The sequence below is a fragment of the Impatiens glandulifera genome, unplaced genomic scaffold, assembly GCF_907164915.1.
Source record: "Impatiens glandulifera unplaced genomic scaffold, dImpGla2.1, whole genome shotgun sequence".
Lineage (NCBI taxonomy): Eukaryota > Viridiplantae > Streptophyta > Magnoliopsida > Ericales > Balsaminaceae > Impatiens > Impatiens glandulifera.
In genome coordinates this window covers 1-64,935 of record NW_025919160.1, presented here as the reverse complement: position 1 = coordinate 64,935, position 64,935 = coordinate 1, and the positions used below count along the sequence as shown (strand labels likewise).

At 29.9% G+C, this 64,935-nt stretch overlaps 1 long non-coding RNA gene and 1 pseudogene across 1 annotated transcript; one reads left to right on the top strand and one right to left on the bottom strand.

Moving 5' to 3' along the window:
* Positions 1–28,457: 28,457 nt before the first annotated feature.
* On the bottom strand, positions 28,458–30,789 carry LOC124917618 (annotated as a pseudogene).
* Positions 30,790–50,723: 19,934 nt separating this feature from the next.
* Positions 50,724–52,812, top strand: LOC124917619. The gene is made up of 6 exons (XR_007097170.1): positions 50,724–50,787; positions 50,870–50,973; positions 51,067–51,148; positions 51,223–51,282; positions 51,382–51,439; positions 52,661–52,812. It is a non-coding gene; the product is annotated as an uncharacterized LOC124917619 (long non-coding RNA).
* The last annotated feature ends 12,123 nt before the right edge of the window (positions 52,813–64,935 follow it).

Here is a 64,935-nt window from a genome sequence, read left to right as displayed (position 1 = left end):
CGCTTTTATTTTGTGATTTTTCGTAAAAACATCAAAAAATCATCTAAAAATGTTTGAAATTAACGTGATTTTTGTTTAAATTGTACGTATATAAGCTTTTGTTCTGTGTTCTTTCGTAAAAACATAAAAAATGAATTAAAAATATTCAAAATTAACGTGTTTTGTTTTAAATTGTATATTTTCACGTTTTTATTTCGTGTTTTATTCGTAAAAACATCAAAAATCAATTAAAAATGTTCGAAATTAACGTGTTTGATAGGATCGACTTTATCGATAGAGACGGGGGTCTGGCCAAGGATGAAGGCTTATGAAAAACGGTTTGAAAGAAATCATGTTAGGGATTTAATTCGCTTTCTATTATACGCAAACACTTGTAAACACTTGAAACAGATTCAAGGCGGAATTGTTTACTTCGGTTTGAAGCACAAGATAAAATATGAAAAGATGACAGAAGTAAAAGAACACAGCAGTTTGTTTATGGATGTTCGGAGAAACTCTCCTACATCACCCCTTCTTCCAACCACCAGAAGGATTCACTATAATATGATTCGAATCAAATACAGTTTACACACACTTAGCTCATTATTTAATAGAACACTTTCTGTTCAATTACAAGATGAAGAATACCACTCAGCTAAAGGTGTTTTTATTCTAGATCTCTCTTGTTTCACACAGTACAATCAGAAAGCAGCTTCACAGTATGAATATTCAAAGGCTTGAACACTCTCAAGATTTGCAAGTTTGTAAGGTTAACAGTTCTTTTCGTTAAGGTAGATTGTCCGTTGTCCTTTAGATTTGTTAAATACTGAGCAGGAGCTAACGGTCGAATCTTTTCGAATGATACGTGGCACTCTTCCATTGGAAAACCTCCATTGTACACAGCAGGTTCTGAGCACAAGAATCGTGGCCGTACATCACTGGTAGTGCGCCGAATATTCCATCAGGGATGTACCTGCAAAACAAGTAATGTGAGGAAAATTCTCTTACGTGGCATTCCTTGGTTGGTTGCATATAGCTGTTGTACTAATCTTCACTAGAAAGTGGAGCAGGAGTAGGGTACAGCTATAGCACGTGGTAAGGTGAAATGCTAGCTTCAAACAAACTACTTAAGCTGAGCATTAGACGCATTTCAGTTAGACGGATTGTAAAATCAGTCTAATGAAATCACACATCTCCTTTTAATAAAAACGTCTATTAGACCGCCTGGCCTAATAGAATTAGACTTACGTCTAATTGCAATAACCATTAGACGGTACGTCTAACTCCACTAAGTTAGACTACACATCTAATTCCGGTTCTACCTCAGACTTGTCTGAAGGAGTTAGACGCACGTCTAACTTTCACTAATTAGACCACATGTCTAATTATCCAATAACTATTAGACGGTACGTTTAACTCCACTGACTTAGACTACACGTCTAATTCTGGTTCTACCTCAGACTTGTCTGAAGGAGTTTGACGCATGTCTAACTTTCACTAATTAGACCACACGTCTAATTATCCAATAACCATTAGACTGTACGTCTAACTCCACTGAGTTAGACTACACGTCTAATTCCGGTTCTACCTCAGACTTGTCTAAAGGAGTTAGACGCACGTCTAACTTTCACTAATTAGACCACACGTCTAATTATCCAATAACCATTAGACTGTACGTCTAACTCCACTAAGTTAGACTACACGTCTAATTCCGGTTCTACCTCAGACTTGTTTGAAGGAGTTAGACGCACGTCTAACTTTCACTAATTAGACCACGCGTTTAATTATCCAATAATCATTAGACGGTACGTCTAACTCCACTGAGTTAGACTACACGTCTAATTCCGGTTCTACCTCAGACTTGTTTGAAGGAGTTAGACGCACGTCTAACTTTCACTAATTAGACCACACGTCTAATTATCCAATAACCATTAGACGGTACATCTAACTCCACTTAGTTAGACTACACGTCTAATTCCGGTTCTACCTCAAATTTGTCTGAAGGAGTTAGACGCACGTCTAACTTTCACTAATTAGACCACACCTCTAATTATCCAATAACCATTAGATGGTACGTCTAACTCCACTGAGTTAGACTACACGTCTAATTCCGGTTCTACCTTAGACTTGTCTGAAGGAGTTAGAAGCACGTCTAACTTTTACTAATTAGACTACACGTCTAATTCCGAACAAATTAGACTATCCGTCTAATTATAAATATATTAGTCTACACGTCTAACTCTGGACAAATTAGACTATCCGTCTAATTTCACGCCTATTAGACTACACGTCTATCTTCGGTGAGTTAGACTGTACGTCTAATTCCCAATACATTAGACTTACGTCTAATTCCGTGTATTCATTAGACTTATGTCGAATTCTTTACATTCATTAGACTACATGTCTAACTCTAGTGAGTTAGACTGTACGTCTAATTCTATGCATTCATTAGACTACACGTCTAACTCCGATGAGTTAGACTATACTTCTAATTCTATGCATTAGACTTGCGTCTAATTCCGTGTATTTATTAGACCATCCGTCTAATTACACGTCTATTAGACTACATGTCTAACTCCGGTGAGTTAGACTGTACGTCTAATTCTATGCATTGAATGCCAAAATCGGTCTAATGACCCTCATTAGAGCTAAGTCTTATGAAATATTGTTTCAATACACCTGCATCAAAACTCATAAGTCATTTCATCATAAAAATCTCAGTGGTTAAATTATTTCAACACTTAGCCAAAATAATTTGACCCAACAATTTCCCCTTTTTTGATGAAGAAATTGGAAACATGCATACATATATCATAATATGCATTCATCATATAAATAAACAAAATCGTTTGCATGCAAGTAAAACATTCAAAAATATCCAAGCCAATCACATATGAGTGTTTTCAGAAGAAACACACAAAACATTGTTCAATGTACTCAAAATAAGTTTACCCAATAAAAATATCATAAAAATATTCAAAAGAACTTTCAAAAAGACATTTAAATTCTATTCTTCTTCTTCTTCCTAGACTTTACTTTCGAAAGGATTGACTTCAACCTAGGAGATCTCTAAGACTGCGGTTAGAGGGGAGTTGGAGTCTTCTCTTTTCCTTTTCTTGGACTTGAGCGTCTCCACCCTTTGAACATAATAGACAACCTTCTGGAAATTCAAAGTTTTAGAAGGAAGTGGAAAACTCTTACCGGGTTCATTCAGAAGGAAACAAAGAAGAGAGCTAAGGGGACCATCAAAGCCAAAAATCTTCTTCCGAGCAACAACCATTCTGACAAGATTTCCGAAGAGGAAGCTTGTCTAGTTTACATGAACACCTCTGGTGATGGCCACCATTATCTGAAAAACCTTCGTACAGTACTTGTAGGAAGACTCCTTAGAAAGAAGGGATTTCGATACGATGTCGCTTAAAAGAGCATATTCAACCTTCAAAAGGTTTTTCTTTCCATGAATGTCTACTTGAGGGGAATCGGAAAAGACTTTCATCATCGTATACATTATATCAGGAGGAGTGGTTGAGAACTCATCGATTCCTACTTTTGGAAGTTGGAAAAACGTACCGAAGGACTCTTCGGTGATGTAGATCATCTGGCCCATCACGGCCCCAGCAATAACTTTATCCTGATAGAAGTCGGCGGTTTCGAAAAATTCGTTGACTAGCTGTTCGTGATAGAGTTCATGAGGAGAAAGAAACTTCCTAAGCCCGGAGGCTTTAAGAGACTCAAACATTCTATACATTCCAGAAGATTGGAAAGTATATACGGATTGAAAATCCACTTGAATCGACTTTGGACGGAAAGACGACATTACGATTTAATGAACAAGGGTTAGAACGATTCGAATTCTAAAGAGAGAGAGATTGATTTCAAAGATCTTCTATCTTTTAGAGTGAATAACCCTATAAATATCAGGGTTTAATCATATAGAAGAAAACTAATGATTATTCCTACCGTCAAGAACTTCAAAAGTCAGTTCCCAATAAACACAGCATTTAATGTTAGCATGAAACCGAACGTTTAATATTAAGTGTACAAGAAAAAGTGGTCAGAAATATTAGTCATTCCTTGCATATTGAGAGACACGTGTCTTCAATTCTTTTGAGGAATGACTGATTTAGTTTTCGGCGGAAAAATGAACTTGAGCAGAAATAATTAAAGGACAACTGTCCAAATAGCCAGAAGATGAAGAGTCTAATTATACCAATAGTTAGACGTTTATTCTTCTTTTCACATTTTCACCTCCTTTTTGAAAATCAGTCTATTAGACGTATCCGTCTAATTATGCAATAACATCACGTGAGACACGCGTGCCTGGTTAGACGAGAGCATCCTCTTGCTCATGACGTAAAAACGTCTAACGTCTATTACAAGTATCCGTCTATTAGACGTATCCGTCTATTAGACGTATCCGTCTAACCATGCAGGTTAGAATAACCAAGACGATAATTTCAGATGAAGATGAAACTGTTAAAGTAGACGAGTGTCTAAGTAGTTGTGTTTCTCAAACTATAAATCCTTAGGACAAATTAAGACCTCCGACTTTCATATCTGTTCAGTTGCATTTTGAACAATATGTTCTCCCTTAATTTATGCACATAATCACATCAATCAAGATCAACAAGACCTAACATGTTTCTAAAGTGAGAAAACTTAGCTTCCGGTAGGGGTTTCGTGAAGATGTCTGCATTTTGTTGATCTGTAGGAACATGTTCAAGACGAATCTGCTTCTAATTGACATGTTCTCGGATGAAGTGATGCCTGATTTCAATATACTTTGTCCGAGAATGCAGAATTGGATTGTAGGTGATTGCGATAGCACTTGTGTTGTCGCAAAAAATTGGAGATTCATCAGCCTCAATCCCATAGTCTCTGAGCTGTTGTTGAATCCACAGAACTTGAGAACAACAACTTCCAGCTGCAAGATACTCTACTTCAGTTGTAGACGTGGCAACCGATGTCTGCTTCTTGCTGAACCATGTGATTAGACGATCTCCAAGGAACTGGCAAGTTCCACTTGTACTTTTTCTATCAATTTTGCATCTTGCATAATCTGCATCTGAGAAACTAATTAAATTGAAACTGGAATCCTTCGGATACCACAGTCCCACATTTTGAGTTCCCTTTAAGTATTTAAGAATACGTTTAGCAGCAGTAAAGTGAGAAAGTTTAGGGTCAGCCTGAAATCTGCCACAAACACTAACATCAAATTGAATGTCTGGCCTGCTAGCAATTACATACAGCAAAGAACCGATGGGTCCTCTATATGTTGTTACATCGACACTTTGGCCACCTTCATCTTTATCCAATTTAATCGAAGAGCTCATTGGAGTAGCTGATGCAGAACAATTCTCCAAACCAAACTTCTTTAGCAGTTATTTGGTGTATTTGGCCTGGTTGATAAGAATTCCGTTTTCTAGCTGACGGACTTGAAGCCCAAGGAAGAATGTAAGTTCTCCCATCATGCTCATTTCAAATCTGTCCTGCATCAGCTTGACAAATTTCTCACATAATTTGGGGTTAGTTGAGCCAAAGATAATGTCATCAACATATATCTTAACAAGTAGAATGTGAGAATCTTCAGTAAATCTAAATAGGGTTTTATCCACTGTTCCAACAACAAAGTCATGATCAAACAAGAAGTTGGTTAAAGTGTCATACCAAGCTCTAGGAGCTTGTTTCAGACCATACAATGCTTTGTCAAGTCTATAAACATGATTTGGCAAAACATGATCTACAAAACCAGGGGGTTGCTCAACATATACTTCTTTACTTAATTTTCCATTTAAGAATGCACTTTTCACATCCATTTGAAAGACTTTAAAATTCTTAAATGATGCATATGCTAGTCTCTAGTCTTGCAACCGGTGCAAAAGACTCATCAAAATCAATACCTTCCTCTTGTCTGTATCCTTGAGCAACTAAACGAGCTTTGTTTCTAATGACTAAGTCATCTTCACTAAGCTTGTTTCTAAAGACCCATCTTGTTCCTATGACTGACTTGTCAGTTGGTCTAGGAGTAAGATACCACACTTTATTTCTAGCAAATTGGTTTAACTCCTCCTGCATAGCATTGATCCAGTCTGGATCAACTATAGCTTCACCAATTTTCTTAGGTTCAATTTGAGAAATAAATGCAGAATTGGTCATTTCATCCATCAATTGACGTCTAGTCCTTCGAGGAGAAAAAAGATTTCCGATTATCAGTTCTGGTGGATGATTTATGTTCCATCTGAAGTTGGATCCAAGGGGATTGGACATCTGAACTAGTGACACCGCGACATTCAAACTCTCAACTTCTTGTTGAATAGGAGTTTGTACGTCTGGTTGAATTTCAACCGGATCAGCCACTGGATCAGATAGAGTCATCCGCTTGTTCAAAGTTTCTTCTTCTTCACTTACAGACTCAAGACTAGTCGCTTTTAGACTGTCAGCAAGATCAATGGGTTCATTAGATTTGCTCTCAACAAGCTCATCAAAAACTACATGGAGGGATTCTTCAACAGTATGTGTTCTTTTGTTGTAAACTCTGTAAAATTTGCTTACTGATGAGTATCCCAACATGAATCCCTCATCTACTTTAACATCAAAAGCGGTCAAATAAACCTTTCCATTGTTATGGATAAAACATTTACACCCAAATATCTTAAAATAAGACACTGTAGGAATTCTCCCATAATACAATTCATAGGGAGTTTTATCAAAACGTTTGTTGATTATTGACCGGTTTTGTGTATAAAAAGCAGTACTAATGGCTTCCGCCCAGAATCTCTAAGGTACATCTGATTCAGCAAGCATAGATCTCGCTGCTTCCTTCAGAGTTCTCACTCTTCTCACAGCAATGCCCGTTTTGCTGTGGAGTTCTAGCATTAGACAACTCATGCCTAATTCCAGTCTCCTCGAGATAGGATGATAGGTATCTGTTAGTGAACTCAGTTCCCTGATCACTTCTAATGCATGTAATATTTAAAGATTTCTGATTCTGAATCCCTTTAAATATCCTAATCAAGTTTTCAGCAGTTTTATCTTTTAATGGTAAAAATGCAACCCATGTAAAACGAGAGAAATCATCAATAACGATCAAGGCAAATCTCATTCCTCCTATAATCTTTACAGAAATTGGACCAAAAAGATCCATATGTAAAAGTTCTAGGATACGGTTGGATTGTGATTTTCCTTTGCTTTTGAACGATGATCTGTCCTGTTTGCCTAACTGGCAAGCAGTGCATATCTTGTCCTTTGAAAACTGAAGTTTGGTCAAACCAATAACTAAATTGTTTGAACAAATGTTGTTGATGGTTTTAAAATTCAAATGGTTCAAACGTTTATGCCATAACCATTTCTGGTCATTCTTGGCAATCATACACATAGGATCAGAAGACTCTTTTTGCCAACTCATTTTTGTATGAGTTTCCTACTTTACTTCTAGTCAATAAAATATTTCCATCTTGGTCTTTAGCTAAACATGCATGGGTTTGAAAGTCTATTGACAAACCGTTATCACATAATTGACTAATGCTAATCAAATTATAGCACATATTGTCAACAAGCAGCACGTCATTAATAGTTAGGTTACCATGGATAATCTTACCCTTACCCATGGTCTTACCCTTCTTGTTGTCACCAAATGTGATCTTAGGTCCAGAGCAATCTGATATATCAGAGAGAAGCCGTCTGTTTCCTATCATATGCCTGGAACATCCGCTATCAAGATACCATACAGATTCCTCCAGTCCTTCGTTTATTTGTACATACATAAATAAATATTTACAATATTTTGGTACCCACTTTCAATTGGGTCCTCGGTCAATCAGTCCCTTAGGAATCCATATTTGAGTTATTCTAATGGATTTCCCATTTTGAGTTGTGATTAATGAGTATGTTTTTGACTTAGCAGACGACTTTCTGCCAGCCACTGATCCTTTAGCTTTTGAAGAAGACTTTCTTTTAAAACTCCTTGACTTAGAGTCAGGTTTTAGATTGCCAAACTTATTAGCCTTTTCTAGCTTATTCTTAAGCCAGTTAACAGTCGACGGGATATAAACTATTTCATTTTTGAAACCAACTTCTTCATGAATAGGATCAGATTCAATGTCAGTCATACTTCCTTTGACAAAGTTTATAGGCTTAAACTTGTTAGTTGGAGGATTTGACTTTTTGCAGGAATGATTAGGATCATTGCTGTCATATCCCAATCCGGATCTAGATCCAGCATGTTTTAACATACTAATCTAATATTTGACAGCATCTCCGGATCTTGTCCATACACTGACTACATAGTTTAGCCTCTTGTTTTCAGATAAAAGAGTTTGAATCTGTTCTTTGAGCATCTCATTCTCAGACGAGATCTCTGTTAAGTTTTCATCAAAAACGTTTGGTTCAGATTCTTGGTTTGAGGAAAGAACAGTTGATTCATATTTAACTTTCATTTCATAAAAAAAGTCAGTTAACTTCTTGTACTCAATAGCCATTTCATTGAGTTCATTAGTTAACTCCTCGTTTGTGAATTCTGGTGCGGAGACATTATTTACCTTGGATTGATCATCTGTCATCAGACATGTGACAGCTTCATTCTCTTTTTTAGCAGGAGGCTCCTCTCGTCAATATGCTTAGTTCGTTCATGATGAACTTGATCTTTGGCTAAGCATATAACACTCAGACTGTCACAGAAGACAGTTGCTTAATCCTGATGTAAGCCTATATCACTAATTAGTCATTTCAGCCATATTGCCTCTTTAACAACTTCTATTAATACCATGTACTCTGCTTCTGTTGTAGACAGAGTCACAGTATGTTGTAGAGTCGCTTTCCAACTAACAATTGAGCCCCCAAGATTAAATACATAACCAGTCATAGATCTCCTACTATCGTCTCCAGCATAATCAGAATCTGAATACCCAGTAATCAGACATTATGTATCACCTCCATATATGAGACCAACATCAAAAGTTTCCCGTAGATACCTGAATATCCTCTTCACAGCTTGCCAAAGCTCCTTCCCTGGTTGTACTATAAATCTTCTCACAACACTCACTGTCTGTGTCAGATCTGTTCTTGTACAAACCATAACATATATCAAACTCTATACTGCACTAGAATAAGGAACTCGAGTCATATACTTTTTCTCTTCATCTGTCTGAGGAGAAAACAATGTAGTAAGATGAATATTAGCAGCACAAGGTGTATCTATAGGTTTAGTTGATGACATCCCAAATCTTGACAACACCTTCTCAATATAACCTTTTTGTGATAAGAAAAGTTTCTTCTGACCTCTATCTCTATGAATCTTCATTCCTAGAATTTTTCGAGTTACTCCTAGATCTTTAATCTCAAACTCAGTATTTAGAAGATCTTTTAGCTTCTGAACATCTGTTTTTCTCTTTGCTGCTACCAATATGTCATCTACATACAGGACTAAGTAGATGAATGAGTCATCCTTCAACTTGTTGTAGTACACAAAACAGTCATATGAACTCCTCTTGTAGTTAAGAGACATCATAAAGTTGTCAAACCTCTTATACCACTGCATTAGAGACTGTTTAAGTTCGTATAAAGACTTCTTCAACTTGCAAACATATTTTTCCTTTCGTGGAACTTGGAAACCTTCTAGTTGGGTCATGTATATTTCTTCCTCTAACTCTCCATGTAGAAAGACTGTTTTCACATCAAGTTGTTCGAACTCCAAATCCTAATGTGTCACTATTGCTAGTAACACCCTAATATAAGTATGTTTGACTACTAGTGAGAAAATTTCGTTATAGTCTACTCCCCCCTTCTGATTGAACCCCCTTGCAATAACTCGAGACTTAAACTTGACTCCTTCAACAGTTGTTATACCTTCCTTTTTCTTGAAAACTCATTTGTAGGTAATAACCTTTCTCCCTATAGGCAAAGAGACTAACTCCCAAATATGATTTTTGTGAAATGATTCCATCTCATCTCCCATTGTTGTGAACCACTGCGCATCTTCAAACCCGGATACAACTTCTTTGTAAGTGGATGGTACAGACGTATTCACTTCCTCCTCAGCAACCTGTAGTGCATAACCAACCATATCTTCATAACCGTATCTCTGAGTTGGTCTAACTCCAATCCTCCTTAACCGACCTTCAGCTACACTCTCATGAATAACTTCAGATGGTTGAGAATCTAATTGTTCAGACTCTGGCAGTTGACCCTCAACGTGGGCTCTTTTTCCTTTTGTAAAGTTGTTTCTAATTCCACCTGTTTTTTAGCACTACTACTTTCTGCTACATATTTATCAATAGATTTAAGTATAGAGTTCTCATCAAAGATGACGTTTCTAGTTAGAATAACTCTTTTTTTCAAATGGAGACCATATTTTGTATCCTTTTACACCATCTCCATTGCCCACAAATACTCCTTTCTTCGCTCTTGGCTCTAGTTTACCATCACTGATATGATAATAAACTATACAACCAAAGACTTTTAGACCCGAGTAATCAGCAGATTTTCCAGACCATACCTCGTAAGGTGTTTTGTAGTTAATCCCGGTGTGAGGCCCACGATTTTTCAAATAACATGATGTAGTCACCACCGCTGCCCAAAAACTTTTATCAAGCTTTGCATTAGAGAGCATGCACCTTGCTCTTTCCAGTAATGTCTGATTCATTCTTTCAGCTATAGCGTTCTGTTGTGGCGTATGCCTTACCGTGTGATGTCGAGCAATCCATACATCCTTGCAGAACTTATTGAAATCAAATGAACAAAACTCCAAACCATTGTCAGTTCACAACCTTTTAATTTTCTTTCTAGTTTGATTTTCCACCAACGTTTTCCATTCTTTGAAGTATCTAAAGGTTTCTCCTTTATTTCTCATGACAAACAACCAAGTCATCCTTGAGAAATTATCAATAATTGTCAAGAAGTATCTCTGACCTCCAATAGATTCAACGCTAGTTGGACCCCAACAATCTGAATGGATATAATCAAGTGTGTCTTTTGTCGTGTGAATAGCCTTTGGAAACTTGTTGCGATGTAGTTTCCCAAAAACACAATGCTCACAGAAGTCAAGACTCGTGATCTTGTGTCCTCCAAGAAGATCCTCCTTTGCTAGAATCTGAATCCCCCTTTCACTCATATGACCAAGCCTCATATGCCAAAGTTTAGTCATATCATCCCTTTGAATCTCTAAGGATGCAACAGAAACAGAATCTGAGACAGTAGAACCTTGCAAAAAATATAAAGTGTCATTCTTGACACCTTTCAGAATAACAGAACCCTTGCAAACATTCAGAACTCCACTTTCACAGTTGAACCAAAATCCTTTACTATCTAACATACTTAGAGATATCAAGTTCTTAGTGATAAGTGGAACATGTCTAACCTCATTTAGTGTACAGAATCTACCATCGTGTGTCCTGATCTTGATTGAGTCAATCCCAATTGTCTTACAAATAGAATTATTAGCCATAGAAATACTGCCACCATCTACCTATTTGTATGATTCAAATCACTCTCTTCGAGGACATATATGATACAAGGCTCCAGAATCAAGAACTCATGCATCAGTTTGATGGGTATGACCATCTACCACTAGAGCAATGTCATCGTCAGATAATATAATATCTTCTGCAACAACTGCAGAACTAGAATCAAATTTCTGTGGATTTTTCTTCAAAGGGAATTCATTCTTCCAATGTCCTTTCTCTTTGCAGTAATTGCAGATATTAGTCGGTTTAGAACCCTTTGAAGTAAATGACTTGTCGCGTTTCTTCTCTTTCCCTCGCCCATTACTTCCGCTGGTAAACAACTCTAAAGCTTGACTATCTATAATTGTACCAAACGCCATATGACGTAGATCCCTTGAATGAAGGGCAGACCTGACATCTACCAGACTTACTGTATATTTCCCAACAATGAAAGACTGGACAAAATTTTCATATGATGTAGGCAAAGATACTAACAAGATTAATGCAGCATCTTCATCATCAACCTTAACATCAATATTTCTTAATTCTAACATAATATAATTTAATTGATCTAGGCGTTTTATGATTTGCATACCTTCTTGCATTCGTAGAGTGAACAAACGTTGCTTCAGAAGTAACTTGTTGGTGAGTGACTTCGTCATATAGAGACTCTCCAACTTTAACCATAACCTAGTGGTCTTCTCCTCCTCTGAGACCTCAATGATAACATCGTCTGCAAGCACAACAGTATTGTTGAATGACCATCTCAACAGTTATATCTACTCCTGATGACACTTTCAGTGCCCCCCATAGGCCCTGTTGTGTCAGCAAAGCCCGTATCTTGATCTGCCATATGCTAAAACTTATTCTCCCCGTGAACTTGTCGATTTTAATGTTCACTGCTGCCATCTCAGTTGAAGAACAGACAATCGAATAATCTGAAGCTCTGATACTAGTTTGTTAAAACAGAACGCGTGAGAATGACGTAAACAATAAAAAGGACAGAGATTTAACGTGGTTCACCAAGATAGAACTTGACTACGTCCACCCAGAAGAGAGAGATTATTATTGAGAAAATTGTTTATAAAGATGATATAACAAACTAGGGTTATAACACGAGTTATATAACACTCGGTCCCCTGAAACCCTAATACAGTAACTCTAGCAAATAGAGAATTTGGGTCGGCCCATTATTAAGGCCCAACTATTCAAGTCTATTCAACAATACCAATGAAGTGAAGAATTGGTTGAGAAAAAATATTGAACTGAAAATCCCCAAAAAGGTGAAAGAATTTATTCTGCCTCCTCTTAAAGAAGAGTCCCGGATGAGTCATTTCGGTTTAGAAAGTTTATGCTCGTAAATGAATTAGAGATGAAGTAAACATACTCAAGGGGATTTGATGAAATTTTACCCAAGTTTCATGTCAAGAACCTAAATTGTCTCCGAATCTGTTGTTATGTATTAAGGGGAAATAAGAATTCAAATATCCTCCATTCAAATGTTTAGAGATTCAGAAAGTAACTCTTTTTTATAATCAAGGATTTCAAATGTAAGGAGAAAGAATTTAGAATGCATTATATATAATTTATGCTATCAATTATTTGTTATTTATTTAAAAAACCTAGTAATTAAATTTTCAATCAATATAATTGTTATAACACATCATATACAAATAAATTAAAAGCTTCATAAGTTTTAGTTAAAAAAGTCTTAGTTGTTAACCGCTTTAAAGATTCTTGGCTCCTTCTTTATATATATTTTATTATATCATAATTATATAATACCTATATATATATATATATATATATATATATTTCTTTTTTATATTTTAATAGATCATTTGTCCCAAATTAACATAAGTCAAAAGAATAAACTTCATCTTCTTCGTTCTAGTGTCGCTGCCTCCACGACGACTTTTTATCACTTGCACCTATTGGCGCATTCGAGAAGAACAAAAGACCCATTGTCTTCTTCTATTTTTTTCTCAAGACATCGTCACCCAAAACTAAGAAATATTTTAACGACTATTGACATCTCCTTAGCAATTGAATATTTCGACTCAAATCTTCACAGCGACTAATTCTTCTTCAATCAATATCGTTTTCTCAAATAGTCAACAATCTTCAACAAAAGCACAAATTTGCAACAACTTCTTCAATGGTGGTTAGGATTTCCTTCATATCTTCACAAATGGATTATATTAAATATTATCAAAAATATGTTCGGATATCACTTGTTAAGAAAAGATCTAATCTAAACACACGATAAAAGAAGATATAAAGATAAAATGGTAAAAAATAATAAAGAACATAAAATATAACGAGGTTCGGCCAACAATGTTTACATCCTCGAGGAGTCGTCCACTCTATTGATTTTTCATGGAATAATGGTCCAAGTAACCCTATGTTACAATGTCTCTATTTGTAGAGTATATCAAAAATTAAAAAAAAAACTAAATTACTACTCTTAAGTCCAATAAATACTTAAAATCCATTACAATATATAAACTCTAATAAAATATGAGCTCAAAATCGAACAGTAGTGCCTAATTTTATTTAGTAATTTTTTTTATTGTGGTGTATGAGTAATGATATATACAACACCCTTATACAGCACTTCCATACAGCACCTACCTCATTTGGCAAGAAAGAGAAAATATTTTTCTCTCTCTTGTATTTTTTTTAAATTATATTTTCTCTTTCTTTCTAAATGAAGTAGGTGATGTATGAAAGTGCTGTGTAAGGGTGATGTATATATCATTACTCGTAATGTATGGACGAGTACGCAACAAGACTATTGTTAAGAACCACTCACTTCTTATGCGACCTAATGCACAATGAGCCCTTATTAACAGAATTATTATTTTTTTTTTCATCATAATTTTTTTAAATGAGGGACAAAAAATGTTTGGTCCTATGTGTAGTAGGTAAAATTATTGTTGTCAAGATAATAAATTGTAATGCTAAAATAAGTCGTCCACTTTAAGATTTTAAAAATGTAATAAATTAGCTGTCAAAATACAATTTAATTTTAGAATAATTAACTGTTAATATAAGGTTTTCTAAAATACAAATATTAAAATTAGCAAATATCATTACAAAATTATTTGGTTAAAAATAAAAACATTTATATATAAAGAAAGAACTTTAAATATTTTTTAACATTTATTGATAGTTTTAGTTCTCTTTCTTTTTCTTTTAGTAAGTTTATGTCACCTTTGTTTCAATAAGAAAATAATAATAAGGTGAGAACAATTTAAAATAATAAATTAAAGGGTATATAATTAGATGTGGATAACTTAAATTAGATTTTTACATAAATTGGGTTTTATTGTTATTCATGAACACTTTATGTGACTATGGATTAGTTGAATAGATTGATATTATTAATTATTATTAATTATTATTCTATTTTGAGTAGTATTGTTTTAGGTGATTTTATATTTAAGTGTCTTTTTATTATATTTAGATAAATTGTGATACAATATGTTATAACTTGAATAAATATTTTTTTATGAATTTATATATTAATCTGATTATTTGTGATTAAAAATAATTTAATAAGTTTTGTCCTTTACAAAATTAATATTATTTTAAAGGAAGATTATGATTTTTACATAAAATATTAATTTTTGAAGTGATATTAGAATTATTAATATATTTATAAGGTTTATCTATCTAAGTGGTATAGATTTTATTTTATTTTAAAATAAGATGTTCTTTTATTAAGTTTCAAAAAATGCACAAAAATTGAACTCACTTTTGTGAAAGAATAACAACTAAAAAATGTTACATTCTCTATTTTGAAGGAGAAACATTAATAAAAAAAAATACAAGAAGAGTAGCCACATTTTCTAACATTTTATTTAATTTGGATTATAGGATATATATTTGATAACTTATTTATTAATCAAAATCCCTATAACTTTCAAATTATAGAAATAGTTATCTGAGATTTCCAAAATCTGAAAATAATTGAAAAAATAGACTGTATTTGATAACTCTATTTGCTTATATATATAATCCTTAATTACTTTATTAGTTAATATTTGAATAATTTTTATTATTATTAAGAAAATCTCTCAACAATTATTATTGTTAAAATCTTCTAACAATTCGTCAGACCTAATGTATTTGATAACTTTATTTTCTTTTATATATCTTTATAACTTTTTTTTAGTTGATATTTGAATATTTTATTTATTATTGTCAAAATCTTAATACAATTATTTTTACCTTAAAAAATGTCAGAATTTGAAAATTAAAAAATAAAATCTATAATTTGAATAAATTCATAAGAATTTGGATTAACAAATAAGTTATCAAATTTATTGGGTCTATTAAAATTATCTTTTGTTATTTTTATAAATTTGAATAAAAAGTTAAAAGCTAAAAAATATATAAATTTAAAATTAGTTAAATATATATATTTTTTATATTAACCAACTAAAAATACAAAATTTTAAAAATTAACACTTTTAAAATTTGGGATAACTAAAAAATGAAAATGTATTTAAATAGAATAATTGTTTGAATATTATTTTTGTATTGACATGTAGGACTTGTTTGATATTTTGGTTATTTGGAAGTTTAAAAAAATATTGAATGAAAAAGTATATATATTTTTTTATTAATTTATTATATGTATTAATTTATTTAAAAAATATTAATATTTTGATTGATTAATTTAATAATAAATGGTTGAAAAAAATATATAAAATACATTTATAATTTGGGATAATTAAAAAATGAAAATGTATTTAAATAGAATAATTGTTTGAATCTTATTTTTGTATTGACATGTAGGACTTGTTTTATATTGGTTATTTGGAAATTTTAAAAAATAAATTGAATAAAAAATTATTTTATTGTTTTTTTAATTTATTTAAAATTTAAATTTAAATTTATAAAATAAAATAATAAAATTTTAATATTTTGATTGATTAATTAATTTAATAATAAATGATTACAACAATATAATATATATATATATATATTATTTTATATAAAAATTTCAAACAAAATCTAAAATCAAACTAACCTCCCAACTCACTTCATTTATCTAATTTGTATCTCAAGTTTGTTTATTACAACATATAAATAATGTAATTCAAAATCTATAAAAAAGAACAAAGATTATGAGATTGGGATGGTTAGAAAAATTACTCGTTACTATTATGTTTTATTACAAGTTTGAAGTCGACACAGTAACTTCTTATTGGCAAGTGTTTGATATATTTTATATAATTTAAAGTTATTTAGGTACTGAAATAAAATTTATAAATGGAGTACAACTTAAAAAAAAGGTTAAGAAACCCTTCAAATATATCTCTGCGGGAGCCGCCTGAAACCCTAACTTTGTACATAAGTTCTCTCTTGCCCACATCTCTATTAAAACCCTCATTTGTACTTAGGTTTTCTCTCCCTTATCAAGTTCCTTTATCATTCATTCTTTCTCTTTATTTTTTTTGTTTTTATATTTCAAATTTTACCAAGTACTAGTTACAACAAGTGAATATTAAACTTTTGTGACAGTTCTAATCTAGAGATGAAAGTTAAGAAAATTGATATCATTGGAAGATTCATATGTAATGTAAATATAAGTGCTACAATTTATGTATATGATGTTTTATATAGAATGATAGAAAATGATTTTGAGATTGGATTTAGCCATTTAGATGTTAAAGATGTTGCAACATCTGGATCAATCATACCTGAAACATATCTCAACAAATATTCAGGTATATTATCTATCATTGTTTTTTTAAGATAACCTCTATAGAATCAACTTCTAATAATGAGTTTGGTTGTAGATTTCCTCAAAATGTTACATGTTCATCTTTAACTTTTTTTTTATTTAGCCTCTTGTTATTACAACTATAGTGAATTTAACCCAAATCTATTTTTTTGTCTAGGTTCTACCCAAGAAACAATTTGTATTACCTAACTTGGAGATCTTACTATGAACTGGATTTATCAATATAAACTGATAAAATAATGTCAATGAATGGAGAAGCAAAAGAGAAGAAGATAGCTAAATATTAGAAGTTTTTAAACTATTTTTGTAAATTCTTTTTTGTAATTTGTTATTTTTGAAAATGATTGAGAATATGTAAACTTTAAAATATTGATGGAATGAATTGATGTCAAGTTAAAATGTGTTCTTATATGTATGTAATGTTTGGGCTTATTTTGAATGAATTTTGATTAGTGAATTAAGTTTAGTTGAGTTTTAAAACAAGTTTATCAATGACTCTTAATACTTGAAACAATAGATATTTGTAACACAGTGATGTCATTTGATAAATTAGTTGTTAATTCAAACTAAAATGTCAAACTGGTGGAAATATATATATATTATATATTTGGGATTAAAGTTACTGTAAATTGAAAGGTGGAGACAAATAACTGATCAACTAATAATAGTGTCATTGAGTCATTAATAATAACATATTGCAATTTGTTAATTAGTTTGTTCTGAACAGTTTTATTATGTTTTACATTATGGCAGACTCTAAAATGAAATACTAATAACAATGTTTGATGTGTTTTCTTTTGGGTTTGATAATGTCTTATTCATTTATTAAAGAGCTCTTATTCACTTATTGTTATTTGAGTTTTGGAATGGATTGAGAGACAGTTAATCCAAATGTTTTATAACATATTATATTTTCTACGTAGGTTCAATGATTCTGACCCTGACTAGGCCATTTTGTGTCATTTGGTTAATGTTTTCGTTCTATTAATAAATGGATTAAATGTACCTCGTTATTTTTGGTTAAGAAAAAGTTTCATTTGTCGGTCATTATTTGATGAATTTTTTGGAATTATATATAAAATCATCACATCCATTAAATTGGATTGATTAATAGGAGTTGATTTTTTTTTACGATAAATTGATGAAAAAATAGCAATCGATAATTTATTTTCTCCGGTATGACAATATGATGTGGCAACTTTAAGTCAACCGTCATTTAAAAAACAATAAAAGAACTTAAGAAGAAGATAATAAAATAAGTTTAACAATAATGGCGAAAGAAGAAGAGAAAGAAATTTATAGAGATTCATTGTTTGTTGCATCTGAAATTGAAGATGAAACACGTGAATCAGTGTCCATACTTTAAGATTCAGAAAGTGACGAAGATTTAGAAAAGAGTCAACGAGAGAGACAAACGGTAAGAGTGTGTTTGGTAACCTTGAAATTGGTATTATAATTGAAATTGAAGGGTTCAATTTTAATTTTTATGTTATTAAGAATTGGAATTGGAATTAGAATTTCAATTAAATTCAAATATATTGTAATTTGATAGTTCTCACTTCCAATCTTTTTAGATCGGAATTGTAATTATAAATTAACACGTTTTTGACATGTTTAACACGTTTTTCACACATTAAACACGTTTAACACGTTTTTCACACATTAAACACGTTTAACACGTTTTTCACACGTTTAACATGTATTCATATTTTTGGCACGTTTAACACGTTTTTGGCACATTTAATGTGTTTTGGGCACGTTTAACACGTTTTGATATATCTAACACATTTATCACGTTTTAACACGTTTTTGACACGTTTAACATGTTTTTGACACGTTTAACACGTTTTTGACACGTTTTGGCATATTTTGCACATTTTGGCACGTTTAACAAGTTTTTCACATATTTGGCATGTTAAACACGTTTTTGACATGTTTAACACGTTTTCACATTTTTGACACGTTGAACACATTTTTTTTCACGTTTTGGCATATTTTGCACATTTGACACGTTTAACAAGTTTTTCACATATTTAGCATGTTAAACACGTTTTTGACACGTTTAATACGTTTTCACATTTTTGACACATTTAACACGTTTTTAACACATTAAACACATTTATCATGTTTTTGACACGTTTAACATGTTTTTAACACATTTAACATGTTTTTTTTACGTTTTGACACATTTATAATATTTTTGACATGTTTAACAATTTTTACATTTTGGCACGTTTAACAAGTTTTTCACATATTTGACATGTTTAACACGTTTTTGTCACGTTTATATATTTTAAACACGTTTAAAACGTTTTTAACACATAAAACACGTTTAACACGTTGTTGACACATTTCACATGTTTTTTTTTACGTTTTTTTACACGTTTGATACATTTTTAACACATTCAATACGTTTTGACACGTTTAACACGTTTTGACACGTTTAACACGTTTTTAACACGTTTGACACATTTTGGCACGTTTAACAAGTTTTTCACTTATTTGGCACGTTTAACACATTTTTGATATATTTAACATGTTTTTACATTTTTGACATATTTAACACGTTTTTAACACATTAAACATGATTATTATGTTTTGGCACATTAAACACCACTAGTGAAAAAGGGGTCAAAACCGAGAGTAAAAACTCTCGGTTTTGACCCTATAACTTTCGGTATAGACACATTACCGAAGGTTTTGGTAACTCTCGCCATCCCTCGGTATTGACTCTTTCGTTAAAAACAATGGGGCATTTACCGAGAGATATCGTAGAGTTTTCGGTTTAGATACCCTAGAGTAAAACTGAGAGTTATATGAAAACTTTCGGTTTTCCTCTTCGTGGAAAAACCGAGAGTTTTCATTTAACTCTCGGTTATCTTCAAATGGAGAAAACCGAGAGTTATATGAAAACTTTCGGTTTTCTTCAAAGGTAAAAAACCGAGAGTTATATGAAAACTTTCGGTTTTCCTCTTCGTGGAAAAACCGAAAGTTTTCATATAACTCTCGGTTTTCTCCATTTGAAGAAAACCGAGAGTTAAATGAAAACTCTCGGAAGAAGAATCGGGGAGAGAGAAATAAAACGGGGAAAGAATAAAGAAAAAAAAGCAGGTTTTGTTTTTTTTTAAAGGTCATTTCCGAGAGTTAATCATATAACTCGCGGTTTTGATCATTTGATTAATTTCCGAGAGTTATATGATTACCTCTCGGTTATGATCATTTAATTAATTTTCGAGAGTTAATCATATAACTCTCGGTTTTGATCATTTAATTAATTTCCGAGAGTTAATCATATAACTCTCGGTTTTAATCAATTAAATTCCGAGAGATATGTCTAAATCTCTCGGTTTTGAAATGTGTACAATTTAATTTAATTAGATAAAAACGAAAGTTAATTGTATAACTTTCGGTTTTGATGGTTATTTCCGAAAGTTTTACAATTAACTTTCTGAATTATAATTTCACAAATTGTTAAGTTAATTGGTTTTTAACATTCTAATGACTTTGAACACCATTATTTTAACACATTTGATAACCTTAAAACATTACACAATCCATATGATCAAACTTTGTACACATTCATATGATCATCAAACACAAACATACATATACACTTCTTTATATAATCAAACACAATCATAAAGATTTTAACATCAAACACAATCTTCATTTTTAAAATATAACACACACTTGATTATATTAGCTAGGATTCTAGATTAGTAGGTTTAAAACAAAATAATTTAACAAATTAGGAAGTGGTAAAACCGAAAGTGAATAGTATAACTTTCGGTTTTTATTGGTAGTTGCGAAGGTTTTGAAAAAACCTATCGGTCTTGACCTTAAACAGGATGTTTTTAGGGAGGGTCAAAACCGAAGGTTTATTTGAAAACCTTCGGTTTTACCCTTCCCCATACTTAGAAAATTTTCAGATTTTTTTAACCGAGGGTCAAAACCGAAGGTTTATTTGAAAACCTTCTGTTTTTACCCTTCCCCATACTTAGAAAATTTTCAGATTTTTTTAACCGAGGGTCAAAACCAAAGGTTTATTTGAAAACCTTCGGTTTTACCCTTCCCCGTACTTAGAAAATTTTCAGATTTTTTTAACCGAGGGTCAAAACCGAAGGTTTATTTGAAAACCTTTGGTTTTTAACCTTCCCCATACTTAGAAAATTTTCAGATTTTTTTAACCGAGGGTCAAAACCGAATGTTTATTTGAAAACCTTCGGTTTTACTCTTCCCCAGACTTAGAAAATTTTCAGATTTTTTTAACCGATGGTCAAAACGAAGGTTTATTTGAAAACCTTCGGTTTTTACCCTTCCCCATACTTAGAAAATTTTCAGATTTTTTTAACCGAGGGTCAAAACCGAAGGTTTTCAAATAAACCTTCGATTTTTACCCTTCCCCATACTTAGAAAATTTTTAGATTTTTTTAAATAGGGGTCAAAACCGAAGGTTTATTTGAAAACCTTCGGTTTTTACCCTTCCCCATACTTAGAAATTATTTAGATTTTTTTAAGTAGGAGTCAAAACTGAAGGTTTATTTGAAAACTTTCGGTTTTACCCTTAGAATTTTTTTAGATTTTTTTAAACGAGAGTCAAAACCGAAGGTTTTCAAATAAACCTTCGGTTTTGGCCATGCTTTTTTTTACAAAAAAAGGTGAAAAGTAAATTAACAAAAAGAAAATAATTCATTAACAACATATTAAAACCAAACCAAACATAATAATAATAATTCATGAATATTAAAACAAAACACATAAAAATATTGTCATCGTTCGTACGAAAAAACTAATAAACACATAATTAATCTAGAAATTATTAGATGGGGTGGGAGGAGGGGGTGGTTGATTCAGTCGACTTCTCAACAATACAAGTTCCTGTTCGAGATTCTCTAATCTCTGGGCCATTTCGGCCCTGTCCGCTTTAATTTCACTCAGCAATCGGCCTCTTTCCGCATCCCTCAATCGGATTTGCTCCATTTCCAGCGTCATCTGTCTCACCTCTTCCTCACGTGCCGCAATTTCTTCTTGTGCTAGCAAATTCTGGTAACACGGAGGCAGTTTCTCCGGTGTACGCCGAAGACTATTCCATGAATTACCCATTCTAAATGCATTTCAGATATATGTATATATATATATATATTAATCAAACAAAATATACCGTAACCTAAATCTAATATAACTTCCATTAAACAAAATAACAAATCTAACAAAATCATATATATTTAACAAACTAACCTCAATCTAATCTAAACAATAACGTATAGACAAATCTAAATCAATGAAACAAACAAATAATTTAAACTAGCCTAAATCTAGATAATATATATAAACTACATTATAAGAAATCTAAATCTAATAATAAACAACAAATAAAAAAACAAATGAAACAAACCTGAACGCGAGAAGAGAAGAAGAGAAGCGGCGTGGGGGAGGCGGCTGCGGCGCGGGAGAGAGAGAAAGGAGAGATGAGTGGAATGAAAAAGAGAAGGGTTAGGGTTTATATTTATAAAGGTAGATGCCGAAGGTTTTCATATAACTTTCGGTTTTGATATTAGTCAAAACTGAAGGTTTATTAAAAACCCTTCGGAAATAATCATTACCAAACTTAGAATTATTTTTAATAGAGCAAAACCGAAGGTTCTTTGGAAAACCTTCGGAAAAGAGAATTTCAAAAAAGGTAAAACCGAAGGTTCTTTGAATAACCTTCGCAATTAAAAATCTCCGGGATTGCAAAACCGAAGGTTTTTGTAAAAACTTTCGCAATTAACCCACGTCCAACACTTAGAATTATTTTTGGTTTTTGGGAAGGTAAAAACCGAAAGTTCTACAAAGAACTTTCGGTAATAATTAATAACCCCGAAGGTTTTACACCCCTCTCGGAATCTATTTTTAATATCGAAATATTTATTCCTCTCAGGAGTATTTAAGAGAGTTTTATAAAACCCTCGTAAAAAACCGTCGGTAAATGTCGGTTTTTTACTAGTGCACGTTTAACACATTTTTCACGTTTTTGGCACGTTTAACACGTGTTGGTATGTTTAACACATTTTTGGTATGTTTAACACGTTTGATAAATTTTGGCAAATTAACCGGATTTTGACATGTTTAATACATTTTGGCCCGTTTAACACACTTGTGACATGTTTAAATCGTGTTAAATATTCCAAAAATGTGTTAAACATGCCAAAAACGTAATAGGCGTGCCAAAAATGTGTTGAACTTGTCAAAATGTGTCTAATGTACCAAAAACGTGTTAAACATATTAAAAACATGTTAACGTGCCAAAATGTGTAAAATGTGCCAAAAATGTGTAAAACGTGTTAAACGTGTCAAACACATGTTAAACGTGTTAAACATGTCAAAAATGTGTTAAACGTGCCAAAAATGTGAAAAATGTATTAATCTTATCAAAACGTGTGAAAAACATGTTAAACGTTTTAAAAATATCAAAAACGTGTTAAATGTGCCAAAAACATGAAAAATGTGTGAAAATGTGAAAAACGTGTTAAACGTGCCAAAACGTGAAAAACGTGTTAAATGTGTAAGATGTGTAAAAAACGTTTGAAACATGCCAAAAACGTGTTTAACGTGCGAAAAATATGAAAAACATGTTTAACGTGTGGAAAGCGTGTTAAACATGTTAAACGTGCCAAAACGTGAAAAATGTGTTAAACTTGTCAAAACTTGTGAAAAACATGTTAAACGTATTAAAAATGTCAAAAACGTGAAAAAATATTAAACGTGTGAAAATGTGTTTTTAAGTGTGAAAACATGTTAAAAATGTCAAAAATGTGTTTAAACGTGCCAAAAATGTGTTATATTTGTAAAAAAAACATATTAAACGCGTTAAACATGTCAAAAACGTGTTAAACTTGTCAAAAATGTGTTACATGTGTTAAACATGGCAAAAACGTATTAAACGTGAAAACATATTTAAGAAGTTAACATTTTGAACCGATATTTTGAATTGGAATTGAATTACAATTCTATCGTTTTTCCAAACATAGGAATTGAAATTGAATTACAATTCTATAATTTTTTTTAAACATAGGAATTGAATTGTAATTCAATTCTAATTCAATGCCAATTCTCATGGAAGCCAATTCCAATTCCAATTCCAATTCCAATTCCAATTCCAATTCCAATTCCAATTCCCTCTCATCAAACAAACCCTAAAAGTGAAAGTGAGAGGTAAAACTGTGAAAGAGTGGGAAGATGAAAAAAGACCTTAACAAAATAGCCTACAAGTAACTCCGGGAGAAGGGATGCCTCCTCGTAAAGGGGTCGTAGTGACCAATCCCAAGAGATTTTTACAAAAAATACATGTCTCCACAAATTTGTAAGACCATGTATTGGGGTTGACGACTACCTAGTGTTGGCAGGTCAAGGAAGTTGGTGACCTGATAAGGGAGTCGGCGACCGAAGCCCGAACAACTACCTTAACTATAACGGTCCTAAGGTAAAATTAATAAGTCTGAATGTTTAGATCGAGAAAACGATACGACAGGAGAGGGTACCCAGATTGTTTGTTGCTAATGATGCATGAATCAATGTTTTAATGGAAGTCTAAAAGAGATGAGTTTGCAGCACTAATTTCAAGTGAATTCTTTCCATAGTCGATATTGAGGTATGGTGAGCATTAGGTGGATTAATCTAAAATCATATTCGAATTCGAAATAACTAATTCAGATTGGATATTTTGGAATAGATTTCAAATTATTTAACTATCTAAATAAAAACATGTTATTCAATTTGTTTTTTTTATTTCAAATTAATATAATATATTTTTAATTTATTTTCGCATAACTTAATTTTACTATTATTATTTTTATATTTTTTTTAAAGATTTGTATTTTTTAAGTATAACATTAATTTTTAATAAAAATAATAAATACATCTCAATTGACACAATAGTTACTAATATTATATTACTCATTATAATTTACTTTATGTGTCTCTTTCTCAAATTTATAATAAATGGTTTATTTTTGATAAATAAAAGAAAAAAGTACGGCGTCTAATAATGTCGATGCGAAAAATAGATCTATGTTACATGATTCCATGTTCCCCTCACACGGAGGGACAAATATCCTATCCGAATAAGTTTGATGGAACATGTTTGTTTCTCTCAATCAATATCCTCTCTAAGACATCGATTTGTCGAGCACTATTTGCACATTCAAATTGTCTCTACATCTCAATGGTTTTGAATCTGCATTTATTTTGACCTTTCCTTATAATTTTATTTAGGAGAAAATCAATTGAATTAGTGCTAGAATCACTTGTTAAGCATCTATTGATCTAACTAATTATCATGTCTTACTACAAACTATTTTTTAAATCATTATACATTTAGTCAAATCAATGACATATTAAACCTATATTCAGTTGTGTTTGCATTTATGAAATATAAGTGACTTTGTGTCTTACATTCGGATGATTTTAAAAAAATTAAAAATAGGTGAAAATAACATTATTCTGTGACATTTTTTAGTTTAAACCTTTTTAAAACCAAATTACATTTATTAATATATAAATTTTCTTTTTAAAGATTGAATAAAATTAGTAAATTTCTAGCAAACAAAATTAAAAATATCTTTAGCTTCGATATAAAGTTTTGCCTTGTCAAATATTAACAAAGACAAGATGGTAGTGTCAATAATAAATACAAGTACAAAAGAGTTCTATCGGCACAGGCGGCACGATCGGCACGGGCGACACGATCGGCACGGGCGACACGATCGGCACGGGCGACACGATCGGCACGGGCGACACGATCGACACAGACGACACGATCGGCACAGACGACACGATCGGCACAGACGACACGATAGACACAGGCAAAAAGGCACGGACGACACGATATTGTCATGCACCATAAGTCATCAAATCGACATCGAAATTACCATTAATCAAAGGAAGCGCCATCGGCACAAGTGACACGACACGATCGAAACGACACAATAGGCATAGGCGGCACGGGACGATCGACACGGACATCCCGGTATTGTCTTGCGTCGTTCATTAAGTGTTGTTAGTCTAGGGTTTCTTGTACATTTGTAAGAGCCGTTAGATTTTACCCTCGATTGCGGTTTACTTTTGATCATCTCTTAGGGTTTCTGTAATTAATTTGTTCTATTACTCTGTCTCTGCCAATATGGGGAAGAGAAAGAACAAAAGTAATAAATCAAAAGAAGTTAGGGATTTTGTGCTGGAAGGAATTAAGGAAGCAACAGTCACAAAATTTGAAAGAATTTCTGAAAAAGTCATCAAAGAACAGGAGGATACCAACACAATTAAGCAATTTGCTCCAACTATTATTGGGAAAATTTCTATTGAAAATAATGCAGGAAAACAAGGGGATAATGAAGGAGCTTGGAAGATACGCTATAATGAAAGAGCTAATCTGTCTGGGCTCAAGAATCAGATTACAAAGCTCCTTATGCATGCCAAAAGGAAAGAAATTGTCACCAATAAGGAGAAAGCACAACAGATTACAATTCAACTCAACACTTACTATCTTCAAGACTAGATTCTGTTGAAAAAAAATATGAAGAAATTGTTCAATGGTCAATTGCTAGAACGAAGGAACTCATGAAGGCTCCCAAATCTAAGTCATATACTATCAGGAGCAACTCGACATGAAAAACTAATGAAGTCTGGAAGAACAATAATGCAAAAAAGTCAGAAGATCATTCTTATAAAGGGAAAATCTACTTGGGCAATACACATACAAAAGTAGAGGTACTGAATTCTCCATTTAAATTTAAATTGCCTACTTAAGTAGAGGAAAACTATATAAAGGAATAGGATAATGTAGTTGTGGGAAACTATATAGGGAAAAACAGAGTATCCTTCCCAATTACTAAAGATGCACTATTGAAACAATGGGAAGGAAAAGGACTGAAGAAGATTTCAGCAAATGTCCATGATTTATATTTCCTAACTTCAAGAAGGGATCTAATATAGAGGAAATTCTAGAAAATGGGAATACATATATATGATCAAATTGTATGAAGTTAGAAAAATGGTCTGAAGACTTGAACCTATTGAGTAAGCCAAAAGAAACTACATAGATATGGTTCAAGCTCTAGATTATACCTGCACATATGTACAATTCTAAAGCCCTAAGTCATTTTGCAGGTTTATTGGGTAGACCATTATACATGGATCCAATTACTGAAGGAGGAGAGCACCTAACATTTGCTAGAATTAACATTGAGGTGCATCCTAGAAGCACAGTGCCGAAAAGTATGACAGTAGTAGATAGAAAAGGAAACCTACTGTCATGGAAATCACTTATGAGTGGAGGCCAGACATATGCTCTTTCTACAATACTTTCCAACATGCAAACCCAAAATGTGATTTGGCTAAGGAAGAAGATCAGAAAATTCATAATGGTCAGAAAGTAAAGATGCAGGAAAACGATACAAATGTGCCTATTTTTAAAGAGAAAAATGTGGTTAAAGAACAGGAAACAGAAGATAAAGAAAATTATGTACAAAAAGAAAATAATATGAAGAAAGAGGTGGATCCTCAACCTAATCATGTTGAAGAGATAGTTGATGATTCTCAATCAAATCAAGTTAAAGTGGTTGCTGATGAAAACAGAGAGGAAGATACTCAGGTTAATCAAGAGGAAGAAGAGAATGCCAATGTTGATACATAGGAATCTAAAGTTGTTGACGATTTCAAAGATGAAGCTGAAGGAATTAAAGACAATGATCTTGAAATTCTGAAGAATAATTCTTTTTATCAAATAAGAAAAGTTCATATAAAGAAAGAAATCAAGATGAGAATATGCAGTATTCATCAACCTCTTCAGTTCATCCCTGTTCGTTGCAAGAGGAAGGGGAAGGGAAAAGGAAGGACAAGGGGAAGAGGAAGACAATATGTTGAAACATTAGGTTGGTATGGAAATAAAAATCCTGATTGGGATAATTAGGATTTGATACAGTTTGTAATATTTGTTTGTAATCTCTATTTTTTGTATGTTTGATTGCTACTAATCAGATTTTTAGGGTTGTTTGATTGTTATCTTAAAATCTTAACTAAGACTTGTTTAGCTTTGATTTTTGACCCTCCCACTTTTGGGATTTTAATGAAATAGTTTTAACCGTTTTCTTAAAAATAAAAATAAAAAATGGTAGTGTTAACTTATTTTTAACTTCTACGGATTATTATGAACTAAATGGGTAATGCCAAACACCATTAAAGGTTAAATGGGAGATTTGCAAGACACAACCAAAGATGATTCCTCATTATATAAAAAAATAATTACACAAAAATTGGAAATCAAATTTTATTAAAAATAAAACGTTTCAATGTGAGAAACAGAGATTGAGTTCTTCTTTCCTATTTGAACTTCCCTGTTTTGCCGCATAAATGATTTTTGTTTAGCCAATTAGTTTGTTTGTACAACATTTTTATAAAATCAAAGCAATAGTTCATTATCGTATTCAATATTTCATCGTGTACCTTTTGCAGAATGCTTTTATCCTAGAGAGTCCATCTTTAAGAGACGTCAGCTCAATAGCGAAGGTAATCCGTCGCCAGTTCTTTAACCCAACAGTTATTCCTTCACATGATCAATCAATATATAGACCATGTTAACAAAAAAAATCAGAACAATAGAATTATTTTGCTTATTATACCTGGCAAAACGATCACAGACTCCTCTCTTGCAAGCTTGACACAGAACTCAATGTCGTCTTTTATTCCATCTAATAAATAAAGATTTAGCTTTACCATTATGAACATGCATCCTTCTGGCTTATATGGGCAACTAATGCAGACAACATCCTTCAGTTCATACCAACAAAGATTTGCAGCTTCCCTTAGAATTGCGAGAGTATTTTCAAAATAATCCTCCAGAGTTTTCAAGAGAATTTGAGGAATGGCCGCCTAACATGTAAACCTTTTTTTCAGATCTCGCAAATTCATGTGTATTTCAAATTAAGATGGTTTATCACATTAAGACCATCTAAGTTAATATCATAAAATGTATATTTCCAATAATACCACTAACAAAGTAGTAATAGATTATCTAGAAACCTGAATAAAGGTTGCTGGTCCAGAGGTAATTTTGAGACAGCACTTGATGCAATCAACAATCTGCAACAAAAAGGGGATTAAAGTTTATTGTGTGAAGAAGCAAAATCATATGAGTGCAATATATTTTAGTGGATGAGAGTTTCAATAGTGATTTAACATGGGTTACTCCGAATTAAATGGTAGGTTCTCGTGGAATTACAGTGTTTCATCAAGTTTTATTTAGTTTTCTTATGTTTTTTTTATAAAATTGTGTAATTTGTCATTGCAGAAAATATCTTCAAGTCTTGCTCATATCATGTTTCAAGAAAGTTGATATTCTCTCCGAAATGATACAAAGAACATAGATCAACATCAAGAAGAAACATTGAATCAAAAGAGATTGCAAATTTACGATAAAATCCTTAACTAAGGGTGGTTTTGTTTAAGAGTCTCCAATTGATAATATTGAGAGAAGAAGAAAGAAATGCGATCTTGTACCAAATCTTCGAAAAAAGAAGTTGATCGCCTATAAATTCTTGAAGAATAGGGAATCAAACATGTAACCTTTGGTTTTTTTAAGGTAGACCCTTGCTACTTAAATTACCCTTGTGAGTTCAATCGGAGGTTCTAGACATTCAAAATTCAAAAGAGAATTAAAATGAGAGTTAAAGAGAATACCTTAAATGTCTTTAGTATGCAGTCATTGTCTGAAATCGCAATCCAGCCAAGTCTCCAACCAGGAAGAACCCATATCTTAGATATAGATCCCAATGTGATAACAGGAACTATGGATGAAAATACACCCATTGGAACAAAAGCAGTATCTCCAAAAACAAGTTTTCCATAAACTTCATCTGAAATCACCAGCAGCCCAAGTTTCCTAGCTGTTTGAGCCACCTAAAAGCTCCAACTAAATAGTAAAATCCCCAATCAAAAATTCAAAATTAGAAATCAATCAATGACTCACCTTTTGTAGATGCTCATAAGTATAAACATTCCCACAGAGTTTTCGTCAGCTAGAGTCTCTATGCCATCAAGATCAACCATCCAGTCTTTTTCAGGAAGAAGATCAAAGTGACGAACTTCAATGTTCTTAAGTCGACAACCGGACTCATACAATGGGAAACCTGGTCTGGGAAGCAGAATATTGGCTCCAGGCCGAGCAAGAACCGACATCATGATATCAATTGCATGCTTGGTACCAGCAGTGAGATATACATCTTCGAAGGATAGTTCATAAGGAAGACTATGAGATAGATATTCTACAACAGACCTCCTTGATGAGAGAATGCCTCCATGTGGGGCGTAAGAGTTGAATTCACCCGATCGAAGAGCTTCAGCAACGGCGTCTTCAGCTATGGGGTGCGCCCGAAAAGAAGGAGAGTCCGAGGGATCTCCCTTGCCAAGAGGAATTACTTGTCTTTGGTCGTTTACATCTATATCCTTCAACAACTTAGCTACCACACCTTTGATTGTGTAAGTAGTTGATACCCTTTGTTCTTCCTTCGTCCCGAAATGCCAAGTTGTTAATGCTTCCGTCATTTCAATTCAAGAATTTGAAGTGTGGAAATGCTGCTAGATCAGTGATTTCTGTGAAAAACAAAACCCAAAATGAATGCTTTATCTGTCTGACTGTCTCTCATGTGCTTGTTTAGTTTATTCTCTATGTTACAGTCAGTGTCAAATAAATATTATAAATTTATTGCCACTTTTATCAAAATCAAAACAAACAAAAAAAATTGAAAATTGGATTTGTTTAGTTGATTTTTCTTACAATATGTTGGACTGAAAAGAGACCGAATAATTTTACAATTTTATTTTTATTTTTATATATTTTAAAATAAATTAAAACTTTTATTATTTTATTTAGTTTAATAGAGTTGTTGACCAAATACACTTTTATTAGCTGAGTGGAAACTTAACTAATGTATCATGGCTATGAGATTGAGTTTTAATATTTAAAATCATTTAATAATAATAATAAATTTTCTACATAAAAGAGTTTTGGAATAAAAATTAAAGGTAATGATCATGCAAACTTGTTTGAATCACCTTATATATACACTAAACACAATTATATATATTTGAATTAACACCCCACGGTCATGATCTCGTTTCAACTAAAAGCGTTTTTATATGGAATTGATACACTAAACACAATTATTGAGTGAATCGAAAGGAAAAAAATCGAGCTTATATACCTAAAAAAATTAGGTTGAGTGTAATAATCTTACTCCAAAAAAAAATGTAATTATCGACCTTATATCCTTTGGATAATTTGAACCAACTAAATAGTTATTATTGTATAACATCTATTTCATAGTATAAAATTTTAAAAATCTCTAAATTTTCGACCTTTTACTCATACTTCCTTTTACTCATACTTCGGACATTTTGAACCCAACCAACTTGAATAATATACACTAAATAGAATCATTGTCTTAGTAATAGTTTTATTCAAACAATTCTTAATTACCAACTTTCTACTCTTATTTGGAACACTTCGCACCAACTAAATTGTCATTACCATCTCACATATAAAACTATTATTCTATCATATAAATTTTTATAAGTTTTCAAAATTTACTAATTACCGGGATTTAGTCTTTGTTTTAAACTATCAATATCTTCTAAATATGAAAGCAAAGTTCTAAAAAGAAAAACTATCTTTTATCCCATAATACTTTTTATCTTTGACTGAATTTTTAAATTAGGACTACTTATTAGGGTTAATTAAGATTTAGTACAAATTTTTTTAAACCTCATAATTTAAGTCTCCTTAATGTTAAAATTATAAAAAAAACGATATTTTCTATTAACGATTTTAAACGTCATTAATTTATTAGTTACGTGATATTTAAAATAAAAGATTCATGTTACTAATTAATTAATAAAATAGCATGTTTTGACAGGCGTGTATGACATCATGTCAATTCCCTTTTCCAAACGTAAGCACCAAATCCAGCTTTAACGAATTTCTGGTTTTTAAAGCGTATAATAACGTTAAATATTTATTTTCATAATTTTACAATGAATTTAAAATGAATTCTAATCAAATTTACCATTTGTATTCATTCATGAACACCCATGAAAATCATCCTAATCTGTAGTAGAAGTAGAACATCCAGCATTCTCTTTTGGTTGTTTTTCATTAGTTAGAGTAGATTCAACCTTCCTTCATGTGTCAATTTCCTTCACAATGAGTACAAAATCATTTTTGTTCGTACAATTTATGTTTGAGTTCTTTTATGGTGTTTTTCTGCCTAGAATTCTTTTCCACGTCTTTGGCTTGTGAACAACTTATACATTTTGATAATTGAGATACTCGTACCATTAATCGAGACCCATCAAAATTGCAGGAATCTTAATAGAACTCAACAAATAGATCATATTTATTTTTACATCATCAATCTTAAAATTAAATTAATTGTATCTTGAAAAAGAATGTTAAATACTATGGTATAAGCAATTTGGTTTGGTTGATATAGACACGAAAAACATAACCAAATTCTTGAAATTAGTTGAGAAAATCTCAAATTGTCGGTTTTAGTTTATTGGTCAGTTCAGTCAGTTCGATCGATTTTATTCGTTAACCAAAAATTATTGTTAAATAATACAATAAAAATTAAAAATTAACAATGTATATTTATTTTGTGAAATAAATAACAACTATGTGTATTATAGTTTAATAATTAAAAACTTAATTATATCTTTGATATATAAGTATTTTTTAATTCAATGAGATAGCTCAAGTGACAAGGGTGATACCAAATATCATAAATTCGATTTTTTAAAATAGAACCATTGACTTTTGAGGTTAGGCGAGTTTAAAAAATGATTGAAAACTTAATTATTATTTTTTTTAGAAAACGGTTAAAACCATTTCATTAAAATCTCAAAAGTGAGAGGGTCAAGAATCAAAACTAGACAAATCTTAGATATGATTAAAAGATAACAATCAAACGACCCTAAAGAACTTGATTAGTAGCAATCAAACATACAAAAATAGAGATTACAAAATGTATCAAATCATAATTATTTCACTCAGGATTTTTATTTCCATACCAACCTGATATTTCAACAAGTTGTCTTTCTCTTCCCTTGTCCTTCATCTTCCCCTTCTCCTTCCTCTTGTAATGAAAGGGGGATGAACTGAAGAGGTTGATGAATACTGCATATTCTCATTTTGATTTGTTTATTTATATGAATCCGTTCTGATTTGATAGAAAGAATTATTCTTTGAGATTTCTGGGATCTTCACCTTGTTGTTCTCAACTTTGATTTCGAGATCATTGTCTTTATTTCCTTCAGCTTCATCTTTGGAATCCTCAACTATCTCTTCAACATCATTAGGTTGAGATTTCACCTCCTTCTTCGTACTGCTTTCTTCTTGTACAAAATTTTCTTTATCTTCTATTTTCTGTTCTCCACATTTTGCTCTTTGAAAATGGACACCTCTGTTTCATTTTCTTGCATCTTTACTTTCTGACCTTTATGAATATTCTAATTTTCTTCCTAATCCATATCACATTTTTGACTTGCATGTTGAAAGGCATTGCAGAAAGAGCATCTGTCTGGCCTCCACTCATAAGTGATTTCTATGACAATAGATTTTCCTTTTCTGTCAACTACTGTCATACTTTTCGGCAATGTGCTTCTAGGATGCACCTCAATGCTAATTCTAGTAAATGATAGGTGTTCTCCTCCTTCAGTTTTTGGGTTCATGTATAATGGTCTATCCAATAAACCTGCAAAATGACTAAGGGCTTCAGAATTATACATATGTGCAGGTATATTCCAGAGTTTGAACCATATTTGTGTAGTTTCTTTGGGCTTACTCAATAGGTTCAAGTCTTCAGACCATATTTCCAACTTCATACAGTTGGATCCTATATATGTATGCCAATTTTCTAGAATTTCCTCCAGATTAGATCTCTTCTTGAATTTAAAGAAATATAAATGATTGACATTTGCTGAAATCTTCTCTAGCCCTTTTCCTTCCCATTGTTTCAACAATGCATCTTTAGTAATTGGGAAGGATACTCTTTTTTTCCCTATGTAGTTTCCCACAACTAAATTTTCTCATTCCTTTATACAGTTTTCCTCTACTTCAGTAAGTAATTTAAATTCAAATGGAGAATTCAGTACCTCCACTTTTGTCTGTGTATTGACCAAATAGATTTTCCTTTTATAGGCATGATCTTTTGACTTTTTTGCACTGTTGTTCTTCCAAAATTTATTAGTTTTCAATGTGGAGTTACTCCTGATAATATATGATTTAGATTTAGGAGTCTTCATCAGCTCCTTCATTGTAAAACTGACCATTGAACAATTTCTTCATATTCTTCTTTTTTCAATAGATTTCAGTCTTAAAGATAGTGGATGAAGAGTTGAATTGTAATCTGTTGTTCTTTCTCTGTTGAAGATATTCTTCATTTCTTCATATTCTTCGTATTTTCGTGCCGAATATCTTTACTCCGTCCACATTTCCCGTAACCGAATACCAAATCAACTGAATCGTGCGACCGTGCAACTGTGTCGAACGTGCCGACCGTGTCGATCGTGTCGATTGTGCCGAACGTGCCGGCGATCTTGATTCCAACACGATTCTTGATTGAATATGAGAATGTTCACGAATTTGAGGAAGAAATTCAAGATTCCGTCACTAAAAAATTCTCACCGAAAATCTCCAGAACTTTTCTCTATCTGTATAACTCCGTGATTGAAAACTTAATTATCAAACAAAATATTTATGTATCAATTATATAATTTGTAATAAAATTAGTAATTCTTTTTAAAATTTTAATGCTCAAGCATTACTAAACGTCACACATAAATTATTTTGTTTTATGATTATTACTTTTATATTGAGTGATCATTTAAAAAAAAACAATTTTAGAGAAATGAGATTATTGAGTTTTGTCGTAATTTATTCTTAGTTTTTTTTTCAAAATACGGTTAGAATTTTAAACTAATTTCATTCATTAAATGTAAATGAGAATTTGAATAAATAAATTAAGCGTAATTTAATCCAAATAAATATAAATTCATACCAAATGTTAATTTTTGGTGAAATTTAAATACAATGGATAAGAACGAATGTCTAGAAATATCAAGAGTCTAGGAATGACAATCGTTGGATTGATAAATGAATTTAATTACGATGGTTTAATTTCTATCTATATATATCTCCTCGTATTCGAACTCTTCATATATCTCTCGTCTCTTCTTCACTTATTTCATTATCTCTAGAATTCGAAAGGTTTTTTCTTTGTTTTTTTAGTGTTTTTCGATTTCTTGACTCATCGTATTTCCGTTAAAACCTGATGATTGATTTAGGTACTTTTTCAAGGTCGATGCGTAATGATTCTGGTGCTGAATCACTACTAGATTCGTTTTAACATGAGAGACAACTATCTGCGATAACGTCCAACGCAAGAGAAGACGATGAAACTGTTTTTTAAGGAAATGTGTTAAGCAAATGCCTTAAATCAACATTATATTTTGGTGATTTCATTTTGTGTAATATTGTATTTATTTAATTTATTTATAACATCATATATATATATATATATATATATATATATTTATGTTATTTCAAAACAAAATATTTAAGAAATACCTTAACTAGTATATACAAAAAATATGCTAATTCGTAACTGCAAAATACATACAGTTTCATCAACCCTAAAGAGAGAAAAAGTTTTAGAGATTTTCGGCAAGAATTTTTTGGCAACAAAATATTGAATTTCTTCTCCAAGAAATTGCCCATACTCATATTTAACAAGAATCTTGTCAGAATCAAGATCATCGACACGTCTGGCACGTTTGGCACGATCGACACGTTCGGCACGATCGACACGTTTGGTACAGTCAACACGATTGCGTAATTCAGTTAATTTGGTATTCAGTTATGAGAAACGTGTTTGGAGTAAAGATTGTTGACACGATCGAGGGATAATCGTCTAGGGTTATAAGTTATGAAGTCAAGAAATTAAACATCGACTGGAGATTGAACAAGATCGTCGTTCAAGATTGTTGCTCTTAGTTTAATCCCCTATTCTGAAGTCTTATTGGAATATAGGTAAAAGGAAAAATAACAAGGCGAAAGAAGTGCATAATTTTGTTCTTAAAGGAGTAAAAAAACTACAAAGAAGGAAATTAAAAGAATATCTGAAGAAGTAATTAATGAAAAAGTACAGGAATGCAACAAATACCCAATTATTGTTCAAAAACCTTTGAAAAATAATGTAGGGACGAATGATAAGAAAGAAAGAGTTTGGATGATAGGGTATAATGAAATGACCAATTTATTTGGACTAAAAAACTAAATCACCAAACTCTTTGATGCATGTTAAGAAATGAGACATTGTTCTTAATAAGGAGAAAAAGAAAAACATAACCGTCCAACTTAACTTTCACTATCTCTAAGACTAAAATTTACTTGAAATGATAGTAAAATGATCTGTTGCAACAATGAATAAGTTAATAAAGACTCCTAAATCGAAGACCTATACTATAAAAAATAATTTTAAATGGAAAATCAATAAAGTCTGGAAGAACAACATTGAGAATAAGGTTGAAGATCATGCATACAAAGGAAAATTTTACTTGTGTAATGTAGAGACAAAAGTGGAGGTACTAAATTCTCTTTTTAAATTTAAATTGTCTGCTGTAGTAGAAAAAATTATGTTAAGAAATTAAAAAATATAGTGGTGGGAAACTACATAGGAAAAAATAAAGTTTCATTTATAGTCACCAAAGAAGCACTTATTAAACAATGAGAGAAAAGATATTGAAGTAAATTTCAACAAATGTATATGATCTTACTTTCTGAAATTCAAGAAGGGATCAAATCTAAATGTAATTCTGAAAAATAGGCATACATATATTAAATCTAACTGCATGAAATTGTTAAGATGGTCTAAAGATTTGAACCTATAAAGCAAACATAAGGAAACATATCAGATATGTTCAAACTTTGGAATATCTCTGCACATATGTATAATGTAGGCTCTTAATTATTTTATAAGTTTAATGGGTAGACCATTATATATGGACTCAATTACTGAAAGAGGAAAGCATATTTCCTTTGATAGAATTATCAATGAGGTGCATTATCGAAGCATATTGCCAGATAAAATGATAGTGGTTGACAGAAAGGAAAATCTACTGTCTTGAGAATCACTTATGAGTGGAGGTCACACAGGTGGTCATTCTACAATATTTTTCAACATGTCAGCACGAAATGTGCTCAAGCTAAGGAAGAAAAGTGGAGAATACTGAAAGGCCAGGGATGACTTTGAAAATATAAAGAGCAATGTGATTGAATAAAATAAGGATCCGAGGACTCTAATTAAGAAGAGGATAAATGTTGTAATGAAACAGATGTTGAGGCAGAAGAAATAAGTTGATTCTCAAAAAATTCAAGTTGTAGTAGAGGAAACTAGAGACGGAGATACTTAGACTAATCAAGATGAAGCAAAGGATACCAAAGCTGATGCTAAAAGAAACAAATGCAAAATCCTAAAATTCAAGTAGAGGACAACAAAGATAAGAACCATGAAGTCTTGAAAATGAAATATTTCTATTAGATTAGCATGTGTTCGCACAAAAAAATATTACACAATGGGAATAAGCAAGCCTCGTCATTTTCTTCAATTCAATCTCTTTGCATCACAATAGGAAGGGGAAGGGGAATAAGGTCTTATGACGCAACAAGTTTTTATGGAAATAAACACCCTGATTGGGGTAGTTAGAATATGTTATTGATTGTATTTTTTTGTTTGTAATTTATGTTGTTTGTTTATATGAATGCTATTAATTAGTTTCTTTAGGGTCTTTTGATTCTCATCGTTTAATCATACTATGGTTTATATAACTTTGACTCTTCACCCTCCCACTTTTGAGATTTTTAATAAAATTGTATTAATCATTTTTCTAAAATAAATACTCTAATTCAACGACTTTTTCTCCTAATTTTGTGGAGTCAAATTCAAAATAGTATGAGTAAAAGGAATGGCCCATTGGAAACAGACAGTTGGGTTTACTTTAATGGTTTCATAAATTGTCGAAAATTTCTTTGGTTCAATTTGGACGGTTTTTTTTTGGGGGGGAAACGACTTAGCGTCATTTCATTAAAAATTCTCAAAAATAGGAAAAAAAACCACGAGTTTAAGAGATCATTCTAGACAGGCCTAGAATGATTTTGAAGTCGTAACATTCTGAGTAAAATCTAAAAATCTAAAACGTAAATGAATTATTTGATTACAATGTTTTCAATTCTAGTGAGTTTAAAAAACTGTAAATTTAGACGGTTTTACTTAGACCCTTATTAAATATATATTGACATACACGTGTTAAATTTATTGAGCTAATGTATGTTAATTATATGTGTTTGAACTATCATTTATTCGAAACTCAATTAATAAAGTGAATTATGAAAATATTTAAATTATTGAACTAAGATAAGTTTATTTGCTGGTATGATATAATTCATTATGTGTAGAAATCAAATAATTATTTTGTTATTTATAATGGACTAAATAATAAATAATCATGATTTATATAGACGATAGTTTCATTTTCATAACTTCCATCATTAAAAAGGAGAATAAAATAATAGTCTATAGAATTGGAAGAGTCCACGTACGATAAATTAAAACCTAATCAATGTATTCAGGTACACTTCAATCCACATAATTATTCATCTTGGCTTATTCAGGGGCGGAGCCAGAATTTGAAACCTACCCGGACTAATTTTTTATTAAAAAAATCTATCCGGGCTAGTTTTATAGTTTGTTGTCACCAATGCCTTTTAGCGACGGAAAATAATCAATAACGACGGTAATTTACCGCCGTTATTGATAAAATACATACAGGCTGTTTAAGGCTACCCGGGCTACAGCCCGAGCCGGCTTGTACTTGGCTCCGCCCCTGGGCTTATTCACATAGAGGCTAAATTGTTGTTCCTTGTAGTCCAGGCAAACATTTCTATTGTTCACAAGCTTACGGATCAATATGCTTTGCATCTAGAAAACTTATATAAAGAGATTTTTTTGTAAAGAAGAAGATAACGAGCTAGGGAAAAGTTAAGGAAAACATTTGAGCTTGGAGATATAGATAATTTGCAGTGAAATATTGTTGAATAATGGGTGGTAAAAGAGAGATAATATGAGAAATGATTGAAGGGATTATTTAGATGGACGGATTAGTGAGAGAATTATGTGGGACAATCTGATTGGTTGAAAAGTAATAAAATTTATCTATTCTCTCTTTTATATTCTCTCTTTTATATTTTTTCTTTTTACACTAAATAATAACGGTTCTTTCATTTTCCCTCCCTTATTACTCTTCAAATAATATATATCTATATTTTGTTTTCTATATTTTAAATTTTAATTTATTTGCTGATGTTGCTAATCAAACTTGTAAGAAGTTAACGAAATAATGTTTGTTAAATTTTCTCAGTTTACAAAATGTAATATATGTTAAAGACGGATATAAGAAATTCATATTTTCAGAATGAAAACAAATACTTTCAGGATATATATATATATATATATATATATATATATATATATATATATATATATATATATATATATATATATATATATATATATATATATTAATAAAAAAAATGTATACATACTTTACCATTTAAAAGAGAGAGATATATGAAAAATATCTTAATAATTTTATTACAATAATCTCATTAAAGATTTTAACAATATTTTGTATGAATTTAAATTCCATGTCTACCCTCAATTCATGGCTTGAAATCCTCACATAATATCATTCTTATATAAACTCATTCTCTGTTTACATCCTCTTCATTCACACACAAAAGCCATAAATTTATTATTTTTAACCTATTTTCATTATCAATCAACATGGATAAATTCTTATTTTGTTTTTACGTTGGTGTTAACTCTTTTAACTTCTCGTAAGTTTATTAAATATATATTTAATAAGATAGTTAAAGATGATATATTTAATTGTAATATACAATTGATTACTTGTTTTTGTAGGGAGCAGTTATGTAATTTTAAGGCAATGCGGAACTAGGAGCGTCACTTTCGTAGGTCCTTGTTTTCACAAGGACTTATGCGTTAAATATTGTAATCTCGAAAGTCATTCAAAAGAACAATGTAGAAACTTTCGATGTGTTTGCGAGATATATTGTCCCCCAGTCCACACTCTTTAACTATATAATTTCACAAACAATTAGGTGATACTCGATCTTGCAATCAGTTCTGTAATGTAAGTTTCATAAACATACATTTTAAAGTACGTATTAGTCTATTTAAATAACTATTTAAGGATAATAATATATGTTCTAAATAAAACAAGAAGTTATAAGAGGCTATATTATATTTTTGTGTATTCTCAAATAGAATTACTTATAATAGGGAGTTAAATAATCCTCCAGGTTAATATTCAAATAGGTTAAGAATATATATAGGAACTCAATCTTCTTCTACTCACAAATTAAAAAACTCCAATTTGTTATAAAAATATTATTTTGTTAAAAATAAAAATCAATTATGTTTGTTAAAAATTTTATCAAATATTTTTAGTTTGATCTTAAAGTTTATCAAAAAAATATTTTTTCATCAACTTTTCACCTAAAAAAGCTTCATATAATTCAATCATATCTTTTATATTAAATAAAAATATAATTACTTCTACCTTTTACTTTAACCATTTTTTAAAATAATTATAATTGTAGGTAAATATTGCATGATTGAAAGAAATAGAAAAAAGCAAAGTTGACTTACCGTATTAAAACTTTAGAGTTTGTCTATTTAAAATGAGAGAAAGAATTGTAGCCAACTTTAGATTTTGAAAGTTAATTTATAATTTAATATATAATAAATGTAATAGGGTGAGATATAGGAACAAAGAAAGTTACAAAGGAGAAAGTTGAGGGGTCCGTTGAAAATTAATTAAAATTTTGAATAATTTTAGGGTTGACATTAATTTAAAAATATAGAGATTTATTTAGAAGATTTTAATATATATATAAATATAAACCTAAAGAGAAATGATACACCCAAGCTAATGATACAGACACGAATGCAGCGAATTCAATTTGGCCCATTCGTGGCCTAGCATAGGCCACGTTGGAGGTAAAAAACAATGAGAATAATATTTTACCGCTCAATGAAAAACCTAAAACTCTTACTCTCTATATCAGTTGTTTTTCTTCTCTTCTGTTTGCCCATGTTTCTTTTCTTCCGGTTGCTCACGTTTCTTCTCTTCCGGTTGTTTTTTCGTTTGCTCGCGATTTTTTCTTCTTTTCTTTTCTCTCCATTGGTCTTTCGTTTGCTCGTGTTTCTTTTTCTTTATTCTCATCCGGTTGTTCTTCCCATTTACTCGCGTCTCTTTTTTTTTTGGAGTACCTCTATATCAAACAACTCTTAAGCTCTTGTTTTGTGAAGTGAAAAGGGTAAGTTTTTCAGATTTATTTCTCATTTTAGTTTTTCAAACTTGTAAACACTAAAAATTTTACGTACCCGATTTATAAATTTAAAAAAATATATATTTTAAATAAACAAACTAAAAATAATTAAAAATTAAGGCCAAAATATGATTAAATAATTAATTTGATTAATTATTGTAATAATTAATTGGGTTAATTATTGTAATAATCAAACCCCAATTAATTAAGATAATCGTCAAAATAAATAAATAAAATAATTTGAGATAAATGTTGTATTCATTTTATCTTAAATTAATTTCAAATGGTCAAAAGAAATTAAAATAAATAATTAAAATAAATGTTGTATCTATTTTATCTCAAATACATTTTTTATAACCCTAAAAATAAAAAAAAAATTAAATAAATATGCAAAATAAATGTCATATTTATTAAAAAAATATTTTGTACGTTAAAAATGGAGCCAAAAAAGATTAAAAAAAATCAATTTCAAATAAAGTTCAAGGCTGAAAAAGGTCTGAAATCTACTACAATCGAAATCAAGAGACATCAATGCAGCATTGGATGAGCGCTGGAATGTCATCCAACGCCCAACAGTTAGCCGCTTCACCTACTATAATGGAAGATATGCGCGTTCAGCAGAACAACTAACAAGCTATTCAATGTTGTTAGCCCAGACACAATGGAACGCCAACATTGACGGATTGCAGACGAAACGTCTAAGCATTCGCAATTCAGCCTGAAACGACGTCATTTCTACTTTGGTTTGTATTCTTCCTCGCAACGAATGAAATGATGAACATACAAAATCTTTAATTTCTCAAAGATAAAACTCTGGTATTAGTCCACCAAATCGACTAATTCGAAAGCTGAAATGATCACCCTACCACGATGACCATTTTACCTACGATCATAGGCATCATCATGGCCTAAACAATCAAGTTGGATGAGGAATAGACAAAACACCATTGATGGATTTTGAATGAAATTCGATCCAGTTGGTCGATCAAATGATCTTGGGAGGTAATAAATAGCTTCCTCGGCAAACTAAAGGCAATGACTCCACTCACATGCCCTCAATCAATCCCAAACAAAATATGCCATTAAAATTTTCAAGTTTTTCTTGAATTTTTAGAATTTTTGTGTAAGATTGTAAAGCTCGGATCTAGGCATTTATAAAGCTTCTAAAAGTGTTTAGGAATGTTCTCTAACTCGCAATAAGCTTCCAATCATATTTTAATTTGATTACAAATTCAAATTGATTTTTTTTATATTTTAGTTATATTCTGTCTGATTGCTCAATTTGTTTGTGAAAAATAATCATAAGATTATTTATAAGATTTATATCGAAAAAAATATGAATAAATTGATCCAAATCAAAATTACCAAAATTTGATTTCAAAATTTTTTAAAACTGGGTTTCTGCTCTTGGGTTATAACTCAAGAATAGCAACCCAAAAACCTTCTCAACACGTTTTTAAGGATATTATAAGCATATTGAGACCGATTCCAATCAATCACGAGCATGTTTGATCAAAAACTATTTTTTTTTTATAAAAATATAAATTTCAATTCTTGAATTGGTCAAAGTGAACATTCAGTGTGCATGTTTTAGTTTCATTCAATTATATAAAGTATAAGAAAGCTTTTGACAATCTCCTTACACTTCATCCAACCTTAAAAATTAAAAACTCGTTTTTCTTCAACAACTATTTGATTTGAATGGAACATCATCCCGATCGAATGAAGCATCATGATGATGTTATAAATGATCCTAGGGACTAAGAAAAGCTCCTCATACTCTTGGATTGAAGGATTAAGGCCCTAGTCAAAATCATCAAACCTGCATTTTGATGTTCTTGACGATCGACCGAGGGATTGACTTGGGTTTGATTTTTGACCGAGAAAATTGAACCCTCCCTTACATCCAACCGAGGAAACTTAGCCTAGGGCTGAGATCCATCGCACACCAACCAAGAAATCTCGCACCCGACCGAGAAAACTTAGCCTAGGACTGAGAGCCCCTCGCACCACGACCGATGAATCTCGCACCCGACTGTGGATTCTTAGCTCAATATCGAGAGCTCCTCGCACCCCAACTGAGGATCCTTAGCCTAGGCACGAGAGCCTTCCACACCTAACCGAGAGCCTTCTATACCTTAACTGAGAGCTCCCGTACCCCGATAAAGAGGTCTCAACCCAAAACCGTAGGTTTTAGCCCGAGACCGAGGGATCAATACCATAGACTAAAAGGGCATGTTTGGTTAAAATTTTAAATTTCAAAATTTGTTTTTTTAGCCACAATCCATTTTCTAAAATTCTAAAAAAATAAAATACAATTTCAAAATATTTTTAGAATATTTTCATAAAATTTTGAGATTTATTTTTAGATCATAATATCTTAAACCGATATTTTTCAGGCATTTTCCTCAACAATCATTGACATCAATCGCAGTTACCAACACTGAAATATTATTCTATAACTTTTAATGCAAAAAAAATATGTGCATGTATAGGATTTGAAAAAAACAATTGGTTAAATAAAACCTAATAAAAATAACTTTTCAAAAGGCAAGATAAAGTAGAGACCGTTTTGTAATGGGTACGGAGGATATAATACAAAAACCCTTTCTCGAGTATCACTAAATATCGAGTTCAAAAGAATCTCTAGTTAAATATACGCTTGTATACGTATATAAAACATCTTATTGATTTTAAATAAAAAAGGTCAATTGACGACTCTTTAATCAAATGAATAATCTTTTAATTTAATTATCTTTAATTAATTTAAAATACAGATCTCTCTTAATCAAATTATGATTTGATTATCATAAATCTAAAAAATTGTTTAAAATTTGATCCAAAATTAATTATTGTTGTAATTAATTTCAAAATGTTAGGACATATTTTTATAAATATTTTTATATAATGTTTTATTAAAAATATTCTCGACACGCAAACCGATTGAAAATTTTCGAACCTCGAGCTTTTCTAGAAAAAGGGATTTTCGGGGGATACAAAACTTTATGTTTATTTTTTATTTGTTTTGAAGCTTTACGTTTATCTCTCATTTGATAACTAGGAATCGCATAAATAAATCGTTCCATATACTGAATTGATGAAGAAGCTGGAAGATAAAATTAGGAGGTAATTCATATGTCAATGTTTACATACAATGTTAAGAACTATATTTAGTTAGAACTATATCTACAAGGTTTTCATACAATGTTAAGGACTGTATCTACAATGTTAAGAAGTAGATAATGTATATATTGACTAGACTTTTTGAATCATATGTCAAGGAAATCGGAGCACTTATTTAGCTTTAAGTGAATGATTTGTATAATGTTCTAAATTATTTAGAGTTGTATTTAGTTAGTCAAGTAAATTTAGATTTACACATTCATGAATAACGATTTACACTATTAACACATTCGTGTATGTATAGGTATTTTACGGAAGGTTTTCATGTAAAATCATTTAGAATGTTGAACTACGACTTATAATGTTTGAAAACTAAAATATATACAACAAATTTTCATGTAAAACTATTAGCACATTTATTATAACGATTTACACCTTCATGTAAAACTATTTACTCCTTCATGTATAGTGTTTTACCCACATTTATTAAAAGATTTTAACACTTCTTTTATTTATTTGATTTAATTTGTAGAGATCAACTAAAACAATATATAAGGAGAAGTAATAGTTTTACATGTAAATTTGCTGTATATAGGTCTATAATTATGAACATATAATAATTTTACATGTAAATATGGTGTATATACGCTTATAGTTATAAAAAAGAATAGATTTACATGTAAATCTGGTGTATATACGCTTATAGTTATGAATATATAACACTTTTACATATAAATTTGTTGATATATACACTTATAGTTATGAAAAAGAATAGTTTTACGTATAAATCTGGTGTATATAGACCTATAATTATGAATATATAATAGTTTATATGTACATCTAATGTATGTACGCTTATAGTAATAAAAAAATAATTTTTCATGTAAAGTTGGTGTACATAGACCTATAGTTATGAATATATAATAATTTTATATATAAATCTGGTGTATATACGCTTATAGTTATAAAATAAATAGTTTTATTTGTAAATTTGGTGTATATATGCTTATAGTTATGAATATATAATAGTTTTTTTGGGGGAAAAAAAGTTAAAAATCATTTTATTAAAATCTCAAAAGTGGGTGGGTCAATGATTAAAGTTAGACAAACCCTAGCTATAATTAAAGGATAACAATCAAACGACCCTAAAGAACCTGATTAGTAACAATCAAACTTACAAACAAAGAAGTTGGCTACTAGGCGCAGTAAATGATCATTCCGAAGAAGGTAATGAAGGAGCTCGATACACTGATGAGGAACTTTATCTAGAGCAGTAGCGGAAGAGAAGGAAAAAAAGTAAAATGGACCGCTCTCTGCAAACCGAAGGACGAGGGAGGCATCGACTTGAAGAACTGTATCGAGTGGAACAAGGCTCTCACCTTCAAACATCTGTCGGCTTTGGAGCGCAATCAGGAGTCACTATGGATCAAATGAGTGCATATGAGATTTATGAAATACGAAACCAGCATCTGGACTTGCAAAATTCATGAAGGTATGAGCTGGTCTATAAAAAAGATTCTTAAACTAAGAAGCAATATTGCAGATCTTTATGACATCCGGCTAAGGGACGGGAAATGCACTCTATTCTGGCATGACCCCTGGTTCGAAAACCAGCCTATCATCCACAAGGAGGAGTTTCAAAATACCTGCATCTAAAGGGACTGCACGGAAGCGAAAATCAGAGACATTAAAGACGGGAATTGAGACTGACTTTTGAGAAGAAATCCAAAAGGACAGAGGATACTTGATCATATAAGTAACATACAACTACACGACAAACTGAATATTCATGAATGAAAAGCTGAGGACAATGGGAAGCTGGTATCGAAGAAAATATGGGAGATAACCCGAGAAAAAGTCTAGAAAGTAGAATGGGCTCCTCTTGTATGGTCAACGAAGATTATCTCTAGACACCAGTTCCTCCTATGGCTCACCTTCTGGGAAAGACTTAGCACTCATGATCGTGTCAGCAAGTATATGAGCATCCCGAACACGAGTTGTCTTCTATGTAGAGGAAATGAAGAAACTGTAGATCACCTATTCGAGAGCTGTTGTATTGCTTTAGAGCTTTGGGATAGATTCTATAAAAGTCTGGAGCTGATCAGTTTCCCGAGCGAATGGAATGAAATCAAAGATGCAGCACTACTTAAAGCCAAAGGGAAATAGATTTGCAACAAGCGTGTTCAAGTGCGACTTTGGAGCAGTGGTGTATAACATTTGGCAAGAACGAAATGCAATGGTATATGGAAGAACCCGCAGGAGCGTTGAAGAGTTATTGTAAGATATTGTATCGGATTGCAGCGCCCTCGCGGGAACGTGGACAAGAATTCCAAGCACGGAGCAGAACTGGAATATCTGTAGGAACTGGAATTTACCGTTTTTTAAACTCACTAGAATTGAAAACATTGTATTCAGATAATTCATTTACGTTTTTAGCTTTTATTCAGAATGTTACGACTACAAAATCATTCTAGGCTTGTCTAGAATGATCTCTTAAACTCGTGGTTTTTTTCCCCATTTTTGGGAATTTTTAATGAAATGACGCTAAGTCGTTTTTCCTAAAAAAAAACTTACAAACAAAGATTACAAACAACGATTATAAACTATATCAAATCCTAATTATCCCAATCATGATTTTTATTTCTTTATCAATAGGTTGTCTTTCTCTTACAATGAAAGGGGGATGAACTGAAGAGGTTATTGAATACTTTCTATTCTCATTTTAATTTCTTTCTTTATATGAACGCATTCTAATTTGATAGGAAGAATTATTTTTCGGGATTTATGGGCTCTTCACCTTGTTGTTCTCAACTTGAAATTTTAGATCATTGTCTTCATTTCCTTCAGCTTCAGCTTTGGAATCCTCGACAACTTTGTATTCCTCTATATGAACCTTGGAATTCTCTTATTTTTCTTGATTAGTTTGAGTATCTTCCTCAGTTTTCATCAACAACCAATTCAACTTGATTTGATTGTGATTCTTCATCAATCTCTTTAAATGACTAGGTTGAGGTTCCACTATTCTACATAATATTACCTATACTGATTTCTTGTCTGTTACTTCTCTAATTAGGAATACGTTTTATTTTTCCATTTCGAATCAACATCATGAAACATGAAGGCTTCTGTAGTAGGGAATCTCTCTTCTTTGTCAAATGTTGTCTCAAACCTGACCAATTCTCTCAAACAGGCACTTGAGGTATCGAATTTCTACTCCACACACCCAAATAATGTCCAAGATGTAGATAACCAATATAAATAAAAGAGGGGAACACACCCCATTACCACTCATAAAAACGAAGAGACTATGGCTAGAGAAGGAAAGGATGACACCCCTGAATTTGTGAGCAAGAACAATAATGTCAACTCTGAAAAAGCTCCAAGTATGCCTTCTTTCACTATATCCTTTCATAATTCTGTTAAGATAAATGTGAACGGAGATAAGAGTAAAAATAAAATACATACTAATTGTCCAAATAAACAAAAAAATTCTAATGAATTTTTGCTGATTCTTATGGGAATCAGAATCAATTAGAGAAAACGGGTAAGACATAGGGAAAAAGGAAAGTAGAATAAAATAGAGGGACCAACAAGAAGAAAGAAAGCACAAGGGAAAACAAGAAAGAAAACAATGTTGGTCTGGAAGAAATCAGGTTTGGAAACAAATGTTAGAATAATACAGGAAACAAGAAAGTAGGAGAAACAAGAGAAACCGAAGAGAAAGAAAAATGCAAATAGAAGGTGAGTTTCAATGAGAGGGAAAACCTCAATGGGTTGAGATACCAGATTTTAAGGAGGTTGATACAAGATAAGAATGGGGAAATGATTCTCAACAAAGAAAGGGCTCAACAAATCATTGTTCAGCTAAACCTGCACTACCTCCAAGATTGGAACCTTCTAAAGAAAAAGGAGTATGACATTATTGTTAGTTGATCGGTCAACGCAATGAAATAGTTGATAAAATGTACCAAGACAAGGGTTTATACTCTGAAGAAGAACCCAAATTGGAAGGTTGATCAAGTATGGAAGAAGAATCTAGAGACAAAATATGGCTAAAACTTAGAAAATGAAAGTGAAAGCAAAATCTCAGAGAAGGAATAGATTTCCCTAAGTGCGTTCAAAACAAAGGTGGAAAAACTGGAAAATTCCTTTGAGTTCAAGCTAAAGAAGATCATTGTCCTTTGAAATTTTTCTAGAAAAGGGAAAAAAGACTAAAGAGGTCTTTCAAATTCTTTAATTTCTGGATGACAGACGAAGAAGTCAAAAGAGTACTAACAAACCTAAAATACCAGTTTCACGGGACAAAGATGTTTAGACTCTGCAAAAAGCTCAAAATTCTAAAAGCTAAGCTCAATAAGTTCGACAGGAAGAATTACATTTGTATACCAAAATAGGTAGAGGAATCACGAGTAAAATTGGAGAATATTCAAAGAAATATCTTAATCATGCAGAACCTACCTAATAATCAAAATAGGGAGAAAGAAGCCATGACAAGTTTCAGAGAACTTTGCTCAAAAGAAGAAATTTACTTGAAGAATAAGTCTAGAGAAAGTTGGCTCTCTTTGGGAGACAAAAATACTGCATTCTTCTACGGGAAATGCGCGACTCGAAACTTCTAGAACCAAGTCCTTAGATTGAAAGATTGTAATGAGGAAATGTTTAAGGAACATGAAGCAGTTCAAAAAGAAGCTATTAGTTATTATAAATGTCTAACTAGAACAAAACTAAGTAACGAGAGACTCGATGCCAAACTTGGGGTGTTGCAACAGATTGTTCTAAGAAGAATCGTCAATAAGGATGTTGATAAACTGGTATCAAGGGTTAGTCAAAAAGAGATCAGGAAAGATCTTCTTACGATGAAAGGAGGTAAAAGTCGGGGACCAAATGGTTACAATGCGGCTTTCTTCAAGAAAAATTGGGAGATAACCAAGAAAGATGTCAGTGAAGGGCTCCTAAAATTCTTTCAAAATAGGAAAATGCTTAAGTAATGGAACGTAACATATTGAATATGATTCCCAAAATCTCATTGCCAGAAAAAAATCAGGACTTTCGTCCTATTTCATGCTGTAACGTAATCTATAAAATCATCTTTAAAATCTTTTCGCAAATATTTAAAACTGTTATTTCAAAATTAATCAGTTGAGGGCAATCAAATTTTATTCTGAATTGCTCTATCTCCCATAACATATTTCTTATGTAAAGTTTATTGAAAAGTTATGGAAAGAAAGCTATATCTCTGTGACTAGCTTGCAAAATTGACATTTGGAAAGCTCTTGACTCGATAAGATGGAAATTCATCAATGAATTCCTTTATATTTTCGGTTTCCCTAACATTTTTATCGAGTGGTTAATGTAGTGTGTTTCGACCTCTTACTTCATTGTGAGCATAAATGACATATACAGTGGCTTTTTAAATGTGAAAGAGGAGTAAGGCAAGGAGATCCTCTCTCACCTTACCTCTTCTAGTAAAAATAAGGGTAATATACCGCCATTTTATCCCACTCTTATTAATTGATAGTACGTTTTTATATTGTATTTTCTTTCTTTACCTATTATAGAGATATCTAGGGTTTCATATTTCTTTCAGAAGGAGATCCTTAGAGAGATCAATGGGGAGGCAACACTTATTTTCTCTCTTCAAGTGAACAACTCGTCGTTTTAGATCAAGCAAAAGGAAATCAATGGAGATTGTTCTTGCCCAAAGAAGAGTTCCGTCTATTAAAATAGTTCCAACTCTTCCACTCTAACGTTCTTCTCCACCCCTTGAAGTCAGACTCGAAGATTTGGAGATTTTTGTTATTCATCGTCTCCGAGGCGAGTATCTCCACTTTCTCTTAGTTTCATGTGTTATCTCCTTCATTTCGGAATCTATTGGATTATGCTTGGAAGGTTTTTTGTTTGATTTGTTTGTCGATGCTCTTGCAGTTCTTCAAGAAATATTTGATGGATTATCCAGAGGCAAGAAACTCGATGAGATTGAGATATTGGTTAGTTTATTCATGTTCAATTAGTCTTTTACAGATGTTTTTAAGTTTCATGTTGTAAGAATTGCTCAATTGAATTTTCTAGGTTAAAGATTTCTATAAGTCAAATATGATCCAACTACAAACTTCTGACGAAATTAACAAGGACATTATCTCGCACTTCGTACTTCGTCTAGTTTATTATCGAACGTAAGTTGTTACTACTTATTCTGTCAATAAAACAGTCTTCTTTAAATGGATATAAGCTTTAGTTCTTTGCAACCTATTTCCTCATTTGATTAGGGAGGAATTGAGAAAATGGTTCCTTTCAATGGAGACTACACTCTTTCGTTACCGATTACATCTTGAAAAAGTTGAAGCTTAGGTAAATATTGACTTCTAAACATTTCATCGATGTTATGCCATTGATTGATTTGTTATTGCTCCATTTTCTCATAGAGAGCACTGATGGTAGAATTTGATCTTCCCTACAAAGTGGTTTCAAATACTGAACTGGAGGTACTACTTGCAGTATAATTAAAGAATCAGTATTTATCTTCTCACATATGCTAGCTTAACAATTGTTTTTAAACCATAATTATCCATTTCCTTTGTTAGAATTTGAAGGAAAAGCTGAACCAAGTTGCAAGGTCCATGGGTCAATCTCTATCTACTGGTAACTGTTGATCATTACTTTTTGTCCTGAAATGTTGATTTGAGTCTTGGATACCTTTTTTCTTCCATTGCTAGAGCTTATTTGATGTAGGATTATTTGAATAATTGGAGTCATTTGGATTTAATGACTAAAATATCATTTGTATTTCATATTTAAAATATTATAAAAATATATATAGTAATTTTAGTTGATTTTTTGAATGATAAAGGGATTTATGATAGAATAAAGGTTTTTTTATTAAAGTATTTGAGAAAAAAATAGGAGATCTTACCGTGTTTTAACATTCTTCGTTTGGTTGTTTTTTTTGGGAAGGTGATACCATATTCTATAAGGTGTGTACTTCATAATTGAAGCAAACTGCAAGAATACACTCTTTAAAGTTCTAAGAAAAGAAGCACGATTGATAGCTAATGCATATTTGTTCATAGCAAGGAATTAGGAATTATATACTTGATTTTATTTTAAATATGATTTATTATAAGAGAAATAGTCTCACTGACCTAAATTGGTTTCGATGAACCCACAACCTGTAAGGGAGAAGTTGGGTGATATACTCTTGTAGGTACCATCTCAAATTTGTTTCTTGTTTTACCATGATGTGGCTTCAACTTCTTGTTAAATAGCATTAAAATACACATTCCATTGAGATCTTGTGAATGCATTTCAACGTTTTCCCCCTATTTTCCTAAATTTCTTTGGAACCTTATTATATGTTAAGACAAAAACGGAAGAGATGAAGTTGGGTGTTGTAGATCTGTCTCCTAGGCTCTTTTTCACCTTAGAGATTGTAGATATTGCTTTGTTCCACATGAAAATTTGTTGTTTATGAGTTTCATTATTCAGTGAAACCAGAGATAGGGTTATTGGTTAATTGGTTAGGCCTACATTAAATTTGTGTATAGCTGTTGTAACTGCTATTGTGCTTAAATTTAGATTTGATTTCCGTAATCTCTTTATGTTTTTTGTCCTACTGTCTCTTTAGATTATTTTGTCATGTTTATAATCTTTTGTGCTTGCTCCTTAGATGTGTTTAAAAACTTTAATTTAGATTACAGAACTTGAATTTTAAGAGTTGTATTTGTCAATTTTAAATTTAATACAGAAGGCCAGCCAGGCATACCAAACTCTAATTATATTTGGGAGAGGACACTACCTTTCTGTTGAAGGAAGTTTTACAAATTCGAATTTTGTTGATATCTAAAATTATGTTTAACTTTGCAGGTTTATCAATATGTTTCAGTAACTGATTTAAGTAGAGAAGTGGTTGGAAGATGAAAGAGGAGTCATATCTCTATAGGAGTATGGATGATTATTTTGTTTTGTATTGAAGCAGTTGATGAATGATTTTTTATTTTTTTAATTTATTTTATATTAAAAAAGTCTACAGCGATTGGTAAAATTACCAATCGCCAAACCTAATGAGCATCACCAATTGTCACTAACCAATCTCCATAGCCTTCGTTTGGGTAGTAGCGATTGGTTATTTAACCAATCGCCATATGTCTATAGTGATTGGTCATCTATCAATCGTCGTTGTCAATTATGGCAATAGATAGAAGACTTTTGTCGATTGAGAGCGATTGGTATAAGACCAATCGTTGTAGACCTATAACGATCGGTTTGAAGGTTAATAGCGATTGGTTTACCAATCGCTATAGGGTATTTTTTACTAAGGTTCGTTCTTATTATGGAAATCCTCGACTATATCCTTAAAATTCTACTAACGAACCATAAATTCAAATTTCAACCCTACTACAAGGAAGAAACAATAACACACGTTTGTTTCACTAATGCTCTGTTCTTAGTGGATCACGCAAATATCGAATTTGTTAGTACAATCAAGAAAGCACTAACAATGTTTTCTAGTATTACAGGTTTATTCATTAATGAAGACAAAAACCAGACTTTCTATGGAGGAAGAGTTAAAGGGATTTTAAGAAGAATATATTTAATATCATGGGGATAAAAGAGGGAACGCTTTCAGTCAAATATCTTTGAGCCCCCTTATCTTCAAAACAACTTCAAAGCTCACATATTCGCTCACTTATTAAAAAGGTTAGAAATTCTATCTTGGGTTGGGTTACAAAAAACCTGTCATACATAGAAAGAATAGAGCTTACGAAAAAAACTACTATTGGCTATTGGGTACACCAAATAGTCATTCCCGAAAAAATCATGGTTGAACGGATAAGTTGATGAGAGACTTCATTTGGGTACTCAAGTAAGATGAGGCAAAAAGGTCAAATTGAAAATTGTATGTACTCCAAAGGAAGAAGGAGGGTTTGGGATTAAAAATTGTGTCATTTGGAATCGAGCGCTCACAATCAGACATGTATGGGCCCTTGAGATGAAAGAAGATTCATTATGGGTAAAATGAGTTTATACTAGATTCATGAAAGGAGGAGCTAGAATATGGACATGTCAAATCAAAAATAAAATAGTATGATCCTTGAAGAAAATCCTAAAAACTAGAGGAGAGGCATATCAGAAGATAATGTTCAAAATCGGTAATGGAATGGGAATATTATTCTAGCACGATCCATGGCTAGAGAATAATCCCATAATTCTTCGGGGGACATTCCAATCAATTAGAGTCAAAATTAGACCAAATTGTCTCTTGTACTGAGTTAGAGATATTCAAGAAGGGAAATATCGCTCTATTCTGAGGAGTATTCCAGAAGGATAATTCAATGGAAACAATGATACAAAGAGCTGTGATATTGTTATGAATGGAAAGTTCGTGGAAGGAAAAACATGAGAGATCATCAGAACAAAGGAGGTGGTGGTCGATTGGCATAAAATAGTTTGGTCTTCAAAGGTTATACATCGACACCAATTCATCCTTTGGCTTGACATTTAAGAAATATTAGCGACAAGAGACAAAATTAAGAAGTATATGAATATTCCAGGCGTCAATTGCCCAATCTACACGGTAAAAGAGGAAAGTATTGAACACTTGTTTGGGGAGTGCGTATTTATATCCAAGTTGTGGATCAATTTTGCTCAAAATATGAATATCAATAAATTTCTAGGTACATAGAACGAAATCATAGAGCTTGTAAAGAAAAAGGCTAAGGTCGATAACTTCTACGTAAATGTTTTCAAATGCTTCTTTGGAGCTCTTAACTACAATACTCGGAGAAAAAGAAATACAATAATCCATAGCACGAATAAGAGAATGGAAGGAAAAATTTGGGATGATATTGTTTTTGATGGCAACGCTCTCATACATACATGGAAAGGAATTCCGATTAATGAAAATAGTTAGCAGGTCAGTCAAAGGTGGAATATCCCTTATAAAACCATTACAAAGAAAAGAAGGTTGAAATAGTTCTTGTTTGATGTCTTGTTTCTAATCCAATTGGTTATTTTTATGTTTGTTATATAATTTAGTTGTTTAAAACTCAATTCATGTTCTCAACAACTACTCCGCTGATCAATCCAACGCAATAATCCCGGCTAGGGGATCTGTCTAGCTTTATTTCTTGAAAACTCATTTCTTTCTTTTTTTTTTCCTTTTTTTGAGGTTTTAATAAAATGGCATTAAACCGTTTTCTCAATAAAATAAAACTATAAGATATTTTATTTAAAATTTATAAAAATATTGTTAAAATTATAATTCTGAACTAAAAAATAAAATTATAAATTATAAATCAGATTAAAATTGGAGTTATAATTCAAATTCCAATTATTAATCTTAAATGTTTTATCAAACTTAAAAATGAAAATAAAATCCCTAGTTTCAAATACAATTCCATAGTTATTTCCATAGTTATTGAAAGTCTTAATATAAATGCATTAAATAAAAATTTGATTAACTATCACTAATATTGAAAAAAGTAGAAGAAGGTTCTTATTATTTATTATTTATTATTCTTGAAACCAAAGATATCAGATAAAATACCTAGCAAATAGAGGATAACTGAAGAATAAATACTCAAAATGAGCTTATAAAAAATAATCGAAAAAGGAAAAAATATTTCTAATGTAAATGCATTAAATTTCAAACTTTATCAATGAAATATCGATTGTTCTTGAAACAACCAAGATAAGATATGATGAAATATAAAGCAAGTATATGATGAAATATAAAGCAAGTAGACAAAAATTGATGAGAGAAAAAGTAAATACATAATTGTGAAAGCCTCAATGATGGTCTTATGCGAATAAGGTAACGCCTCAATGATGGTCTTATGCGAATAAGGTAGAGAAAAAATAATGAAATTTAATAGAGAAAAATATAATTAAATTGAAGAGAGACTAAGAAGAATGAATTATACATGAAAGTAGATGTATGATTTTTTCCTTTCCTTCGTCATATTTTTTTTTATGAATGGGTTGACCCGCAAATTAAACCACATAAATATAACTGATCCATTTATTCTCACGGAAAAGGAAAAGAGTTGCACGTTGATTTTCCATATTAGGTAATTTAATAATAAACATTATATATATATATATATATTTTAATTTTAATTTTCCTCATCTATTCCTTAAGAAAAATAATATAATATTTGAACATTTAAATTTGAAAAAACTATTGGTAAATTAAGCAAATCAATGAGTTAGGGCAGCCCACGTAGTTGTTTAGGATAAAAAAATATGTATTTAATTATATGTTCAAATCTCCCTATAAATATTTTTTTTTTAAACTAAAATTGAAGTAATCAATTTTATTTCACGTTTTTCTATAAAAGACTGGGACGTCCAATTCTAGAACTGGTAATGCTTAAAACAAAAACAAAAAAAAAATCAAAATGGGTGTCTATACTAGTCTCTAGTTCCCTTCTTTTTGTATAGAAATAATTTTATTTTAGTTTAATATGTTTACTTTTTACTTTATTAATGTTGAATGAATTCAAATTAATTATAGACCAAGCCTAGCCTAAATATTAATAGTAACTAAACTCAATAAGAAAAATGTTTCTAAATGAATTTTTACAAGATGAAATTGACTAAACTACCATTTAATTAATTTTTTTTTTACTTTTGAAATCCACTAAAAATATAGAAAAAGAAATTTAATAAATAATTTAATTAAATGAGAATGTGTGAAATCTATTTTGGATAATCAATATGTTAACTTTTTAATAATGAGAAATAATTTTATTATCAAAATCTGCTATTCTCCTTCCCTTTAAATAGATCTCTCATCAACAGAAGTTAACATTATAATATTATTATTATTTAACATGAATAAATTAATATGTCTTGTATTGATGTTATCTCTTCTCATTTTAGGTAAATTTATTATTTTTCTAATAAAATTATATTACAAAGATCATAATAAAATTTGTAATAAAATAATTTTGATTTGTTATTTTTGCAGAGAAGAACAGTGGAATAAGGTTAGTTGAGGCGAGTCTTTGTAAAACCCCAAGTAAAAGTTTTCACGGCGTATGTTTCAATAACTGGAGTTGTAATGATAGTTGCACTAGAGATGGCTATGTTTACGGAAAATGTGCTAGTTTTCTTGACTTCAAATGCACTTGTTACAAGAATTGTTAGTCTCCCATTTATTATTTTTGCTACTATGTAATAGTTCAATTGAACCAACTACTTCCTATAAATAATTATTTAAGGGAAAATTAAATTCTAAATAAAAAATATATCAATATTCTTATTTATTGTCAGATTAATGTGACAATTTTTTTTAATCTAACTTTAAATTACAAGTTATCTAAGAAATTAACTAAGAAAATATATATTTTGTCATCACTTATCCTTTTTTTCATTTTGTCAAAATAACTAATAATAAAATAAAAAACTGATTAATTTTTGTTTATAAACTTTTTTTTTTTTTAATTTTATCAAACAATTACCTTTTTTTATCCACTTTTCTACTCAACTTTTTTTTATCGTTCAATTACATTTCTATATTAGATGAAAATAAAATCACTTTCTTTTTATATTAACGATTTTTAAAAAAATGATTCTTATTGTGATAATGACAAAAATACTAATTTTCAAATAATTTATAAATTATTATAGTCTTTTTTTCATATTAGAGTAGTTTTTTTTCATCCTCACAATTTAAATAAAATTATAAAATAAATCATGAAAATAAATATTATATTTACTACATAGAATGCCATTGGTAAAACGTTTTGGACATTACTTATCCATAAAATTCAGTTTGCAGGTTGTTCTATAAAAATACATGGCTACAATAATGTGTCTAATTGCTCTGAAAATTAATGATGATAATATGGAAAATAATTTAGGAAAGACTATATAATTGATTTCCTTTTTGTAATGGTATATTGCGAATTTAATGAAATATATATTTCTATTGAAAACAAATTATATAGGGCTGCCCTCAAATTAGACTGATCACTTATTTTTAAGTTTAAAATAAATTATGGTTAATTTTTTTTTTTAAATATTACGGTTTAAACTTAAATATTATTTTTATATATTATATTTAATTATTATTTTTTATATTTATATTTATAATTATTACCTCTCTTATTTATTTATTGATATATATATATATAATATTTATATAATATATTATACATATATCTTTTATTATTTATTTTATATTTATATAATTATTAAATCTTTTATATAGAGAGATAAAATATATATTATTTTTTGATTTATATCTATAAATATCTATAAAAAAAAAGTTAAAAAATAATTTATAATTTATATATATTATTTTTAATAATTAATTTATATATATATATATATATATATATATATATATATATAAAATATTTTAAAAACAAATTTAGAGTTAAAAGTAATGCTTGTCTACTCAATTATTTTTAACGCTTAAACTATTTTTTTATATAAATATATATATATATATATATAAATAAAAGTTAATGAAAAAGATAATATATATAAATTAATTATATATAATATAATTATTTATAAACTTTGTTTTATATATATATATATATATATATATATATATATATATATATATATATATATATATATATTTTAAGAAAAGAAATTCAGTTACATGTATATACTAATAAATGATCATTTTAACATATGTACTATTTAAAAAAAGAATAATTTAACCTCTCTTAATAAAAACCGTTAATTTTTATTTTTTTAATTTATATATTTATATATTTTTTCTCTCATTCTTTTTCATTAATTAAATCATTTAAATTTATTTTATTCTTAAATATTTTTATTATTTTTATATTATTTTTTCTTTCATTTATTTCATATTTTTTTTAAACTTTCTTTTTTTTATTCCTTAAATTCTCATTTTTTAAGAAATTACCTCTCCTATCACTCTTCTTTATGATAGATAAATGATTGAGAGAGAGAATTTAAGGGAGGGAATGAGGAGGGAATGATGTGTCGCAATTTGATTAGCCAAAAAAATAAAACAAGTGATATAGTGACACATTCCCTCCCCATTCCCTCCTTCAAATTCCCTCCTCTATCACTTCTCTTTATGAAATTTGTTCTATTGTAATATTTTTGTGAAGGATTTATTTCTTATTTAATTTAATATAAACAAAAATTTAATTGATAATTTTTATTTAATTTTTTATTCATGATTATAGTAGTAAAGTTTTTGTTGTTGGATGAATTAGTTGTTATTATTATTATTATCCAATTTTTAATTATTAATTAATTTATTTTTGTATTAAAGAATTTTTATTATTAAAAGGATAAGTCATTGTTATAACTATTGGGATCAAGTAATTTTAAAATAATTCATAATGAATGTTAATATAAGAAAAAAAAACTAATAAAGAAAAGTTATAAAGTTAAAATAATTAATGATGAATGCTTATATATATATATATTAAAATAATAAATAAGAAATACTACTATATATAATAAGAAATTTATAAATGAGCATATTTTTGATATTAGGTATGTTTAAATGATTTTTTATTAGTATATATTTTGACTTTTTATTAGTACATATTTTGGAGCTAGTTGTATAAGTACATACTTTTAAATAGCTAGTGGTAAAAGTACATACATCTAAATAAATTTTTTTCTTATATTTTATCTATATACAAAAGAAAGAGATTTAATAATTATATAAATATAAAAATTAATGATAAAAGCTATATATATATATATATATATATATTATATAAATAATTTAATAATTATAAATATAAATATAAAAAATAATGATTCAAGATAATATTTAAAAATAATATTTTAAATTTAAGTCATTATGTTTAATAAAAAAATTGGACAAAATGGTCATTATTAACATTTCTAAAAGTTGAAAGTCGATTTGATTTATAATTTAATCTTAATGTAAACGATCGAAATAATTAATTAATTTATATGATAAATAAGGCTGGGTCCTAGAATAAAGAATGCAAAAATAAATTTGTAGATAAACCTATTAATATATCTATTTTCTAGTTTTATAAATAAAAAAACTCTTCATATAAAATATAAAGTGAAGGATGTACACAGTATTTCAAATCATAAACACAAAAACTTAACTTTTCTCTATAAAAAGTAAAAAAAAAATAATTTTACAAAATCAAAATAATAATTCAAAACACTTTGTATTATTTAGAAATCAGACTAAAAAGTTATATCAAAAATATATTTTCAAAAATAAAAATAAGTTTTCACTTTTGTGTTCAAATAACTAAAAAAACAATTATTTATAATTTAAATGCATTAAATAAAAACTTGATCAATTACCTATAACAAATTAATAAAATAGCAAAAGGTTTCTACAATCAATTCTTTTTGAAATTGGATGAAATACTAATTAATCAAATAGCTAGTAAAAAACGGCAATACCACAATAGTTTGCTAGAGAAAAAACAGGAAAATGATAATTGACTCTTCCATTGGTGTCATGCACCCTGATGGAAAGAGTTAATTTAAAAGATCAATAAGTTACCGATTCGATTACCAGGATTGAATTAAACCTAAGGTCATGAGTTTTATAATAGAAGGATGTTAGGTTAATTCTTTATAATTAAAAAAAAAATCTTAGTTGAAAAAATCAATATAAATTCTTCTTTTCTTTTATTTTTTTTTTATTAAAGAAATAACCTTATTTTATAAATAACCTTATTTTAGTTTAAGATCTTTTTATTTTTCACTTAATTAATGTTGATGAATTCAAATTAATTATAAAGAGCTGAAGAATACTTTTATTTTATTATTTTTATAAAAAAAAAATGGGAGGGGAGCAAGTCTAGCATAATATTAATAGTAGAAACTAAACTAAATAAAAAAAATAAGTTTCTAAATGAATTTTGACATGATGCAGTTTGTGAAAATTGACAGAACTACCATTTTATTTACTTTGTTTTTTTACTTTTGAAATATTCTAAATATTTAGAAATTTAAAATTATTAAATAATTTAATTTAATGAGTGAATATCCTTTAAACCTTCTCTTTCTAAATATGTCAAAGATGAGTAATCTTTTTTTTATTGTGAGAATCTACGTGCTAACCTTTAATTAATGAGAAATATTGATTGTGATAAGCTACATGCTACCTTTAATTAATGAGAAATATTTATATTATCAAAATCTATATTTTCCTTCCCTTTAAATACATCACTTATCCTTGTATATACTCATCATATTAACTTATATTTTATTCTTAGACAATAAAATTTATCAAAAGAAGTTAATATATTATTATCATTTTCATTTAGCATGGACAAATTAGTCTATCTTATAATTTTGGTAGGTCTCTTCATTTTGGGTAAGTTTATTATTTTCCTTGTAAGACTTTATTAAAATATTAAAATAAAATTTGTAATTAAATAATTTTAATGTGTAACTTTTGCAGAGGAGAATAGTGGAGTAATGTTAGTTGAGGCGGATGTTTGCGCATTCCAGAGTGGAACTTTTCGCGGTTTATGTTTCTCAGACTTTAATTGTAATGATCATTGCACTAAAGAACACTATCGTTATGGAAAATGTGCTAGTGCTTTTAGCCTATATTGCATTTGTTTCAAAAGATGCTAGTCCCCATTTAATCTTTTTGCTACTATGCAACAACTACACCAACTACTTCCTATATAAATACTTATAATAATGTAAGAGAAAATCAAATTCTAAATAAAAATTACATCATTCTTATTTATTGCGAGATTAATGTTATAATTTTAATTGTTCCTTAACATATAACTTTATTTACAAGTCATATAACAAATTTACTAAGAAATATAATTGTTTTGTCATCATACTTATTTGTTATATATTTATTTTAATTTTCTCAAAAATAAAAACTAATCATCTTTAAAGATAAAATTGATTAATCTTTCTTATATAACTTTATCTAAAAAGTTATAAAAAAATACATTTTTATATTCTCTTTTCACCTATATGTTATTTTTATTTCACTAGTTCAATTACATTTCTTAAATTTAATGAAAATAAATCATATTGGTTTTTTCATTAATAATCATTTTGATTTTAACAATGATAAAATATTAATCTATATTGGCAGAGGGATCATCGCGATAAACCAAACTTTATTTAAAAAAAACCCCAAAGAAATTAAAGTTTCAAAATTCATTGTATTATTTAGACGTCAGATTTTTTTTTTTTATCAAAAATATGTTTTCAAAAATTAAAAGCAAAATTTTACTTTTGTGTTCATATAATTTAATGCTTCGAATTTTATTTCTATTGTGGCTAAAATATAAATTTTATAACTCTATCGCCAACCATTGGGTCAGTGGCTAAAATATGACAATAGAATAAATACTGTGCCTAAAAAAGTGGCTATAGGAATGAATCACCGTGGCTAAAAGCTGTCCATGATAATTTAAAACTGCGATGAAATATACATACATTACTACTTTTTTTTACAAAATTTATTAATAAAATAACATATCAAAAAAGGTTCAAATGATCTTAAAACAATATTTTCTAATACAAATACTAACTCAACATTTTCTAATACAAATACTAACTCAACACCAATTCATAACCACGACCGAAGGTAATGTTGTCGGTACAAAAAGCTCTATGCTGAGGAACTTTAAATGCCCTAGCTCAATATTTGTCTAAATAAATAATTAAGATTTTTTTTTTAAATCGTACCTTTATACGCTTTTATTTTGTGTTTCTTTCGTAAAAAATATAAAAGATTAATAAAAAAATGTTCGAAATTATCGTGTTTTGTTTTAAATTGTACATTTTCACGTTTTTATTTTGTGTTATTTCGTAAAAACATTAAAACAATTAAAATGTTTGAAATTAAAGTGTTTTTTTGTTTAAATCGTACGTTTATATGCTTTTGTTTTGTGTTCTTTCGTAAAAACATAAAAAATAAATTAAAAATGTTCGAAATTAACGCGATTTTTTTTAAATCGTATGTTTATACGCTTTTGTTTTGTGTTTTTTTGTAAAAACATAAAAAAATCAATTAAGAATGTTCGAAATTAACGTTTTTTGTTTTTAAATTGTACATTTTCACATTTTTATTTTGTGTTTTTTTCGTAAAAACATAAAAAATAATTAAAATATTTGAAATTAAAGTGTTTTTTTGTTTAAATCGTACGTTTATACGCTTTTGTTTTGTGTTTTTTCGTAAAAACATAAAAATAAATTAAATTTTTTCGAAATTAACGTGTTTTGTTTTAAAATTGTATGTTTCCACGCTTTTATTTTGTGTTTTGTTTCATAAAAAAATCAAAAACAATTAAAATGTTTGAAGTTAACTTGGTTTTTTTTTTAAATCGTACGTTTATACGCATTTGTTTTGTGTTTTTTTCGTAAAAACATAAAAAATAAATTAAAAATATTCGAAATTAACGTGATTTTTTGTTTAAATCGTACGTTTATACGCTTTTGTTTTGTGTTCTTTCATAAAAACATAAAAATAAATGGAAAATTTTCGAAATTAACGTGTTTTTTGTTTTAAATCGTACATTTATACGCTTTTGTTTTGTTTTCTTTCATAAAAACATAAAAAATCAATTAAAAATGTTCAAAATTAATGTGTTTTGTTTTAAATTGTACATTTTCACATTTTTATTTTGTGTTTTTTCGTAAAAACATCAAAAATCAATTAAAAATGTTCGAAATTAACGTGTTTTGTTTTAAATTGTACGCTTTCATGCTTTTGTTCTGTGTTTTTTTTAGAAAAAACAAAAAAGCCAAATAAAATTTCGAAATTAACGTGTTTTGTTTTAAATTGTACATTTTCATGTTTTTATTTCGTGTTTTTTTCGTAAAAACATCAAAAATCAATTAAAAATGTTCAAAATTAACGTGTTTTGTTTTAAATTGTACATTTTCACGCTTTTATTTTGTGATTTTTCGTAAAAACATTAAAAACAATTAAAATGTTTGAAATTAACGTGTTTTTATTTAAATCGTACGTTTATACGCTTTTGTTTGTGTTCTTTCGTAAAAACATAAAAAAATTAAATTAAAAATGTTCGAAATTAACGTGTTTTGTTTTAAATTGTACGTTTTCTCGCTTTTATTTTGTGTTTTTTCATAAAAATATAAAAAACAATTAAAATGTTTGAAGTTAACGTTTATTTTGTTTAAATCGTACGTTTATACGCTTTTGTTTTGTGTTGTTTCGTAAAAATATAAAAAATAATCAAAATTGTTTGAAATTAACGTGTTTTGTTTGAAATTGTACATTTTCACGTTTTTATTTTGTGTTTCATTCGTAAAAACATTAAAAATCAATTAAAAATGTTTGAAATTAACGTGTTTTTGTTTTAAATTGTACGTTTTCACGCTTTTATTTTGTGTTTTTTTCATAAAAACATCAAACACAATTAAAATGTTTGAAATTATTGTGTTTTTTGTTTAAATCTTACGTTTATATGCTTTTATTTTGTGTTTTATTCCGTAAAAACATCAAAAATCGATTAAAAATGTTCAAAATTAATGTATTTTTAAATAGTTCGTTTTCTCGCTTTTATTTTGGGTTTTTTTCGTAAAAACATCAAAAACAATTAAAATGTTTGAAGTTAACTTGTTTTTTTGTTTAAATCGCACGTTATACGCTTTTGTTTTGTGTTCATTCGTAAAAACATAAAAAATCAATTAAAAATGTACTAAATTAACGTGTTTTGTTTTAAATTGTACATTATCACGTTTTTATTTTGTGTTTTTTTCCGTAAAAACATCAAATATCAATTAAAAATGTTCGAATTTAACGCGTTTGGTTTTAAATTGTACATTTCACGTTTTTATTTTGTGTTTTTTTCGTAAAAACATTAAAAATAATTAAAATGTTTGAAATTAATGTGTTTTTTTGTTTAAATCGTATGTTTATACGCTTTTGTTTTGTGTTCTTTCGTAAAAACATAAAAATAAATTAAAAATATTCGAAATTAACGTGTTTTTTGTTTAAATCGTACGTTTATACGCTTTTGTTTTGTGTTTTTTCGTAAAAAAATAAAAATAAATTAAAAAATTTCAAAATTAATGTGTTTTTTGTTTAAATTGTACGTTTATACGTTTTTGTTTTGTTTTCTTTCATAAAAACATCAAAAATCAATTAAAAATGTTCGAAATTAACGTGTTTTTGTTTTAAATTG